This window comes from Mastigoproctus giganteus, chromosome 10 (assembly GCF_048544385.1).
Source record: "Mastigoproctus giganteus isolate SK-2022 chromosome 10, ASM4854438v1, whole genome shotgun sequence".
In the NCBI taxonomy this organism is placed as follows: domain Eukaryota; kingdom Metazoa; phylum Arthropoda; class Arachnida; order Uropygi; family Thelyphonidae; genus Mastigoproctus; species Mastigoproctus giganteus.
This window is the reverse complement of record NC_143584.1, coordinates 218623148-218684095: the sequence shown is the minus strand read 5'-3', so window position 1 is coordinate 218684095 and position 60948 is coordinate 218623148. Positions and strand designations below refer to the sequence as shown.

The 60948-nt window shown below is 38.3% G+C and overlaps 2 protein-coding genes across 3 annotated transcripts; both read right to left on the bottom strand.

Moving 5' to 3' along the window:
• Positions 1-14731: 14731 nt before the first annotated feature.
• Positions 14732-16366, bottom strand: LOC150079937 (zinc finger HIT domain-containing protein 1). The gene has a single exon (XM_090383836.1). It carries the CDS (start codon positions 16364-16366, stop codon positions 15908-15910), a length of 459 nt encoding a protein of 152 aa, XP_090239962.1. The 3' UTR covers positions 14732-15907.
• Positions 16367-16406: 40 nt separating this feature from the next.
• Tfb5 (transcription factor B5) lies at positions 16407-60165 on the bottom strand. Of its 2 annotated transcripts, none has more exons than XM_090383838.1 (2): positions 60073-60165; positions 16407-16587 (listed from the first exon to the last, which is right to left on the bottom strand). In XM_090383838.1, the coding sequence occupies exons 1-2, from the start codon at positions 60075-60077 to the stop codon at positions 16407-16409; spliced, it is 186 nt and encodes a 61-aa protein (XP_090239964.1). In that variant the 5' UTR covers positions 60078-60165. The 2 variants fall into 2 exon arrangements, with proteins under 2 accessions (XP_090239964.1, XP_090239963.1); XM_090383837.1 differs by lacking the exon at positions 60073-60165 and adding an exon at positions 26820-26933.
• Positions 60166-60948: the final 783 nt, after the last annotated feature.

The window sequence follows — 60948 nt, the reverse complement described above, 5'->3', positions numbered from 1 at the left end:
TTAAGCAGTTGCTCTTAATATTTCTAAAGTGATTAATTGTTCTCCAAACAAACTCCTGGTAGACCAGGATATGACCGCAAGCAGCTAAAGTTGATGACGTTCTAGAGAAGATATCATCTTTTAAGTGTACAATAGGTGTGCCAAGGTTATACACGTTGGTATTAATTATATTAGGAATAGAAGATCTGAAAGTTTAATTAACAAGTATAAAGTAATGTTAAGAAAAAGTCACGAGGAGGTGCTTGAATTTGAAAGTGTGTGTAATTCTGTCCAGATACTAAAGAAGGGGTTACAAAATGAAAGCCTTATCAATCAGTTTCGGGGCCTGAAGAGACTGTGCTGAGCTCATGGGACAGAATTTTTCCCGGCTTGGTCTGTACTCGTTAACAGGAGATACTGTTTCTACAGTGATTTGATACACTTATATAGAAGGGGAACAAGAATATTTTCTCATGCTATTGAGGCAGTGTTGTATGTTGGATTAACAGTAGATTCACACAGAACGTGAATCTTACGCTGTTTCTATTGGAACATACAGCAGCCTGGAAAGCAAGATGTCGGGGATTTCAATGTCTGATGGACCCCTCACAGAACAAGCAAATACACGGACTATATTAGAGTTAATTACTAAAAGTAAAAATAGTAGCATGTCTACTTTTATGTATAGTAAAGAAGAAAATTACAGTACAGGTCAAGTTATGAAATGCAGACATTGCAGGGTTATAGTGTCACTCAGATACAAGGGACTGAGAATTTGAAACATAAAATCAAAGACAGTGGACATGGACAGCCAGTACAATGCTGAGTAAATTTGGTGCGATGGTAAGCACTGGGCAAATAAAAATGAGAATAGGAGTGTGTTATGGGCCTAACGATTGTGATGAGTATAACATACAACTGCACAGACATATAGAGCGGGCCAGTAAATCAGAATGTCTTAGAACAGAGGGCTTTAACTTTCTAAATATTGACTGGACCATGGTTGGTTAATCGCACAATAGCAAGACTTTTGAGGATTCATTGAATGATTGTTTTCTACATCAGACACGTTAGAGGCAACAAGTGGAAGCAATTCTCTTGATCTGATTATCAGCTGTGATCCTTCATGCATCAAGAAACTGCAGACAAAAGACCCACTAGGTGACACAATGTACAGTATTTATGCGAGTCAATATATTGTGCCAAAATAACTTTTTCACTGCTAAAGCAGACAGTAAAAAAAGTTATTGTCTTAAAGTGTTGCCCCCAGATATGAGAAAAGGAAATCGAAAGATCAAGATCTCTTTCTAACTCTATATGTATAAAACAACATTGCCTGAGTGCATATTCTTCTGGCTTGGATTTGGCTTGTAAATAGGCTTTAAGAATTCGTTCACTCATAATTCTACTACTAGAATGAACATTATACTGACCGGAATTTTTAAAAATGAGTTGGATATCTCCATGCCCTGGAAATACGTTTTGGTGACAATAAATACTTGTCATTCATATTCATACTACACAACTTGAATGTCTGCTCAATCGGACATACTGAATTGGATCTTGCATGTAAATATGTTGTACTGACAATAAGTACTCGTTAATACTGACTTGGACTGTTAATGAGTTTTGGTGACAATAAGTTCTTGTCTTTTGTCACTTATATTGCTGAGAGTCAGCATGGAACAAGTAAATAGATGGGCTGCGTTAAGGTAACTAACAGTAAGAACAGGTCCATGTATATTTTATTTATACTGTACTTGCATGTACACCACTCCTGGGAGCCAGTTAATAAATTTGACGAATTTGAAGTGCTGCTAAAATCATCAATTGCACATATTGTGGGGATAACAGAGACGGTGTATCACTCAAATATAACCGATGTACTTAATTTTAATATGGGGTGTACAATGTGTACAGAAGTGACGAAGTTGTACAGAAAGGCATGTTACTGCAGGGATAAAAGAATGGTGGAGTGAGAGAAGAAAGAGAGCATTTAATCAATGGACACTGCTCCTCTTTGAATAATGTTATCATTGGGGTCCTCCAGGGATTGGTGTTGGGCCCATTGTTGTTTTCTATATTTATCAATGATATTGATGAAGGCACACACCCCAGGGGTTCACATCTGGTGAGTATGGGCTTGGCACATCCAGGGTCCTGAGCTGGATATCATTCTTCTCTTTCTTGGTGATTCTTTTCTACTTCTGACACTCTCTCTCTCTCTCTCTCTCTCTCTCTCTCTCTCTCTCTCTCTCTCTCTCGCTCTCTCTCTCTCTCTCTCTCTCAGGGTAACTCGGGAATTTTTTTTTTTTTTGGCTGGTGCAGCATAAGCTTGTCTTCCTTGCACCATATGGCAAATAATAATAACAATAATATTCATACAATTTGGAAGTCTTCTTCTTGTTTTATACTCGTACATCGGATTGGACATACACTGACAAATTATGGAGCTGTGCTTTCTATAGGAACTGAAACTCCGTGCGAAATGGCCCTGAGCTTCAGTTCCTATAGAAAGTTTGAATGGAAATGAATATTGGACACCATTGTCCAGACTTTCTTGCTTTTACTTTTCTTCATTAATCTTTTAACTTCTATTTCTCTAGAGGATGTCTCTTTCGTTCTTTCCCTACCTTTCTGTCACCTTCCCTCCTCCATTTTATCCCTTTTCACTGGCTATTTCCTCCTCCGTTCCGTTCATTGTTTCTTTCGTACTTCTCCAGCAATTTCTGGAATCTGGTGCGAGATCCATCCTGGATTATAGTTCTTAGCGCGTCTCAACATGGTCTGGGGTTGGGAGGCAGAGGACAGCCGACCAGCTGGCTGCAAAGTCGTCAGGTATCGGCACAAAACACTCAACACCACAAACATACTTACAGCCCTACACTACGTTTACACAGCCAGCTTGGCATATGCCAGTTACAGATGACACCAGGGCCGGATCTAAACTTGTTGTGACCCTAAGCTATAAGATGTATGAGGCCCTTCTCTCTCTTACAGTTCACCTGTGACAATATTAAAAAAAGGATTTTTTTTTAAGATGGATCTAGGCCCCTTGTAATGTGATGCCCTAAGCTGCAGCTTGTTTAGCTTATGTGTAAATCCGACCCTGGACCATACATCAGCATATGGGGGGGGGGACCCTGGATATCGCAAACAAGAAACACACAAAAAGACCTGACCAGTGAAATATTGGCCCATTCGCACCAAGGGTCCTAGTTCTTGGCAGCAAAACATACCCCATATTAAGCGACCAAATAGTGAACACCATACACAATTGGTCCATGAACTCGTGTTACTTGTGCCACACACGGTGTCTGTGCCTGTTACACCAGCTATTTGGACACATTCGACCAGCCCACTCGTTTCCAGTCCTCCAGTGTCCAACCAGCATATGGTTTACACAACAGCATTCGCCGTCGATGATGAGATAGAGGTGATCTGATAGAGGTGTATAAAGCCTTGAATGGTTTGAGCATGCTCAATGCTGATGGGATTCTTCCTCTTGCTCAGAATAATCACCTGAGAGGGCATAAATTCAAATTGAGGAAAGACAGATGTAGGATAGGTGTGCTGAAATTTGCCTTTAGCCAGCGGGGTAGTTGGTTGGTGGAACAGACTTTCACCAATCAACTACCCTAGAAATGTAGAAAGAACGAAATATAAAATTTTATGAAAATTCTTCGACTGAGTCGAGTTATTACATGCATATAGACGGATCCGTATTGTGATGACTTTTTTTCAGTTCGAGTATTAAAGTGTAACGCCGCCTTTTCTCTCCGTTATAGCGCGGGCATGCTGTGTAACTTTCACCAATATCCATACAACTTTCAAGCATGCTCAACTCTAAAATGAATGTCCAGAGAGTCGGGTTTTAATGTGTTCGTCTACCAGTTTGAATTTAGGACATAAACCTCACGTGATCTTCAATCGTATTCGTGGAATAAAATTGGCAATATCGGAGGGCGTTGTGTTCTCCACCCTGATTCTCTATTGAATTAACAGAGCCTCTAGAGTGGCCGCAAATAAAGGTTCTTTCTTAATTCGGATTCCGTGGTCCGTGTGTAACCAGAGAATGTCATGAGGCAAAGTTAGCAAACAAACATGGTTTATTAAACAACAACATTACATAACAACATTACATATAAATGTACCATAAACTCAATATAACAGTATCTAGTATCAAGATCATTGTTAAGTTAGTTTAAGGGAAATTTGGTTGGTACATTAAGTCTGTGTATCTTCATGTAGTCAGGCGAACAACGATTCCTTTCCTTTAAATGATGACATAGATATTCTCCTATCTTCGTGTTAAGTAAGTAGCCCAGGTAATTGCTGGGTAAATAATAGAACACAATATGGTATCATTGGATAATATTACTTTACTGTTACAACCACATCAAACACATCTTGAAGCTTACTTTAATGAGAAGAAAGGTGGGTATAATATGACATACTATCATATACAATTCTATTGATTAAAATGGGGTGAACTTACCGCAAAGTTCCGAGCCACGTCGGAGCGAGGACTTCATCATTTCTGGTATCATCTTATCTCACTTCTACTCGGGGTAATACCGCTCTCTGCCTTCTGTTTTCTTACTGCTCTCGAATCAACTCGACTACGACCACTCGACCACGACTACTAGACAGCTTTCTGACCAACCAACTGGACCCTCCCTAGACTCCTAGAACACTCTCCTTTGTTCTCAATCTCTATATATAAGTTTGTCCCCTTTCTGCTTTTCCCTCTCAGATGCAGGTGTTCATTTGGACGGCCAGGCAAAAAGGGTTTTTGCTTGACACTTTTAGGACCTGACTCACCCAGGGACGATATTTATGAAGGGGTTTGGATATTCGTGCAGGGCTGCTTTGGAGAAGTTTATGTGACATTCACCTCTCCCCTTTTTAGTCTCCCCACTACCAAACATTCCCCTGATACGTGATTCAGTCGGCATCAGTAGTATGACTTACAGGGGCAACTTTTCTCTCTGCAGAGTGTCACATCTCAATTTCTCTTTTTTGTAAACATGCGTCAGCACGCTGCCTGGGGAAAGATGACCACTCTCCGCTAGCGGGCGGCACATGACGGGGCGATACTGTTTCACTCGCGCGGCGTCACCTGCACACCACAGGGGGCAGCGACGCAGCCTTCTCCGTTGGGGAGGGAGGAAGCTTTACTTATACAGGCCGTGGAAAAGTATTGGCGTTACCCAGATTACTTATTAAAGAAGTCCAAGAGGTAAAATAAAGCTATTTTACAAAAGCCATGCTCACTTAAATATAGATATGTAAAACAGAACGGACTGATGTCTGCATGATATCAATCTACTGTTTTTTTGTCGCGCAAAACTGCTTTGTAGGAGCATTTTTGCTGGCTGTCTGGTCATTTGTTGACATATTTGGATGGAAATTTCATTTTCTTGACATTTTTTTTTTCTCGAATTATGAATTTAAAGAAAGTAAGTAAATTCAGAAACTGCGCAGTATCACAGAAGAAAGCTGTGACTTTTCATAAATTGAATCTTCAAAATATGTCTTTGCTTTGTATTGGCTACTGTGCATAACCTTACAAATGCTCTTACTTCCCTCCCCATACACCCCCACGAAATAAAATTTCCTGTTAGAATGCAACAGTTTCGACAAAAACCAGTTTCCACTCCCCTTTCCCAACCTGTTTATATCTTCCACTGAAAGTGAAAGTAAATGATCGCGAACCTGTAGCCTGCTTTTCAGTTTAGAAAATTTTTCAGTGCTCCTAAAGTCAAAAAAAAAAAAAAAAAAAAAAAAAAAGGGAAGTTGGCCGTTGTCCTCTATTTCCATTTTGAAATTGATTTGAAGCTCTCAACGGTCACCACCAAAAATAAATTTCAAAATGGAAATAGAGGACAACGGCCAACTTCCTTTCCTGGACATCCTTTTTTCAAGAAAACCCAACGAACTACAAATGGAAGTTTTCAGAAAATCCACAGATACTGGCATCATACTAAACTATAAATCCTGTCATCCTTTCTCCACGAAAATAGGCATTCTATTTTAAAGTCCTTCATCAGAAGAGCCTACAGAATTTGCAAAGAGGATAACATACAAAATGAACTACAAAAATAACTAGGCTTGCCATAAAGAACGGATATCCGATGCACGTCATCAAAAAAGCCATCATAGACACCTCCAAGCCCATCACACAACCCCAACCTAACATCGATAGAAGAAGAACCTCCATATGTATACCGTACATATCAGCAATTAGCACCAGAATAACAAAAGAAGCCAAGAAATTCGGTAAATCCACCTTTTACAAAATGTTCAGCCTTCAAAAAACAACAGTCCAACAACCCCGACAATCCTAGAGGTCCAATCTATAAGATAGATTGTGGGTGTGGAAGTATATATGTAGGGGAATCCTACAGACGCCTACAATGCAGAATAAAAGTGCACAAAAAAGATATAGAGTATGGCAGAATGAATCAGTCTGATACAGCTTTCTATGCCTTCCAATGTGGGACACCTGGAACTTCCATAACACGAGTATTATTTCCACAGATAGTCAGTACAATAGAAGAAAATTCACAGAAGCATTTCTTATCAAATTATTTGGATCTTCAGAAATTAATAGAAAACAGGGGGTTAAGTTCAACACACAGTATTTTCATCTCTTCAATGAGAAAATAAGTGAAGAAATAAGGACCCAGGAAAGAAAAAGAAACAAGGCATCCAGAGGGGCAGATTGCATACAACCCCTTCCAGACCCAGCCCACACACCATAACGGATGATCAAAGGTCAGCTTTCAAGCTCCCTGGATCTAAGATAACCTAACACTATTCCTTTTGGCTAATTAGAAGAATCGCTGGCCTATAAAAGGCACTGCTGGCTTTCCCATTTCTCTTCAGGTCTGAGGGTGGTCAACAATACGGTCTGATGATAGGTATCGGCAAGACACCCAAAACGTCACACTATTGTATATTTTAGTTTAGGTTATGATTAATAAAATATATATTAAAAACTCCACGTGGTAAAAGAGTGGTTAATTATACATATTAATAATTCTTAATGGATAACAACCACGTGACGTCCTTCCCCAACTACATTAAATACCTAACAGTTCCATTTATTAAGTAGTTAGGTCCATACAACTTAATAAGTAATGTTGAAACTGTGAACTTCCTTGAGCTATTAGTTCGCACGGTGTCTGACAGATGTTGAGTATTGCTGTTTCCCTCGAAAATTTTAAATATCCCGTGGCGCCCTAAGGAGCCGCGGCACACAGTTTGGGAACTGCTGGTCTATTCAATAAACATCCACTTAAACAGGCTGAACAATGGAAAACCCAAGTTCTTGGAGGCATACTCGGAATGAAAACGCAGATCAAGCAGTAAAACAACTAATAAATTCAAATAGGTTGCCATTGCAATATGGAATCAGTTTGGTGTAAGCACTGGGAAAACAAAAATCAGATTAGGAGGGCTATAGGCCAAATCCTCCGAGTGCAGCAAACAAGCAAGATTTTCGAGTACCTCCTACACAGTAGAATAACAGTACATTGTAATGAAGCAAAATTATCTTCTACAAGCCAATATGTTTTCGAACAAGGATGCTCAACAGTTGATGCACTCCAGAATATTCTTACAACCTCCACAAACTCCAAAAGAAAATATTTCCTGATGACTGCCATAGACTTTGCTGGGTGTTTGACCACTCTGGTGGCTGAGTATCTTCAACCATCTATGACATGCGTGTCTTCCCAGAAACCTCTATAATACCATAAGAACTACCTCACAGCCAGAGAAATAAATGTCAATGCACCATACTGTAGAGTCAAATGCCAGGTTTACAGGGGCTGTCCCCAAGGCTCGGTACTGAGGCTGCTCCTTTGGAATGTTGTACTTGATGACTTCCTCACCAATAACTTGAATGAAGTTACTTCCCAGGCTTATGCAGATGATCTGGACTATTCAATAAACATCCACTTAAACAGGCTGAACAATGGAAAAACCAAGTTCTTGGAGGCATACTCGGAATCAAAACGCAGATCAAGCAGCAAAACAACTAATAAATTCAAATAGGTGGCCATTCAAATATAGAGTCAGTTTGGTGTTAGCACTGGGGAAACAAAAATCAGATTAGGAGTGCTATAGGCCAAATAGCACTCCTAATCTAGTTATGCTCTGTCTGCAGAGCATAACTAGAAAATTCTGCAAATCATGCTCTCTCTCGGTATTACAAAACTGGGCAAAGGATCATAATCTTCAAATCTCTTCCATGAAGACTAATTCCATCTTACTCAAAGGCTCCTTCAGAAGACGTCCACAAATTATCACAATACGTTTCACTATTGAATTGAAATACCTAGGAATAATAAAGGGTTCCGGGGAAAATAATGGAATCACTAGTTAAAGAAGCATTGCAGGATCATCTAAACAAGATTATTTATTTATTTATTTATTTTTTTTTTTATATGTGAACCCCAAACACGAGAGGTATTAGAACCTATAGTACTTAGTACCGTGCTTGGGTTGGAGGATGAGAAGACGAAAGAAGATATTTGTTGACATTAGACTTGAACTTCTGTAGATTGTAATTTTCAGGAAATACGTATGAAGGAAAGTTGTTCCAGAAAACGGCAGTTGAATGAATAAATGAGGAAGATGAAAAGTTGCTTCTGTGGGTTTGAAGTTGGACAGTAAATGGATGTTGGCGGCACGTGTTCGGACTGTTTTGAAAGAGAGAGCGGGAATTATAGAACCCAATTCAGAAGAACAGTGCCCATGGAAGTATCTGTAGTAGAGGCATGCAGAAGAAACGGTACGTCTATGAGAAAGCGAGTGGAGAGACTCTGTTAGAGATGACGCATTAATTAACCTAACTGCCCTCTTCTGAATGGAATCAAGAAGCCTGAGAGAGGATTTGGGGGCACCACCCCAGATGTGGGAACAATATTCCATCGCAGGGCGGATTTGCGATTTATACAGAGTGAGCAGCTGTTTGGAAGAAAAGTAACGCCAAGAGCGAAAGAGAAAACCAAGTTTTTTAGATGCAGAGGAAGCAATATTTGTAATGTGCTTTTGCCAAGAGAGATTAGAAGTCACGGTAATCCCCAAAAGAGATATATCATTTTGCCTAGAAATCGAAGTGTCACTAAAGATAAGCATAGCAGCAGAAGAATCCTTTTTACGAGATATAAGACAAGATTGAGTTTTAGAAGGGTTGAAATCAACTAAGTTGTCTTTGCCCCACTGGAGAATTACCTGAAGATCGAGGTTTAAGGAATTGGCAGCAGATTTTCGAGAAATTGAAGCTGATTAAGACTGCAGTAATAGTTAAGACAGAGCATGGGTTTGTCAAAGGGAGGTCTTGTCTGACCAATTTGATTGCTTACAATGCCGTGGTCACAAAGGAACTGAATGCCAAAAATAAATTTGATATCATATACTTGGATTTCAGGAAAGCTTTTGGTACTGTTGCACAACTGCTGTGCAAATTGGAGAGGTATGACATCAAGGGTAAGCTGCTACAATGGATAAAGGGATGGTTGGGTGGGAGACAGCAGAGAGTGGTAATCAATGGACACTGCTCTTCGTGGACAAATGTTATTAGTGAAGTTCCCCAGGGTTCAGTGTTGGGCCCATTGTTGTTTTGTTTATTTATCAATGATATTGATGAAGGTATATCAGGTTTAATCTCCAAGTTTGCAGATGGTACAAAGGTTGGCAGGGTTGTTAACATCAGTAATGACAGTATGCTACTCCAACTGGATCTAGATAAGTTGGGAAAATGGGCTGAGAAGTGGCAACTGGAGTTTAACATTGACAAATGCAAAGTACTGCATATGGGTAGCGATAACCGAAGAAAAATATACAAACTAGGTGGTACTACACTCAGGGAAGTGGAAAAGACCTGGGGGTAATTGTGCAGCCAAATATGAAGTTCGCTGAGCAGTGCAGACGGGCTGCCAGGGGAGGTCATGGAGTCTTGTCAATGGTATATAGGAATTTTGCTAGCAGGGAAAACAAGGCAATGGTCAGGCCACACCTAGCTTACTGTGTACAGGTCTGGAGGCCTCATTTCAGGAAGGATATAGAGTTGCTAGAACGAGTACAAAGAAGGGCAACAAGATTAGTGAGGGGAACAAAGGGGTGCTCTTACCAAGAAAGGCTTAAGTTCTGCAAATTGCAGCACCTGGAGAGTAGGCACCTGCGAGGTGATCTGATTGAGGTGTATAGGGCCTTGAATGGGTTGAGCAAGCTGAATGCTGATGGGATTCTTTGTCTTCCTCAGACTAAGAATCTGAGGGGACACAGTTTCAAATTGAGGAAAGATAGTTGTAGAATAGATATGCGGAAATTTGCCTTTAGCCAGCAGGTAGTTGATTGGTGGAACAGGCTTCCATCTTTTGTTGTGGAAGGTAATAGCCTAAATAAATTTAAGGCTGAGCTGGACAGGCATTTGGAATGAATGAAGGGGTGAAATGGTAGTTTTTTTTTTTTTTCGGCTGATGCTGCATAACCTTGCTTTCTTGCATCGTATGCCTCTACTAATGCTAATGATCCTCGACCCAGGACTTGCATTCCTCCCACATTTGAATCACTTGCAGACAAAGTTAAGGGACTTACTTGGTTGCCAGGGTTAAGCGGTGGGATAGGGTACTCATCTGCCACTCTCTCGCTGTTCTACAGAGCTGTATTTCTAAGAGATTACATACGCTGCAGAGATATGGTATCTGAGAGCAAAAATAGCAGTTAACAGAAAGCTCGAAACTATTCAAAGATTTAGCCACCTTACCATTACCAGGGCCTGTCATACTGTCAGCACCCATGCCCATCAGGTGCTGGCAGGCACCTCCCTTTGGATCTGGAGGTGACACGATGCTGGTTCCTGTACCAACAATCAAAAAGCACATTGGTGACCTTCATGGAACATACCATTGATCCCACTAACAACTTGAAGGCTGAAACGAAGCGCCTTAACCTCCATTTACAGCAGACCTGGCAAGATAGACGGGCTAACTTCACTAAAGGAGGCATCACTAGGAAATTTATTCCACATATCAACAAGGTATGTCCCAAGTCTCCTTCACGGTTCTCTCCTGGCCTGCATGCAACTTTCATGCTAACAGGTCACGTATCCATCAGAGCCAAGCTCTCAAGTCTTGGAATTATTGATCCCCTCTGCCACTGCTGAGAGCCGGAGTCACTTAATGTATGACTGCCCTTTGCTGCATTCTGATTACCAGAATTAACGTCAATCCAAAACAGGTGCATTACTTGTTGGACAGTGACAGAGAGTACAAGGCCTTCTCACAATACTGCCAGGAGCTCTTCACAAGATCCATACCACTGGAATGACCACATACACCTAACTCGTATTGCCCAAATTCAAGCAGAGTGGGCAATCTGACTACCATCACTATTTGGATGGGACCTCTGTCCCATGAATGATTGAACAGTTTTGGACCTTGCTGATTTAGACTCATCACTAACTGATATTATGGAGCTCTGCTGATCCAGCAACTAAATGGATGGGAGCCCTGAAAACGCTCCCAAATCAGACTGCAGTGAACGTACATCTCTTTGACTCACCAGACGGGAACAGAATCCCAGGCGAAACCCCTACTAGTGACACACTCCAGTGATAACCACACATCTAACAACCAGACCTGAAAGCTCTGAATTCGCAGTGACCAGTCACAACCACACACCTAACGACCAGACCTGAAAGCTCTGAACTCGTAGTGACCAGTATACATCAGACAGGCAAATGCCGTACGGTCCCAAGCGTAACCAGAAGAACTGACATTTCAGACTTTGAAAAAGAAGACAGGATGGGACCTTTGTCCCAGGTGTGACACTCCACCAGCACAGCTCAGCTGCTGCCATTAGGCTTTCCTTGCCATGCTCCCTTGCGTGGTCCTTTGCCTCCACTCCCCGGCGGGAGGAAAGGTGACCTTTGGTATACTCCCTCTTTTTCCTCTGGTGGGACCTGCTCCACTGTTCTATGGACCCCTTATGTCTTTTCCCCAGGCCTTCAGTCTTCCCCTCTCTCACTTACAACTAGGGTCTGAATCATCTCTAAATTGCTTGAGCCCTACACCCAAAAACTTAATAACATCAAATCACGTAACCAGTACTCCTTTTGGCTGATCCCTATCTATAACTGTTTTTTTTAGGTCCTTGCCACTGAAATCTCAGGAATTTAGTTGGCAGGACCTGCCAGAGTAAATAACTATATTGGTGTACCTGGGCTGCCTCCATGAGGTGGAATGTGGTCAATGTTTGGTCCCAGCAGCTAAATGACCAGAACAATGGTACATGACACTACACACACATCCTTAAACTTCTGGCATTGAAAGTGTTCTGTTTACCATGCACAACATATACTATGTGGAGATGGGGGTAACCCCTTGTGCCATTTGACACAAAATAATTCTACAGCAAACAATTGTACAGAGAAAAAGAGTGGGCAAGTAAAACGGAATGTCTTCTAGTGGTGGATTTTAACTTTCCAGATATTGACTGGAATTTGTGGGTTGCTCACTCATACACTAGCAAGACTTCTGTGGATTTACTTTGACTGTTTTCTACAGCAGCATGTTAGAAGGGAGAAATACTATTGATCTGATTATCAGCAGTGATTATTCTTGCACTAAGAATTTGCAGATAAAAGAACCACTAGGTGGCAGTGATCACAGTGTACTGATCTGGGATTTACTTAAAGACGTTACTACCATCATGGGTAAAGGGAAGGGTTCCTGGTTTTTAAATTCTATACAGTGGGACCAACTGAAGATATTATCATCAGAAAATTCTAAATGGGAAGCATAGAAGCTACTAGGCTTTTCATAACAAGGAATACTCTTCAAAAGGTATAGACCTAAATTGATGTCAGATGAACTGATGAGACTTGTAGCAGAAAAGAAAAATGCACGGGATGCATATAAATTATCAGGCGATACCAAAGCATATGGTAGATATAAACTAATCTGTAATCAAGTCACAAAGGAGGTTGGGCAAGAAAGTCAGATTATGAAAAATCTTTGCCAGTGAATGCAAAAAAAAAAAAAAAAAAACAGCAGACTACTTATGTGAACTCTAGAAGGAAGAGGTGAATCAAATTGATCCACTTGATACTGATTGTTCTACTGTTGATGATCATGCTCAGGATGCTGACAAAGAATGAGTATTTCACATCTACATTCACACATGAGTAATTCTTTAGAGAAACAGAGGTCAAAAGTTTATCAACTAACAGAGAACTAAATGATTTTGCAATAACTGAGGGGAAAGTGGAAGAGAAATTGTTGAAGTTAAACATAAGGCACCTGGAGTGGATGGGAACTATCCAATTATAATAAGAGAGGCTGTGAAGGAATTAAAGAAACCCTTAGCCATAATTATGCGAGCATCCTTGGATTCAGGGGAGGTTCCCACAGATGAGATGTGCAAATATATCCTTAATTGACAAAGAGTGACACAAGTAATTACAGACCAGTCAGCTTAACTCCTATTACAGGAAAACAATGGTGTAATCAGTAAAAGAAGTAATGCAGGATCATCTAGACAAAGCTGCAATTATACTTCAGACAGCATGGGTGTGTTAAGGGGAAATCTTGCCTGATCAATTTGATTGGAAGATCTGGTCACAAAGGAACTGGAAGCAAGAAATTTTTACATCATGTAGTTGGATTACTAAATAAATCTAGATAAATATGGTTGAGTGGGAAAAGACAGAGTGGTAATCACTGCTTTTGGTAGACTATTGTTATCAGTGGAGTCCCCCTCCCAGGGTTTGGTGTTGGGCCATTGTTGTTTTCTATATTTATTAATAATATTGATGAAGTCATATCAGGCTTAATGTCTAAGTTTTCAGATGATACAAAAGTTGGAAGGGTGGTTAATGACAGGAATGACTGTATGCTACTTCAACAGGATCTAGTAAAGTTAGGTTAAGAAATGGCAATTGAAGTTTAACCTTGACAAATGCAAAGTACTGAATATGGGTAGCGGTACCTCAGGGTAGCATACCATGTAGTACTACACTGAGGGTAGTGCACAACGAAAAAGACCTGGGGGTAATTGTACATTCAGATTTTAAGTTCTCTGAACAATGCAGACAGGCTCCCAGAACAGCTCATGAGGTTTTTGTCAATGATATACAGGAATTTTCTAGCAGGGATAAGGAGGTGATTATCCCACTGAATGAGGCAATGGTCAGGCCACATCTTGGGTACTACATTCAAGTCTGGAAGCTTCATTTTAAGAAGGATGTAGAGCTTCTGGGACGAGTGGAAAGGGGAATGAAGGGGTGCTCTTACCACAAAAGGCTTCAGTTCTGCAAATTGCAGTATCTGGAGACTAGGCACCTGAGGTGATCTGACTGAATTTTTAAGGCTTTGAATGGATTGAGAAGTTGATAGTTTAAATAAATTTGGAAGTTGATAGCTTAAATAAATTCAAGGAAGAACTAGTTAAACTATTAGAGGGGATGAATAAATGAAATGGGTTTTTTTTGACTGATGAGGTATAACTTGTTTTCTTGCATGATTTGCCACTACTAATGCTAATTTAGTGTCAAGGAGATTATAATTAAGTTTCTGGACCCCCACTGATTACAATATTTCAGTAATACTGATACCTCATTAAAACAACAAACAGAAATTTTAGGAGTGCTTTATTTGAAATATTACTGAATACATAGTAAATAATCGAGAAGCATTGAGTTGACTACTTATGGGAAAAAAAAAAAAAAAAAATGCATATGCAGGGGTGTTTCAAAAGTGATGGTCAATAATTTAAAGGTGAACTGTACAGACTACAATACGCAAAAAATGCCTAGTAAACATGGGTCCTTAAGTGAATCATTTTCGACATATTGCACATTTCTAGTTGGGATCCACCACTAACTTGTTTGTTTAGGTAGGTTATGCTCATTCTTACCCTTCACCTCTCTCAATGCTCTGAGGCGTAGCAGGCATACTAGTACTTGTCAAAGGATAGTCAACATGAAAAGAGATTACAGCAACAAAGAGTATGCGGACCTGCACTTCATGTATGGTAAAGCCAATGGCAGTGCACTCGAGGCTGCACGTTGTACCAAGAAGCATTTCCCTGCCGAAGGCAGCCCAACAGGGTACATCAACGCCTTAGAGAACATGGGTGCTTTGCATATGGAGTACGAGCAGGTAGGCCCAGAAGGATAACACCTGATGTTGAGGAAAGGGTGTTAGAAAGAAAAGAACAAAATCCAGGAATTTCAACAAGGAAAGTTGCTTGCAAGAGCGTATACTGAGTCATAGCAGCATGTGGCGAATTTTACATAGCCATTTACTGTACCCCTACCATATCCACCGTGTATAAGGTCTCAGCAATGCAGACTACCCTCCCAGAGTGCTCCGCTAGTCAGTGATAGATCTTAACAGAAAATGTGCATTATTTCAAACGGTTCATTTGCAGCCCAATGTTCACTGGGACTTTTTTGCTGATTTTAGTTCGTACTTTTCACCTTTAAATTATTGACCATCATTTTTGAAACACCCTGTATAACAAGTTCTGTCTTGTTCATCGCCTTGGAACAGTAAGGCAGAATGAAATATTATTTTAGATGAATTCTTTTCACTTAGCCTGCTGCTCATCTTACTCATTTCCATAGATTTTATATTATCAGTTATGTATCTTGAATTGCTCCAGTAGTAAGAATTTTTTGTTTTCTCTCCCAATTCAATGAGACTTATCTTATATACTTATTCTTTTAAGTGAAAGAAATAAAATTATTCCGCAGTAAGTAAACATACAAAAAGAAAAATGTTAAGCAAACAATATTGAATTAACTATTGCAGGATCACTAAACCTTTGAAGAATTGATTTTTATGTGCAATTTCATACTTTTGAAAATTATGCAGAAGTACAGTTCTGTTTTTCATTATATATTGAGTGATCATGCTGTCCATTTCAAGCAGCGTGTATCTTGATGAGTTCCAAGGCATTTCACACAACAGTAGCGAGCACCACACTGAATACAAGTGTAATTTGAAAGAAAACCACACACAGAACAAAAATTTCTCTCAGGAAACTTTGATGAAGGCACACATGCAGTCATATAATTTGGAGGCTCTCCAGCATTCATCTGTTCTTCCTCAAGTAGGGCAGTAAAATTCTTTCGAAACCTCTGTTTAAATGGTTCACCCTTAAATTTTCTCTTCCGTTTATTTTCCAGTGTTTCTTCAAATTTTGGCGCTTTTTTATGCATTACTAAATTTGCATGAGGATCATCATGAAAATTATCCTGTTCCAAAGCTTCCAGTGCTTTACGCTGACGGCGACGTCGAGTTGCCTGATCTAATACTCTTCGTTGATTAACATCTTTAATTCGGATAGATTCTCTTTTATCTACCATCTTAATAAGCACAGTTAATTAGCAGCTATAAATGTTAAATTTATTTCTCAGCCAAGGGATAAGAAATCTGATCCATTAATTCATCAATTCGAGTTTGAAGTGTTTCAAGTATTTCAGCTGCAACAAACAGATGGGTTTCATCTAAATCCTGAATAATAAACTTTTTATGGAGAGCATCAGTTTCATCTAAGCGCAACAAGAATTGTTTCATTGCAGGATCACTGAAAAAATAAAATATAATTAGGTTAAAAATTAATATCAACCTAGCACAGTAAAGACATTTTAGAAGAGTAATTATAGCAAACCACAATAAAAACAATGAATTTAAGACTAAATTTATAACAGCAACCTCACACAAACATGCTTTACATCAGAAGCTCTTTTTCTGCACCATGCTTTTTCAACATTTAAAACAAAAATCTCTTAACATTATGACAGCACAGCCCGAAAACCTTGGGTGCCCAGTCACCATGACATCTAGTATTCGAAAACCCTATCTTGAAGTGGAAGTAAAGCTGAGTGGCAAATGCTTTGTTTTAAAACTGTGGTGTCTGTATCTTACAAAAATTTGGTGCAACTTTGAAAAATATACAAATATTACAGTATGACGGATTCTTATTATGGATACGAAACTATCAGCTGCAATGGTCCACCCCACCCAAAAATTGTTTGGGTGAGTGTGAGAAGGGCTTACACATAATGACATGCATCAAAACATGAGAGTTTAAATTATAATATAAAACAATGTTTCTGTGAAGGGCACCCCTCTCAAAAAAAAAAATTAAATAAATAAATAAAATAATAATAAATAAAGAGGGAATGATCAAGAACTCAACTGCCCAGAGGAACGTTGGGAATACACTTGCATATCAAATCACAATGAAATCCTACAAGGCAGAAACACTAGTCCATCTATCCTTTTTACAAAATACATTTTGTAAAAAAGGATAGATGGAACAGGACCAAAATGTGTCTACCAGGGACAACAGTAGATGCATTAGAGCAGCTATCATCTTTTATGGGCACAAAAGGTGATATTGTTCTGCACACTGGTACAATAACATTAAGAATAGGAGATCTTACAATTCATTTAACAAGTACAGGAAAATGTTAAGGGAAAAAAAAGTCACTAGTTAGGAATAAATTTGAAAGTGCCTGTAATTCTGCCCAGATGACAAGAAAGCCTTATCAATTAACTCAGCAATGGAGAAATAGCAAAAGGCTCACAGGATACAATTTTTCCCAAGGATGGCAGCTTGTCAACATAAGACAGTTTTTATAATTGATACACTTAAATAAAAGGGGTGCAAGAATATTTACTGATATTGAGAGTGTTAGTTGGGTTCAAAAACTGCTATCTTGGGAAAATAGTTTACATAGACTAATAGTTAAAAGTAGCTGCAGAAAGAGTTGTAAATGCTTCTTACACTGCTTCCATTGGAACATTCAGCAGCCAGGAATAGTGAGGTGTTGAGGATTGCATTTGATCAATAATTGCCAATACGTATTACATCAGTGTCAATCCACTGATGATATATCGGCTTATGTTACCCATATATGAGTGAACATTTAATTTGCAGACTGGTACAAGATTTTATCTTTACTGCACAAACTTTCCATAACTGCCACTTACCGAGCAGACTCCATGTGCACATGTCAAAACTGAAGAGTTTTTTAGCTGCATGTGACTGACAATTGTTTTGAAGTATCACGTTGGACTTGGATTGGACAGCAATATGAGATTCCTTATTGTGTCCGATGGGGCTTAAATGCATTGGAAATAGTTAAAAAGATGAATGAAGCATATGGTAATGAGTGTCTTGGTAGGATGACTATATTCCAGTGTGAAGTGGTTTCTCCATCAAGACACTGCCAGGCCCCATATGGCTAATATTGTGCAGGCAGTGATCACTACCATAGGTACCAAGGTTCTGTCACACCCCCCTTATTCATTGGACTTAGCCTTGTGTGATTTCTTCCTGTTTCCACTTCTGAAGAAAACCCAAAAGGCAAGCGTTTCATGCCTGACACAACGATGCTCACAGAGCCACAACAGAAGCACTTTGCAGTTTTTCGAAAAATGGTTTGCAAGAAGCATTAATGCATAGGGATGAAGGTGACAAAAGGGTGTAAAGTTCAAGGGAGAGTATTTCAAGAAGGAGAAATCCACAGAAGATTCAGATGACAATTAAGATAAAATCTTGCACCAGTTCAGGAAATTAAACAGTCACCCCTCGTATGTACAAATTCAATGGAAAGGTTTGGTGAAACTCAGCAGTTGCTCTTGACATTTCAAAGGCTTTTGATCATGTTTGGCATAGAGGTCCTTTGTATAGTTTCTTACAATTTGCCAACTATATTTTGTGACTGAGTATGCAGTTTTCTCTCTGACCACTTACTGCAGGTGATGGGTCTGTCTTCTAACTTTTTCACTAATTCTGGTGTTCTCCAAAGTTCATTTCTTTCCTTCCACTCTTGTACATTAATGACCTTCCACTGACTGGATATCCCATCCATAGTTTTGCAGATAATATCACATTGCATTCCACCTTCCAGTTTGAGAACCTTGCCCTGCACGAACAGCTTAACCTTCTCAAATATCCATTATCAATTCCTTAAAATGCTGATCTCAAGGTAATTCTCTGGTAAGGCAAAGATAACTCAGTTAATTTTGATCCTTGTAAAACCCACTCCTATCTTATATCTCACAAGGAGGATTCTTCTGCTCCTATGCTTATCTTCAATGACACTGAGATTTCTAGACAAGACCATATATCTCTATTGGGGATTACCCTGGTGGTTTTAATCTTTCTTGGCATAAGCACATTACATATACAGTTTCTTCTGCATCTAAAAAAACTGGATTTTGTTCTTGGAATTACTTTTCTTCTAAAGAGCTATTCACTCTGTATAAATCCAAAATCTGCACTACTATGGAATGTTGTTGTTGCTACATAATGCTCAAGATGTGGTAACATCTTTGCTCAGACTTCTGGGTTTTCATTCAAAAGAGGGCAGTTAGGTTAATTACTGACCGAGCTCTTACAAAGTCTGTCCATTCTGTCTCAGACAATCTCTTTCTGCTGCATGCCTTTTCTATAGGTACTCACATGAGCACTGTTCTTTTGAATTGTAATTCTATAATTCCCGCACTCTCTTCCAAACCAGTTCACATGCAGCAACCAGTCAGTATCCTTGTACTTTTTTTTTTTTTTTTTTATTTGGTATTTTAGGAGCATTAGCAACTAAGGCCATATTGCTTTGGGATATGCGGTGGTCATTCCCCCACCTTTCCGCATCCTCCGTATTTGGTGGTGACGGGCTCGAATCCCGGTCTAATCAAGAAGCGTGTGCTACGAACTGCTGCTCCTTCCCACTATCCTTGTACTATCCAAGTTCAAACTCAGAGATGCAACTCTTCCTCTTCCAATAATAAGAAGAAAAGTTGCATCTGTGAGTTTATTCCTTAACTACTCATTTATTAACCTTTTCATTTAATCCTTCAGCTTCAGTTTTCTGAAGCAGCCTCCTGTAGATTTAATTTCTGTAGATTTACAATCTACAGAAATTCAAGTCTACTGTCAACAAGTATCTTCTTTCATCTTCTTACCCTTCAACCAGCACATGATACCAAGTACTACAGGTTCCAATACCTTTTGTGTTTGGGGGTTTCATAATACAGCAGACTCTTGATTTAATGGGATCGGATTAACAGGGACACTTCAAGATTCGAAATTAAAAAAAAAAAAAAAAAAAAAAAACAGAAATCATAAAATTCAAGTAATAAATAGAATAGGTATAAACAGATGTTTTGCAAAGTTGCAAATAAGTGACAAGCGGCATTATAAGTCATCATTGGGATATTAGTGTACCTATTATCTTGCAACCCCGCTGTCTTCACACCTGCCGCTCAAAAAAAAAAAAAAAAGAGAACAAATGTTTAGTTTGTTTTAGTTGCATTGATTGTCGTGTTCCATTGCACCATAAAAAGAAATTTTGTTTTGTTCTTTATGTCAGGGATGTCAAAATTTTTTTTTTGTTTAGAAATTGCAAAAATGATGGGTAAACGCAAGAGTTGCGCTTTCAGTTAAACAAAAATTTTAAACGGTGCATCCATTAAATCTCTAATGAACCATTATAATGTCGGTGACCAAACCATCGTAAAAAATATAGGAAAACTACAGACTTAAAATTGACATCGCAAAAAATAAAGGAAAGCATTGTATCAGACACGCAAGTAGTGTGAAGCAAGTTTTTTTTATCTATTGCCATATTTTTTTTACGTAGGTTGCTGAACATTTTTCAATACAGTAAGTCCCCGACTTATGCAACTATGGATTTACGTAAATTTTTTTTAACTTATTTTTTTTTTTTTTTTTTTAGGATTATAAAATTTAAAACAAAAAAAATAAATAAAAAATAAATAATATAAGCAATCAATAACGACGATCACTGCATGTACAAATGAGATACGGAGTAACAAGCAAAAAAATAGGAAAGAAGAGAAGATTCTAACAATTTATTTATGGGTTGTTTTTTTTTATATGACTAAAGATTTCAGTGAAGGGGCAACACATTTCACCATAATAACGTAAAAACACACAGAATCCCATTTATAAGAGGGGAAATTATTTGATATTTGTTATTTATTTTGTCCCAAACTTTCTGGCTGTCTTTTTTTCTAGTAATTAGATGCCAAACGAATCCACGATTCTTTCTTACTGATCTTAGTAATGGTATTATCGCAAATACAATAAGATCGAGTTTACTACCCATTTATAATTAGAGGCACGAACAGAAAAGTCCAATAATACGGAGTGCAAATTGTTTTTATTGTTTTATGGTAGTGACCTCCAGAAAAGTGCTTTAGCAAAATGTGAGCTCTCGCAGGTTACAGCACTACTAGTAAATCTACCAACAAAAGGAAAGCGATCGATTTGGATCAGAAAATTAAACTAATAAGGATGTATGAAAATGGTCAAACATTAACAAGTATCGTGCGGAATTCAGATTTGCCAATAATAATAATATAGTAGCAATATGTTACTAGTCATTCCTGAGTTATGTAAAACTTGACGAAGTAAGAAGTCCTGGAACGTATCTCTTACGTATGTCGGGAACTTCTGTATTTTTGGATTAATCGGGAAAACGATTATCCGGGATTTGTTTTTTTTACCATCTATCCCAGAAAATCAAGAGTCTACTGTAGATTAATGGCAGAGATGCGATTCTTGCACTGCTTCTATTCAGATGTGCACCAGGCTTGGAAAGCAAAATGTTGGGGATTATAAGATCAACTGATGATGTTACCAACAGCAAATTCAAAATGGGAAGCAGTCAAAGAACTTATCTTGCAAGCTACTAGGCTTTACATACCAACTAAGAAATATTGTTCAAGGTTTAGGCCTAAATGGATGTCAGATGAACTAATGAGGCATATGGCAGAGAAGAAAAATGCATGGGATACATACAAATTAACACGTGACACAGAAGCCTATGATAGATACAAGTTGATCTGTAACCAAGTTACAAAGGAGGTTAGGCAGGCGAAGGCAGATTACAAGAGATCCTTGGCAAGGGATGCGAAGAAAAACAGCAAAGAGTTCTTTACTTATGTAAACTCTAGAAGGAAGGGATGAATCAGATTGGTCCACTTGATATCGATGGGTCAACTGTTGATGACCCTGCTCAGGTAGCTAACAAACAAACTGAATATTTTGCATCGACATTCACACATGAGGAGTTATTCAGCGAGGAGAATGCCAGAGGTGTATTCAACTCTAGCAGTAAGCTACAGAATCTTGTAATAACTGAGAGTAAAGTGGAGGAGAAATTGTTGAAGATAAACACAAGAAAGGCACCTGGGGTGGATAGGATCTATCCAGTTATATTAAAGGAGGCAGCAAAGGAAGTAAGCAAACCCTTAGCCATAATTATGAGAGCTTCCTTGGACTCAGGGGAGGTACCCATGGACTGGAGATGTGCAAATGTGACCCCAATTCACAAGGGAGGATCAAAGGCTGACACAAGTAATTATAGACCTGCGAGTTTCTGTTCCCGGAAAATTAATGGATTTCTGTTCCCGGAAAATTAATGGAGGCACTGGTTAAAGAAGCGCTGCAGGATCATCTAGACAAGACTTCAGTTATAGCTCGGACACAGCATGGTTTTGTTAAGGGGAAGTCTTGCCTGACCAATTTGATTGGATACTATGATGCAGTCACAAAAGAACTGGATGCAGGGAATAACTTTGATATTAGAAAGGCTTTTGATACTGTTTCACATGGAAGACTGCTGCACAAATTGGAGCAGTGAGGCATTGGAGGCAAATTGCTGCTATGGATAAAGGGGTGGTTGAGGGGGAGAAGACAGAGAGTGGTAATCAATGGACACTGCTCATCGTGGACTAATGTTATTAGTGGAGTCCCTCAGGGTTCAGTATTGGGTCCTTTATTGTTCTCTGTATTTATAAATGATATTGATGATGGTATATCAAGCTTAATGTCCAAGTTTGCAGACGATACGAAGGTTGGCAGGGTTGTCAAGGACACTACTGACACTATGCTGCTGCAACAGGATCTGGAAAGGTTCAGCAGATGGGCTGAGAGGTGGCAACTGAAGTTTAACATCGACAAATGTAAAGTACTACATATGGGAAACAGCAACCCGAGAGCAACGTATCAACTCTGTGGTATTACACTGACAGTGGTAGAGAATGAAAGGGACCTGGGGGTGGTTGTGCAGGCAGATATGAAGTTCTCTGACCAGTGCAGACGGGCTGCAAGAGTAGCTCATGGTGTATTGTCAATGATATACAGGAAGTTTTCTAGCAGGGATAAGGAGGTGATTATTCCCTTGTATAAGGCAATGGTCAGGCCACACCTAGAGTACTGTATACAGGCCTGGAGGCCTCATTTCAAGAAGGATGTAGAGCTGCTGGAACGAGTACAGAGAAGAGCAACAAGATTAGTGAATGAAACAAAGGGGTGCTCTTACGAAGAAAGGCTTAAGTTTTGCGAATTACAGTGTCTGGAGACTAGGCACCAGCGAGGTGATCTGATAGAGGTGTATAAAGCCTTGAATGGTTTGAGCATGCTCAATGCTGATGGGATTCTTCCTCTTGCTCAGTATAATCACCTGAGAGGGCATAAGTTCAAATTGAGGAAAGACAGATGTAGGATAGATGTGTGGAAATTTGCCTTTAGCCAGCGGGTGGTTGGTAGGTGGAACAGACTTCCATCCCTTGTCGTGGAAGTTGATAGCCTAAATAAGTTTAAGGCTCAGCTGGACAGGTATTTCGAACGAACAGAGGGGTGAAGTGGAAGTGGTTATTTTTTATTTATTTATTTTATTTTATTTTTTTTTTTTGGCTGATGCTGCATAAGCTTGCTTTCTTGCATCAAATGCCTCTACTAATGCTAATGGGATTCCTCTTGGAACAAGCAAATACATGGGTTGCATTACAGTTACCAAGAGTAAAATCAAGAACATGTATAATGATGCTAGGTTAAATCATTAAACACGGACACTGTAGGGATATCAGACACATGGTGTCACTCAGACATCATGTTTGTATGCGTCAAACTATGACCCATAGATAAGTGTCTTAGTTCAACTACTATGGTACCCAGTGCTGATACAGAACACTGTCAAAATGCCTGATGCAGTGTTAACCCCTGCCAAATGGGCTAGCCAGGTGGGTAAAATGCCCGCCTGGCAACCCAAAGGCCACGGGTTCGAAGCCCGCCTCGGGCTTGGATCAGAATAGAAAATGCAAAACCCTTGGGAGGTGCAATATGGCCACAGAAGCCGATGTGCTAACAACTAACAAAGAAAAAAAAAAAAAAAGTGTTAACCCAGATTGGTAGTGTGCATAAATTTTACTCACATGGAACCGACTTCCATCCCTTGTCGTGGAAGTTGATAGCCTAAATAAGTTTAAGGCTCAACTGGACAGGTATTTCGAACGAACGGAGGGGTGAAATGGGAGTGGGTTTTTTTTTTTTTTTTTGGCTGATGCTGAATAAGCTTGCTTTCTTGCATCATATGCCTCTACTAATGCTAATGCTAATTTTGCTATTATAAAATAAAGGTTCTTTAACATTACTGATCAGTTTTAATTTAAAAGCCTGTATAAATAAAACTTAAGATTTTCTTAGCATTTTACCTCAGAGTAAAAATTAATCTAGGCCAGGGTTTTCCAAAGTGTGGTTCGTCGCCCAGTACCGGTCCATGAAAAGAAAATACTGGTCTGCGAACAGCTTATTTGAAATATACCTACATAAAACTATAAGAAAATTTCCTTTCCTAAAATATGTCAATTTTATATAAACTTTTGATAATAAACAAAGAAATGAATTATCTTTTATTTATATTTACTGATTATTAGCCGTATAGTGCAAGGAAGCCTGAGGCTTAAGCTGCATCAGCCAAACAAAAATTTCTGAACTACCCGCGCGAGAGATAAAAGGGAATCACCAAGGAAGAGAAGAATGATGATGATATCCAGCTCAGGACCCTGGGTGTGCCAAGCCCATACTCACCAGATGTATGTGAGCCCCTGGGGTTATGTTAATGAATACCTAATTGCATTATTACTGGTATATTAAATGACCTAATGGTAGTGTCATTATTTCCTGCACCTACGAGTATAATTATTGAAAATACATTAATTTATAGCTATAGGTGGGGCGTGAAAAAAAAAATCTGCAAACACTGGTGCAAACACAACATGAAATAATGCATCCAGTTTAGGGTTAAAAATATTGTTTCTAGCCACTTAACAATTATCACTTGGAAAGCTGCTTCCTAGTACCTATCTTTGCCACAAGGAGGTGGGCCACTCTTATAAAATGGGAAAAATCCCACACTAAATGAAGACAGTGCAATATTAGTGGATGCCAGCAAATTTTGGACTTTAGTGGCCCAAGCCAAGAGCATCAGCAAAAAACATTATAAAAATTAAAAAGAAAAGAAAAAGCGCAAAGAGATTGCTAACACCACCAGTGATAGCAATGATAGCATAAAAACAAACACATTATATACAATCACATAATATTGTATACAATATCCTACAAATCAAATGAAGTTACAAATTTTGTAACTAATTTTTTTTTCCAATAAATGGCGAGCGCATTCTTTATCGTATTGCTCCAGTGTATCCCTCTACATAGGGATACTTTATATTGTACACAATGTACAGATTACTTCCAGCGGCCAATAGGGGAAATCCTGAAACCCGCCAAAAAAAAAAAAAACAAAAAAACTTTGAACTTTAATTTAATTAACCCTGTACATCAACAACACATCGCACAAAAGCATCTTACTCTTGCAGAACAAAGAACCATTCCTCACAGACCTCGTCACTCGAGCATTCTCACCACTACACACTCCACAAGACCATTTACAACCATCACCTATATCCCTCCTTTCAACAAATTTCACACAACTCCCACACAAAGGACATTCATACTCACTGGCAATCAGACCAACACTCATTATTATTATTATTATTAGCCATATGGTGCAAAGGAACCTGAGGCTGATGCTGCACCAGCCAAAAAAAAAAAAGATTCCCATGTTACCCTGAGAAAGAAGGAAGGAGAGAGAGTCAGAAGTAGAAGGGGATCACCAAGAAGGCAAGAAAGAGAAGAATGATAATATCCAGCTCCCATACACCACTAAGCACAGCCTTTTGCCCCACATGTTCCAAACCACACAAAAACCTCTGATTCACCACAACATCCATACTAAAAATCAATTAAAGAGAAATGAAAGCCGACCGGGCTAGTCAGGTGGGTAAAGTGCCTGCCTGGCAACCCAAAGGTCGCGGGTTCGAATCCCGCCTCGGGCTTGGTTCAAAGTACTGCAAAAACCTTGGGAGACGCACTATGGCCGCAGAAGCCGATGTACCAACAACTATCAAAAAAAAAAAAAAAAAAGAAGAAACGAAAAGAATCTTGCAACTTTCAAGGCTTCGACAAGTATCTATCAACTTCTCCAATTACGTTTCTCGGTCACATTAACCGCCAATACGTTGAAAAACAAAATTAATGTCACGTGATGAAAAAGCACAAGGCGCACGTCATATAACGACCTACCAATCAGAACCAACCTACTTCCTTGATGACACAAAAAGCAAGTCACATAGTTTCACGTTTAGTGGTCATAATGCCAGCATTTCAGTCCTTTGAAATGACGTTATAGGTTCCGCTTTATTTTTTATTTCTATATTTCCTATATTTTAACATACATAGATGCAACATCCATTATCTCTCCCAGAATTAGTTGAATCATCGTTTGGCAGTGATTAAATAAACCACTACTTTACAACAGTGGTCGGTTCGAGAATCGACCATTACTATGCATATATAATAATCTAAGCCATCTCATAATGCCACCGACAGGTATTTTTATATTATTATAAAAACAAATTATTAAAAATGGCCCTTACCATTCAATTAATACTCCTTTCATCACATGCACCATGTTCTATTTTTTTAAAAATGCTTCTCCGAAGAACAGCAACGTACAATGGTTACAAAATATCACTCGATATGCTATATGTGACAAGCGGCATTAAAATGTACTTATACGAAACTAACGTTCCTTATATTTGAAGGCACCATTTTTTTTTTTTTTTTTTTTTTGTAATTTTCGAAGGATCATAATTATGCATCTGTCTTTATTTCTTGGGGGGAAAAGTCGTTATTTTAAGAACGCATAATGCATTGAATTTCTCTCTCTGTCTGGGGTAACTGAAAATTTTTTTTTTGGCTGGTGCACCAAAAGCCTTGGTTTCCTTGCACAATAAGGCAAATAATAATAATAATAATATCACTGAATGTTCCAAAAGCTAAACACATTTGTTGTTGAACTTCGATGGACCAATAAGAATGACTTTTTAAAAAATCCGATTTTTTTTTTTTTTTTTTTTGTTAAATTTAAATTATCGCTTGGAACATATTAGTAGGAACAGAAATCCTAACGAAATTCAAACTTCAAAATACATTTTACATTATAAAATATCACATAATCCTATTCATAACTATTAGTCATATTCCACCAGATCCCCTTATGTTTTTAAGAACATATTCCGTTTTTTTTTTTTTTTTATCGAAGTCAAATTTCCGGAAAAAAAAAACAAAATCGATTTTAAATCAGCTGCTTCTTGAAGATGGATTTAAGTGTAGAAACTGTTATTCGGTTTCTCGCTTCTGCCAATTCAAAGAATATGTTATTGCTAAATTAACATAAAATTAAAGAATTAAAAAATAAAAGATATTGGTATGGCTTCAAGTCCATTATGGAAGAGACTGGAACACTAGTGTGGTTTTATGGGTGGGCCTTTTTTCACAATGTGGCTGAGTTAGGCGATCTTAGGTGTGGTAGCATTGTTTTTCGTCTGGAAACTCGGGTTTTTCATCCAGCAAACAGAAAATCGAGCACAGAACACAATTTAGAGACAGCAATATCGGCTTTGTGAATAATGATCCTAAAATCAAATAACAACTACTAGTGTGGTAAAGCCTCAATTGGTTCTAATTCCATCTCTACAATAGGAAGATATTTTATCACGTTTTCAAAATGTGCACGAGTTGTTGGGTGAGCGTTGCATTACTCTGCCCAGGATTCATGGAGTTTCGGTCATACTTAGCATTAAGTTGCTACAATGGATAAAAGGATGGTTAAGTGCTAGAAGACAGAGGGTGGTAATCAATGGGTGCTGCTCTTCTTGGACTAATGTTATTAGTGGAGTCCCACAGGGTTCGGTGTTGGGTCCATTGTTGTTTTGTATATTTATCAATGATATTGATGAAGGTATATCAGGCTTAATGTCGAAGTTTGCAGATGATACAAAGGTTGGCAGGGTTGTTAATGATAGTAATGGCAGTGTGCTACTGCAACAGGATCTAGATAATTTGGGCGGATGGGCTAAGAAGTGGCAACTGAAGTTTAACCTTGACAAATGCAAAGTACTACATATGGGTAGAAGTAACCCCAGAGAAACGTACCAACTATGTGGTACTACACTTAAGGTGGTAGAAAATGAAAAAGACCTGGGAGTAATTGTGCAGGCAAATATGAAGTTTTCTGAGCAATGCAGACAGGCTGCCAGGGCAGGTCATGGGGTTTTGTCAATGATATATAGGAATTTTGCTAGCAGGGAAAAGGAGGTGATTATCCCTCTGTATAAGGCAATGGTCAGGCCACGGCTTGAGTACTGCGTACAGGTCTGGAGGCCTCATTTTAGGAAGGTTGTAGATTTACTTGAGCGTGTACAGAGAAGGGCAACAAGATTGGTGAGGGGAATGAAGGGATCCTCTTACCAAGAGAGGCTTAAGTTCTGCAAATTGCAGTGGCTGGAGACTAGGCACCTGCGCGGTGATCTGATTGAGGTATATAAGGCCTTGAATGGGTTGAGCACGCTGAATTCTGATGGGATCCTTCCACTTGTTCAGATTACGAATCTAAGGGGGCATAAATTCAAATTAAGAAAAGACAGATGTAGAATAGATGTGCGGAAATTTTCCTTTAGCCAGCGGGTGGTTAATTGCTGGAACAAACTTCCATCTGTCGTTGTGGAAGTTGATAGGTTGAATAAATTTAAGGAGGAACTGGACAGGCATTTAGAGGGAATGGGGTGATTTTTTTTTTTTTTTTTTGGCTGATGCTGCATAAGCTCATACATTTGCTTTCTTGCATCACATGCCACTACTACTACTACTACTACTACTACTACTACTATTAGCATTAGTAGAGGCATTTGATGCAAGAAAGCAAGCTTATGCAGCATCAGCCAAAAAAAAAAAAAAAAAAAAAAAACCACTTCCACTTCACTCCTCTGTTCGTTCAAAATACCTGTCCAGCTGAGCCTTAAACTTATTTAGGCTATCAACCTCCACTAAAAGGGATGCAAGTCTGTTCCACCAACCAACCACGCGCTGGCTAAAGGCAAATTTCCGCACGTCTATCCTACATCTGTCTTTCCTCAATTTCAATTTATGCCCTCTCAGGTGATTATTCTGAGCTAGAGGAAGAATCCCATCAGCATTGAGCATGCTAAAACCATTCAAGGCTTTATACACCTCTATCAGATCACCTCGCTGGTGCCTAGTCTCCAGACACTGTAATTTGCAAAACTTAAGCCTTTCTTCGTAAGAGCACCCCTTTGTTCCATTCACTAATCTTGTTGCCCTTCTCTGTACTCGTTCCAGCAGCTCTACATCCTTCTTGAAATGAGGCCTCCAGACCTGTATACAGTACTCCAGGTGTGGCCTGACCATTGCCTTATACAAGGGAATAATCACCTCCTTATCCCTGCTGGAAAAATTCCTGTATATCATTGACAATACTCCATGAGCTACTCTTGCAGCCCGTCTGTCTGCACTGCTCAGACTACTTCATATCTGCCTGCACAACCACCCCCAAGTCCCTTTCATTCTCTACCACTGTCAGTGTAGTACCACAGAGTTGATACGTTGCTCTGGGGTTGCTGTTTCCCATGTGTAGTACTTTACATTTGTTAATGTTAAACTTCATTTGGCACCTCTCAGCCCATCTGCTCAACCTTTCCAGATCCTGTTGCAGCAGCATAGTGTCAGAAGTGTCCTTGAGAACCCTGCCAATCTTGGTATCGTCTGCAAACTTGGACATTAAGCTTGATATACCATCATCAATATCATTTATAAATACAGAAAACAATAATGGACCCAACACTGAGCCCTGAGGGACTCCACTAATAACATTAGTCCACGATGAGCAGTGTCCATTGATTACCACTCTCTGTCTTCTCCCCCTCAACCACCCCTTTATCCATAGCAGCAATTTGCCTCCAATGTCACACTGCTCCAATTTGTGTAGCAGTCTTCCATGTGCAACAGTATCAAAAGCCTTTCTAAAATCTATATAATATCAAAGCTATTCCCTGCATCCAGTTCTTTTGTGACTGCATCATAATATCCAATCAAATTGGTCAGGCAAGACTTCCCCTTAACAAAACCATGCTGTGTCCGAGCTATAACTGAAGTCTTGTCTAAATGATCCTGCAGAGCTTCTTTAACCAGTGCCTCCATTAACTTTCCTGGAACAGAAGTTAAGCTCACAGGTCTATAATTACTTGTGTCAGCCTTTGATCCTCCTTTGTGAATTGGGGTCACATTTGCACATCTCCGGTCTATGGGTACCTCCCCTGAGTCCAAGGAAGCTCTCATAATTATGGCTAAGGGTTCGCTTACTTCCTTTGCTGCCTCCTTTAATATAACTGGATAGATCCCATCCACCCCGGGTGCCTTTCTTGTGTTTATCTTCAACAGTTTATCCTCCACTTTACTCCCAGTTATTTCAAGATTCTGTAGCTTACTGCTAGAGTTGAATACACCTCTGGCATTCCCCTCGCTGAATAACTCCTCATGTGTGAATGTCGATGCAAAATATTCATTTAGTTTGTTAGCTACCTGAGCAGGATCATCAACAGTTGACCCATCAATATCAAGTGGACCAATCTGATTCATCCCCTTCCTTCTAGAGTTTATATAAGTAAAGAACTCTTTGCTGTTTTTCTTTGCATCCCTTGCCAAGGATTTCTCGTAATCTGCCTTCGCCTGCCTAACCTCCTTTGTAACTTGGTTGCATATCAACTTGTATCTATCATAGGCTTCTGTTTCATGTGTTAATTTGTAAGTATCCCATGCATTTTTCTTCTCTGCCATATGCCTCATTAGTTCATCTGACATCCATTTTGGCCTAAACCTTGAACAATATTTCTTAGTTGGTATGTAAAGCCTAGTAGCTTCCAAGATTAATTCTTTAAATGCTTCCCATTTTGAATTTGCTGTTGGTAACATCATCAGTTGGTCCCACTGTATAGAATTTTTAAATACTGTCTCAGTCCATCGTAGTCGCCTTTACGGAAGCAATAACCCTTCCCTTTACCCCTAATGGTAGTTACCTCTTTGAGTAAATCCCACTTCAGCACACTGTGATCACTGCCACCTAGTGGTTCATTTATCTGCAGATTCTTAATGCATGAAGAATCACTGCTGATAATCAAATCAAGAGTATTACTCCCTCTAGTTGCCTCCCGAACATGCTGATGTAGAAAACAATCATCCAATAAATCCACAAAAGCCCTGCTAGTGTGTGAGTGACCAGCCCCCAAATTCCAGTCAATATCTGGGAAATTAAAATCTCCCATTATAAGACTCTCTGATTTACTGGCCCACTCTATTTCCCTGTACAGTTCCTTATTATACTCATCAGAGTCATTAGGCCTATAGCACACTCCTACTCTCAATTTTGATCTCCCAATGCTTATGTCACACCAAACTGACTCAACACTGCACTGTCCAGCGATGTCGACTGGCTTCACTTCCTTGGTTTTTATGTGTTTCTTAACTAATAGCATAACCCCTCCCCCCCTTCCTATCCTGTCTATCCTTTCTGTAGACGTTGTACTCCCCAAATTGCAGTTCCGCATCCCTTATATCTGTTTGACACCACGTCTCTGATGTCCCAACAATATCTGCCTTTGATGTTTTGAGCAATACCTCAAATTCATCAAATTTATTTACTAAACTCCTAGCATTGGTGTACACGCAAGTATACCTGCACCTGTTTCTATTCTTAGCTACCCTAACACAACCCATGTGTTTACTTGTACCGCAATGGCTCCCAGCAGTCTCTGAAATATCATGCATCTTGTTTTTCAGGCTTCTGGTCATTCTAATAGAAGCAGTGCAAGAATCTCTTTCACCTCTGCCAGTGGCTACTGTCAATCTACTGGTCTTTGTCTCCCCCCAAGCTAGCAGTTTTCCGACCCACCTAACACTGCCTCGATAGCATCAGCAAATATTCTTGCACCCTTTCTATTTAAGTGTATCCCATCCCTGTAGAAGCAATCTCTCCTGTTAACAAGTACAGTCCAGGCTGAAAAAAATTCTACCCCTTGAGCCTTGCACAATCTTTCCAGGGCCGAATTGATCGACAAGGCTCTCATCATATACTCCCTCCTATCGTGTCTGGGCAGAATTGCAGACACTTTCAAATTCAACCCTAATTCTCGGCTTTTGTTCAACAGTGACCTGTACTTGTTAAGTAATTCTGCCGGTCTCCTACTCTTAATATCATTAGTGCCAACGTGTACAACTATATCACCTTTTGTGCCCTTAAAAGATGATATTCGCTCTACAACGTCATCAACCTTTGCCCCTGGCAGACATACCCTGGTCCTGTTCCACCTATCACTTGGACCCAAAGAATACATGCTGTTATAGAGCTAATATGCTAACGCTTCCTACCATTGGCATTAGTAGAGACATGATGCAAGAAACAAGCTTATACAGCATCAGCCAAAAAAAAAATTCCCATTTCACACATCCATTCGCTCCAAAAGTTTGTCCAATATATATATATATATATATATATTTTTTTTTTTTTTTTTGGCTGATGAATTTATTTAAGCTATCAACTTCCACAACGATAGATGGAAGTTTGTTCTAACAATCAATCACCTGCTGGATAAAGGCAAATTTCCACACGTCTATTCTACAACTGTCTTTCCTCAATTTGAATTTATGCCCCATCAGGTAGAATCTCATCAGCTTGCTCAGACCATCCAAGCGCTTATCACCCCAATCAGATCACCTGGCAGATGCCTTTTCTCGAGGCGCTGCAATTTTCAGAATTTAAGCCTTTCTTGGTGAGAGCAACTTTCTTCCCCTAACCAGTCTCGGTGTCCTTCTTTTTATTCGTTCCAGAAGCTCTACATCCTTCCTAAATGAGGCCTCCAGCCTGTATATAGTACATATTGAGGTGGCCTGACTACTGTTTATTAATCAGAGAAAATCACTGCATATTGCAGAACTTAAGACCTTCATAAGAGCAACTCTGTCACATTTACCAATCTGGTTGCCCTTCGTCGTTCTCGTTCTAGCAGTCCTACGTCCTTCCTCTGTAACTTAGCTACCCTTTTTCGTGCCCGGAGGCAAAGAACATGTCCGGGCCCCTACTTAATTATTGAAATTTTCAAAAGGAGGAGACAGCCAAAGACGCCGGGTCCCTAAAGGGTCCGGGCCCAGAGGCAATTGTCTTGCCTGCCTAAATTGTAGCTACGCCACTGTCCTTCCTCAAATGATACCTCCACACCTGTGTACACCAAATATTGCCTTACCATCGCCTTATACAATCGGATAATCATCTCCTTGTAGCTACTTGCAAAATTCCGTATATTATTGACAAAATAAATTTCCTGGCAGCTAATCTGCATTACCCAAAGCACTTCATATCTGATTTAATTATTATATCCCGAGGTCTCTTTCATTTTTCACGACCCTCAGTGCAGTACTACACAGTTGATATGTTAATCTTGGGTTGATGCTACCCACGTGCAGTATCTTGCATTTGTGAATATTAAACTTCAACTGCGTTTTCTCAGCTCTTCTAATTTTTCTAGATTTTTTTTTCAGTAGTTTACCTAGATTACTGCCATTCCCTACCCTGCCAACCTTTGAAAACTTAGAGGTTAAGCTTGATACACCTCATCAATATCTTTATTAAATAGATAAAACAACAATGGGCAGAACAAAGAACCTCAGGGGAGGACTTCACTAATAACATTAGACCACAAAGGGCTCAATTTATAGTACAGTCTCTTATGTGCAACAGAATCAAGTTTTCCTCAAATCCAAGTATATGATAGTAGAGTGTAGAGTGTGTTTAGTGTCAAACGGCACCAGGCATTTCCCCCATCTCTGCGTAGTATACATTGTGGGTGTGGAACAGAACACTGTCAATGCCGGAGGTTTAAAAGTGTATGGGTTTTGTATATGTGTAGTGTCGTGTACCGTTGTTCCTCTGGTCATTTGGCCGCTGGGCCCCAAATGGGTTCCAACGTTGTCCACACTCTGCCCTGTGGAGGCAGACCAGGTACACCAGTATTATAGTATTAACTCTGGCAGGTCCTGCCACCTAATTTCCTGAGATTTCAGGGGCTAGGACCTAAAAAAAAATGCTACAGATAGGGGTCAGCCAAAAGGATTGCTGATTATGCAACTGACGTTGTTATTAAGTTTTTGGGTGTAGGGTTCGGGCAATTTAAAGATGGTTCAGACGCTGGTTATAAGTTAGAGAAAGGGGAGGGAGAAGGCTGGGGGAAAAGACAGAGATAAGGGGTCCATAGAGAAGATGACCCCCAAATCAGTGATGCAGGCCCATGCCCCACCAGAGGGAAAAGAGGGATGGCAAGGTGGCAGGCGACCAGGGGTAACCTCCCCCTGCCTGGGTGGTGGAGAAAAAGAACCACGCAAGGGAGCGTGGCAAAGAAAGCTTAATGGCAGCAGCTGAGCTGGGACAAAGGTCCCGTCCCATCTTGTCTTCTTTTTCAGAGTCTGGCAAGGCCGTCACACTTGGGACTGTACATAATGTGTCCCACCTGATGTATACTTGTCACTATCAAAATTATTTTTTGTATTCAGTTTCATTGTTCCTTTTTTTTTTTTTTTGGTGCATCGGCTTCTGTGGCCATAATGCACCTCCCAAAGTTTTGACATTTTACTCTGATCCAAGCCCAAGGCGGGATTCGAACGGGTTCTTGAAAAAGAAAAGTATTACAACGTATAAAGAAATATTATCATCTTTCCTATTTATAAAGCTTTCATTTAACAAGAAAATTGAGTCCATAATTTGAAAGAAAAAATTAATTTTGAATTTTTGTTTCGGATCCTGAAAGTCGAAGTTTGCAGATCATACAAATGTTGGCTTGGTTGTTAATGATATTAATGAGAGTATGCTACTGCAACAGGATCTGGAAAATTTGGCTACACTTTGTCTGATTATTAGCATAGTGACATAGTGTTTTTTGACAAGCGGCACCGGTGCTTTCGCACAACTCCGCATTTGAATCTCTTGTGAAGTAAGACAGTACAGTACTGTCAAGGCCAGATAGCATATGTTAATGTTTGCTTAGTGCGGGTTATGTTGTTCATCTGGCCGTTTGGCCTAGGGTCCGTGGAACACCACAGACCGCTAGTTACCGTCACTGGCACTGGGAACCGGACCAGGTATGTGGGAAGAGAACTCTGGCTGGCCGACCCTGGGGTTCGCCTGAGCTTCCCAGGGAGAGCCAAAAAAAAAAATAATAAATAAATAAATAAAAAAATAAATAATAATAAAAAAAAAATAAATAAATAATAATAAAAAATAAATAAATAAATAAAAATAAAAAATTTTTTTTTTTTTTTTTTTTTTGAAATAGGAGAAGGGGTGAGAGATTGAGGTGAAGAAAGAAGGTAAGCAGAAGAAAGAGGGTGAGGTAGGGTGGGCTCCCCACCAAAGGGGGGAGCCCACCCTACCTCAGGAAGAAGAGAAAAGATTGTGAGGTCAAGTGACCCACAAAGTCAGATTGCCTAATAGCATGACCCTGCATTTGATGTCAAATGCCAGTCCCACTCCCAGAGGAGTATTTATATGAGTTCCTACACAAGTAGGAAAATCTGTCTGATTATTAGCAGTGAATCTTCAAGTATTAAGAATCTGCTAGAGGCAAGGAATTTGCAATTTGTACAAAGTGAACAGCTGTTTGGAAGAAAAGTAACGCCGAGAGGGAAAGAAAATACCAAGTTCTTTAGATGTAGAGGAAGCAATATTTGAAATGTTCTTGTGCCAAGAGAGATTAGAAGTCACGGTAATCCCCAAAAGAGATATATCATTTTGCCTAGAAATTGGAGTGTCACCAAAGATAAGTATAGGAGCAGAAGAATCCTTTTTGCGAAATATAACAGCAGACTTAGGATTGAAATCAACTAAGTTGTCTTTGTCCCACTGGAAAATTACCTGGAAATCGGCATTTAAGGAATTGGTAGGGGATATCCGAGAAGTCGAAGCTGATTGAGTAGGGCAAGGTTTCTCAAAATGGAAAGTTGAACGCAATGCACTATCATCCGCAAAACTATGGATAGAATTTACAGTCAATGGAAGAAGGTCATTAATATACAAGAGGAAAAGAGTGGGGAAAGAACTGAACCTTGGGGGACACCAGCATTATTGGAGAAGGTAGAAGACAGAGAGCCATCTACCATCACCCTCAGTGAGCGATCAGAGAGAAAACTGGATAACCAATTACAAAAAACAGTTGGCAAACCATAAGGTGGAAGCTTGTTTAGGAGACCTTTATGCCAAAGATGATGGAAAGCTTTTGAGATGTCAAGAGCAACTGAATGTGTTTCCCCAAAGTTTTCCATTGAATTTGACCATAAATTGGTAACATAAGCCAGAGTATCACCAATGGATCGACACTGATGGAACCCATACTGCGATCGTTGATCAGACGGAAGGTTATTATTATTGTTTAACATTTTTTTTATTATTATTAGCCATATGGTGCAAGGAAGCATGAGGCTTATGCTGCATCAGCCCAAAAAAAATTTCTGAACTACTTAGAGAGACAGAGAGAGAGAGAGAGAGAGAGAGAGATAAAAGAGATAAAAGGGAATCAGCAAGGAAGAGAAAAATGATGATGTCCAGCTCAGCGCCCTGGGTGTGCCAAGCCCAAACTCACCAGATGTGAGTCCCTGGAGTTAGTTTTCTAGGTAGTTTAAGAGTTGGGGGTTAATTGATTTCTCCATTACTTTAGAAAGAGTAGAAGTAATTGAAATGGGACGATAATTGGATGGGAGGGATTTGTCACCCTTTTTAGGAACTCGCTGGATATGAGCAAATTTCCAAGCAGAAGGAAAAACACCTTTGGAATAAGAAAGTGAAAAAAGGCGACAAAGAATAGGAGTAAGTTCAGTAAGCTTTGAGAAGAAGTGGAGACACATCTGATTATCAGCAGTGATTATTCATGCATTAAGAATTTGCAGATAAAGGAGCCACTACGTGACAGTCATCACAGTGCACTGATGTGGGATTTACTTAAAAGATATAACTACTATCAAGGGTAAAGGGAAGGGTTTTGCTTTCGTAATGGTGACTAAAGTGGTCCCAGACAGTTTTTAAATCCTGTACAGTGGGATCAACTGCTGATGATACCAATGATGAATTCTAAATGGGAAGCCTTCAGGGACTTCATTTTGGAGGCTACTAGGCATTTCATTCCAACTAAGATATACTGTTCAAGGTTCAGGCCTAAATGGATGTCAGATGAATTAATGAGTCTCGTGGCAGTGGAGAAAAATGTATGGGATGCATATAAATTATCACGTGACACAGAAGCCTATGGCAGATATATGCTGTCTGTAATTAAGTCTCAAAGGAGATTATGAGAAATCTTTGGCAAAGGATGCAGTCTGTTTTACTTATATAAACTCTAAAAGGAAGTGGTTGAATCAAATTGGTCCACTTGATATCAATGGCTTGACTGGAGATAATCCTTCTCAGATAGAAGCCAAACTAAATGAGTATTTTGCATATACATTCACACATGAGGAGTTATTTAAGGAAGGAATGCCAGAAGTTTATCAAACTCTAACTGGGAGCTAAATGATTTTGTAATAACTGAGAGCAAATTGGAGGAAAAATTGTTGAAGTTAAACACGAGGAAGGAACTTAGGGTGGATGGGATCTATCTAGGTATATTAGAGGAAGCAGTAAAGGAAGTAGAGAAACCCTTAGTCATAAGGATGAAAGCTTCTGTGGATTCAGGGGGAGGTCTCTGTGGACTAGAGATACGCATGTTTCCCCGATTCACAAAGTGCGACACGAGTACCTTAATTTAATCTCCTGTGAGGTGATCTAATTGATGTGCATAAGGCCTTGAATGGTTTGAGCAAGCTGAATGCTGATGGGATTCTTTCTCTTGCTCGGATTACTCAGAACTGTCATTTTAATTCTGATCCAGGAAAAATATGGAGTTGCTAGTTAAAGAAGTACTGCAGGATCATCTAGACAAGACTGCAGCTATAATTCAGACAGAGCGGGTTTAAGGGGGAGAAAAGGAAGTAGAGAAGTTGAGGATTGTCTGACAAATTTGACTGGATAATATGATGTGGTCAGAAAGGAACTGGATGCAAAAAATAATTTTGATTTCATATAATGGATTTCAGGAAAGCTTTTGATACTGTTGCACGTGGAAGACTACTGTACAAATTGGAGCAGTATGGCTTTAAGGGTAAGTTGCTGTTATGGGTAAATGGATGAATGAGTGGCAAAAGACAGAATGGTAATCAATGGACACTGATCTACGCGGAATGATGATAGTAGTGAAGTTTTACAAGTTTCGGTGTTGGGTCCCTTGTTGTTTTATGCATTTATTGATGAAGGGATATCAGGGTTAATGTCCAAGTTTGCAGATGATACGAAGATTAGAATTAACATCAGTAGACGGATATGATGCAAGAAAGCAAACTTATGCAGCATCGGCCAAAAAAAAAAAAAAAAAAAACACGCTCCCATTTAACCCCTCCGTTCGTTCCAAGTACCTGTCCAGCTCAGCCTTAAATTTATTGAGGCTATCAACTTCCACAACAAAGGATGGAAGTCTGTTCAAACAACCAACCACCCGCTGGCTAAAGGCAAACTTCCACACATCTATCCTACATCTGTGTTTCCTCAATTTGTATTTATGCCCTCTCAAATGACTGTTCTGAGCAAGAGGAAGAATTCCGTCAGCATGGAGCATGCTCAAACCATTCAAGGCTTTATACAATTCAATCAGATCACCTCGCAACTGATTGTCTCCAGACACTTTCATTTGCAAAATTTAAGCCTTTCTTCGTAAGAGCAACCCTTCGCTCCATTCACTAATCTTGTTGCCCTTCTCTGTACTCGTTCCAATAGCTCTACATCCTTCTTAAAATGAAACCTGCAGACCTGTATACAGTACTCAAGGTGTGGCCTGACAATTCTCTTATTTAGCATTAGCATTAGTAGAGGCATTTGATGCAAGAAAGCAAGCTTATGCAGCATCAGCCAAAAAAAAAAAAAAAAAAAAAGTAACATAAATAAATAAAAATAACCACTTCCACTTCACCCCTCTGTTCGTTCGAAATACCTGTCCAGCTGAGCCTTAAACTTATTTAGGCTATCAACTTCCACGACAAGGGATGGAAGTCTGTTCCACCCACCAACCACCCGCTGGCTAAAGGCAAATTTCCGCACATCTATCCTACATCTGTCTTTCCTCAATTTGAATTTATGCCCTCTCAGGTGATTTTTCTGAGCTAGAGGAAGAATCCCATCAGCATTGAGCATGCTCAAACCATTCAAGGCTTTGTACACCTCTATCAGATCACCCCGCTGGTGCCTAGTTTCCAGACACTGTAATTTGCAAAACTTAAGCCTTTCTTCGTAAGAGAACCCCTTTGTCCCATTCACCAATCTAGTTGCCCTTCTCTGTACTCTTTCCAGCAGCTCTACATCCTTCCTGAAATGAGGCCTCCAGGCCTGTATACAGTACTCTAGGTGTGGCCTGACCATTGCCTTATACAAGGGAATAATCACCTCCTTATCCCTGCTAGAAAAATTCCTATATATCATTGACAATACACCATGAGCTACTCTTGCAGCTCGTCTGCACTGCTCAGAGAACTTCATATCTGCCTGCACCACCACCCCCAGGTCCCTTTCATTCTCTACCACTGTCAGTGTAGTACCACAGAGTTGATACGTTGCTCTGGGGTTGCTGTTCCCCATATGTAGTACTTTACATTTGTCAATGTTAAACTTCATTTGCCACCTCGAAGCCCATCTGCTCAACCTTTCCAAATCCTGTTGCAGCAGCATAGTGTCAGTAGTGTCCTTGACAACCCTGCCAAACTTCGTATCGTCTGCAAACTTGGACATTAAGCCTGATATACCATCATCAATATCATTTATAAATACAGAAAACAATAAAGGCCCCAATACTGAACCCTGAGGGACTCCACTAATAACATTAGTCCACGATGAGCAGTGTCCATTGATTACCACTCTCTGTCTTCTCCCCCTCAACCACCCCTTTATCCATAGCAGCAACTTGCCTCCAATGCCACACTGCTCCAATTTGTGCAGCAGTCTTCCATGTGCAACAGTATCAAAAGCCTTTCTAAGATCCAAGTATATAATATCAAAGTTATTCCCTGCATCCAGTTCTTTTGTGACTGCATCATAGTATCCAATCAAATTGGTCAGGCAAGACTTCCCCTTAACAAAACCATGCTGTGTCCTAGCTATAACTGAAGTCTTGTCTAGATGATCCTGCAGTGCTTCTTTCACCAGTGCCTCCATTAATTTTCCGGGAACAGAAGTTAAACTCACAGGTCTATAATTACTTGTGTCAGCCTTTGATCCCCCTTTGTGAATTGGGGTCACATTTGCACATCTCCAGTCAATGGGTACCTCCCCCGAGTCCAAGGAAGCTCTCATAATTATGGCTAAGGGTTTGCTTACCTCCTTTGCTGCCTCCTTTAATATAACTGGATAGATCCCATCCACCCCAGGTGCCTTTCTTGTGTTTATCTTCAACAATTTCTCCTCCACTTTGCTCTCAGTTATTACAAGATTCTCTAGCTTACTGCTAGAATTGAATACACCTCTGGCATTCCCCTCGCTGAATAACTCCTCATGTGTGAATGTCGATGCAAAATATTCATTTAGTTTGTTAGCTACCCGAGCAGGGTCATCAACAGTTGACCCATCGATCTCAAGTGGACCAATATGATTCATCCCCTTCCTTCTAGAGTTTACATAAGTAAAGAACTCTTTGCTGTTTTTCTTCGCATCCCTTGCCAAGGATCTCTCGTAATCTGCCTTCGCCTGCCTAACCTCCTTTGTAACTTGGTTACAGATCAACTTGTATCTATCATAGGCGTCCGTGTCACGTGTTAATTTGTATGTATCCCATGCATTTTTCTTCTCTGCCATATGCCTCATTAGTTCATCTGACAACCATTTAGGCCTAAACCTTGAACAATATTTCTTAGTTGGTATGTAAAGCCTAGTAGCTTCCACGATAAGTTCTTTGAATGCTTCCCATTTTGAATTTGCTGTTGGCAATATCATCAGTTGATCCCACTGTATAGAATTTAAATACTGTCTCAGTCCATTGTAGTCGCCTTTACGAAAGCAATAGTTCCTGTGGGACCAGCGCATTCTGCCTTGGGGATTGCTTCTGTGTTGCGTGATGATCAAGTGGAATCTCTGGCGTTGATATGGGCAGCTGAGAGCTTGATGGGCCCTCAATATAGATGCTTCGAGGGCATCCACCCTGCCCTTCAAGCTCTCATATAGGCCCATCGCAACACTGAGTTGTCGTCTCATTTCCTCACACTCCTTATATTGCGCGCACACAAAGACATCCCCCCTTGGCAATATCATGTCCCATACCTGATTGTCCACAAACATCAAGCAAGCAGTGTAGTATTAGTATTAGCCGCATGGTGCAAGAAAGCCTATGGCTTATGCTGCACCAGCCAAAAAAAAAAAAAAAAAAAAAATCCGAACAAAACAAAAAAAAAAAAAATAATAATAATGATTAATAAAAAAAAAAAAAAAAACGAAATTAAACCTATCATCCTATGCGCTTCCCTTACCTGAAGGTACTATCCAGATGACCTTTGAATTTCCCCAAACTGTCGGCCTCTACCACCCATGAAGGCAACTTCCATAGCCATTTTTTAAAATTCAAATAGCTGTAACTCCATAATCATTCAGAATAGGCACATATTTATATGAACTTTTTTTTTTTACCATATATGCTGGTTGCATTAGCATTCTAATTAAAGTGTATTTTAAAAGGCTGTGATTCAGAGGGCAACTGCTACCCCTCAGTTCTCCCCTGAGCTACAGCAGTCCATTTAGGGCCTTTTGCTTTGCTGCTCTGGTCTGAGTCATGATTCTGATTCAATTTCAGTACAAAATTTTAACCCTAAATTTGTATCCCAACGCAGTTGTAACACTATATATCTATATATATATTTTTTAATGTCAAATATTATCTTCGAGTTTCTTTATATAAGTTCCGTATCAAGTTATGTATTAATTAATTATGTTACGTTCGTAAAATCTAAGTCGTTATATGTATTTAATTAAAAGTAGAATTTAATTGACAACGAAGTTCAACAAGATTAATAAATATACTAATTAATTGATATTATATACTATACTATTTAACCCGGTGGGCTCACATCTCTCTCTCTCTCTCACACACACACACACACACACAGGGGGTAACTCGGGAATTTTTTTTTTTTTTTTTTGGCTGGTGCAGCATAAGCCTCAGGCTTCCTTGTACCATATTGCTAATAATAATAATAATAATAATAATAATAATAATAATACTATGCTATCTAGTTCGGGATATAATGTTGTATCGTATAACAATGGTGGCAAGTTACGAACGGTAAATCTCTACGGGCACTTAAATATTAATTAACTTCCAAAATACTAGCTGTCTCAATTCAGAATAAATCAAGGATCTTGCCTAGGTCTATAAGCTACTTACAGAAGATAATTTAATATAATAATTGGTCAATAAAGCGGCTAACTATAGCTAAAAACTTCCGATTGGTAGGGTTGTTAATGGCAGTACACTACTGAAACAGGATCTAGAAGAGTTGAGCAGAAGGGCTGAGAAAGTGGAAACTGATGTTTATCCTTAACAAATTTAAAGCATAGGTAGCAGTAACCCCAGAGTAACAGACCAACTGTGTACTACACTCAAGGTAGTGGAGAATGAAAAGGACCTGGGGGGGTAACTGTGCAGTCAGATATGATGTATTCTAAGCAGTGGAGACAGGCTGCCAGAGCAGCCTGTCTCCACTGCCTAGAATACATAGGGCCTTGTCAATTATATACAGGAATTTTGTTAGCAGTGATAAGATGATTATCCCTTTGTATAAGGCAATGGTCAGGCCAAACGACGAGTACACGAGTCTGGATGTCTCATTTTCGGAAGGATGTAGGGCTGCTGGAACGAGTACAGAAAAAGACGAGATTGGTGAGGGGGTAAAAGGGTTGCTCTTACCGAAGGCTTAAGTTCTGCAAATTGCAGCATCTAGAGACAAGGCACCTGCGAGGTGATCTAATTTTGTTGCACAAGGCCTTGAATGGTTTGAGAAAGCTGAATGGTGATAGAATTCTTTCTCTTGCTCAGATTACTCACCTGAGGGGACATAAATTCAAATTGAGCAAAGACAATTTGGAATAGATGGGCGGAAATTTGCATTTAGCCAGCAAGTGGTTGATAGTTTGAACAAACTTCCATTTGTTATAGTGGGGATTGACAACTTAAATAAGTTCAATGCAGAACTAGAGAAGCATTTGGAGTGAATGGATAGGAGAAATGGGAAGTTGGTTTTTTTTGACTGATGCTATATAAGCTTGCTTTCTTGTATCACATGCCTCTACTAAGGCTAATGTGCTATGTAACAAGGTCCAGCAAGTTGCTAACTGTTTTCTGGTAAATAATGAATTCTCCATCCTCCTGTTGCAGCCCAACTCACCTAACTTAAATAGAAAGGGTGCAAGAATATTTGCTGATGCTATCGAGGCAGTGTTAGGTGGGTCGGAAAACTGCTAGCTTGGGGGGAGACAAAGACCAATAGATTGACAGTAGCCACGGGCAGAGGTGAAAGAGATTCTTGCACTGCTTCTATCAGAATGAGCAGAAGCCTGAAAAACAAGATGCATGGTATTTCAGAGACTGCTGGGAGCCATTGCGGTACAAGTAAACACATGGGTTGTGTTAGGGTAGCTAAGAATAGAAACAGGTGCAGGTATACTTGCGTGTACACCAATGCTAGGAGTTTAGTAAATAAATTTGATGAATTTGAGGTATTGCTCAAAACATCAAAGGCAGATATTGTTGGGATATCAGAGACGTGTCACAAAGATATAAGGGATGCAGAACTGCAATTTGGGGAGTACAACGTCTACAGAAAGGATAGACAGGATAGGAAGGGGGGGGAGGGGTTATGCTATTAGTTAAGAAACACATAAAAACCAAGGAAGTGAAGCCAGTCGACATCGCTGGACAGTGCAGTGTTGAGTCAGTTTGGTGTGACATAAGCATTGGGAGATCAAAATTGAGAGTAGGAGTGTGCTATAGGCCTAATGACTCTGATGAGTATAATAAGGAACTGTACAGGGAAATAGAGTGGGACAGTAAATCAGAGAGTCTTATAATGGGAGATTTTAATTTCCCAGATATTGACTGGAATTTGGGGGCTGGTCACTCACACACTAGCAGGGCTTTTGTGGATTTATTGGATGATTGTTTTCTACATCAGCATGTTCGGGAGGCAACTAGAGGGAGTAATACTCTTGATTTGATTATCAGCAGTGATTCTTCATGCATTAAGAATCTGCAGATAAATGAACCACTAGGTGGCAGTGATCACAGTGTGCTGAAGTGGGATTTACTCAAAGAGGTAACTACCATTAGGGGTAAAGGGAAGGGTTATTGCTTCCGTAAAGGCGACTACGATGGACTGAGACAGTATTTAAATTCTATACAGTGGGACCAACTGATGATGTTACCAACAGCAAATTCAAAATGGGAAGCATTCAAAGAACTTATCTTGGAAGCTACTAGGCTTTACATACCAACTAAGAAATACTGTTCAAGGTTTAGGCCAAAATGGATGTCAGATGAACTAATGAGGCATATGGCAGAGAAGAAAAATGCATGGGATACTTACAAATTAACACATGACACAGAAGCCTATGATAGATACAAGTTGATATGCAACCAAGTTACAAAGGAGGTTAGGCAGGCGAAGGCAGATTACGAGAAATCCTTGGCAAGGGATGCAAAGAAAAACAGCAAAGAGTTCTTTACTTATGTAAACTCTAGAAGGAAGGGGATGAATCAGATTGGTCCACTTGATATTGATGGGTCAACTGTTGATGATCCTGCTCAGGTAGCTAACAAACTAAATGAATATTTTGCATCGACATTCACACATGAGGAGTTATTCAGCAAGGGGAATGCCAGAGGTGTATTCAAATCTAGCAGTAAGCTACAGAATCTTGAAATAACTGGGAGTAAAGTGGAGGAGAAACTGTTGAAGATAAACACAAGAAATGCACCCGGGGTGGATGGGATCTATCCAGTTATATTAAAGGAGGCAAGAAAGGAAGTAAGCAAACCCTTAGCCATAATTATGAGAGCTTCCTTGGACTCAGGGGAGGTACCCATAGACTGGAAATGTGCAAATGTGACCCCAATTCACAAAGGAGGATCAAAGGCTGACACAAGTAATTATAGACCTGTGAGCTTAACTTCTGTTCCAGGAAAATTAATGGAGGCACTGGTTAAAGAAGCACTGCAGGATCATTTAGACAAGACTTCAGTTATAGCTCAGACACAGCATGGTTTTGTTAAGGGGAAGTCTTGCCTGACCAACTTGATTGGATACTATGATGCAGTCACAAAAGAACTGGATGCAGGGAATAACTTTGATATTATATACTTGGATCTTAGAAAGGCTTTTGATACTGTTGCACATGGAAGACTGCTACACAAATTGGAGCAGTGTGACATTGGAGGCAAATTGCTGCTATGGATAAAGGGGTGGTTGAGGGGGAGAAGACAGAGTGGTAATCAATGGACACTGCTCATCGTGGACTAATGTTATTAGTGGAGTCCCTCAGGGCTCAGTGTTGGGTCCATTATTGTTTTCTGTATTTATAAATGATATTGATGATGGTATATCAAGCTTAATGTCCAAGTTTGCAGATGATACAAAGGTTGGCAGGGTTGTCAAGGACACTACTGACACTATGCTGCTGCAACAGGATCTGGAAAGGTTGAGCAGATGGGCTGAGAGGTGGCAAATGAAGTTTAACATTGACAAATGTAAAGTACTACATATGGGAAACAGCAACTTCAGAGCAACGTATCAACTCTGTGTTACTACACTGACAGTGGTAGAGAATGAAAGGGACTTGGGGGTGGTTGTGCAGGCAGATATGAAGTTCTCTGAGAAGTGCAGACGGGCTGCAAGAGTAGCTCATGGAGTATTGTCAATGATATACAGGAATTTTTCCAGCAGGGATAAGGAGGTGATTATTCCATTGTATAAGGCAATGGTCAGGCCACACCTAGAGTACTGTATACAGGTCTGGAGGCCTCATTTCAAGAAGGATGTAGAGCTGCTGGAACGAGTACAGAGAAGGGCAACAAGATTAGTGAATGGAACAAAGGGGTGCTCTTACGAAGAAAGGCTTAAGTTTTGCAAATTACAGTGTCTGGAGACTAGGCACCAGCGAGGTGATCTGATAGAGGTGTATAAAGCCTTGAATGGTTTAAGCATGCTTGATGCTGATGGGATTCTTCCTCTAGCTCAGAAAAATCACCTGAGAGGGCATAAATTCAAATTGAGGAAAGACAGGTGTAGGATAGACGTGCGGAAATTTGCCTTTAGCCAGCGGGTGGTTGGTTGGTGGAACAGACTTCCATCCCTTGTGGTGGAGTTTGATAGCCTAAATAAGTTTAAGGCTCAGCTGGACAGGTATTTTGAACGAACAGAGGGGTGAAGTGGCAGTGGGTTTTTTTTTTTTTTTTTTTGGCTGATGCTGCATAAGCTTGCTTTGTTGCATCAAATGCCTCTACTAATGCTAATGCTAACTACTGGAAAATGACACTCAATGCTTTGATGTGCGTGCATTTTGGGCATACTGTGCAATGCATGGGTAGCCTAATGAAACATGAGTGAATCTGTTAAAACAGAAAGTAATCTCTGTTGTGCTTATATACCTGAAAAAAAAAAAAAGAAAAAAAGAGCTAAATAACAATTAAAATATTCCCTAGTAAAGTAGGCTTGATTGACATTATCCAAAAATTATACATATGAAATTAAAATCTTGGTTAAAAATAACCCTAGAAAATTTAAAAACTGTAAAATAGTATCAAAAGGAAAAGACTGGAGATCTGAAAAATTCAGAGTAATGCAAGCCTTTACATGCTATACTTTCCTCACAATTTCAAAATTGAGTCCTTATGGCAGAATGTTTTTCTTCTTCAATGCTTAAATATTGTTCTCAGAATATTAACTAAACTAAATGAGGTGAGGATAATTTTTTCATACTATATGATTGCACTGTTCCTATGGTGGATGAGAGACAGCAGTCAATTGTAAAAAAATTACAATTCACAATAGTCCTTGTATTAGTACTGACCAAATCAATTATGACATTAATATACCGTAATTTTAGTACCTGGATTAAATTCCAGAAAAGAAAAGTAAATCACATTTTTCCTAATCATTGCATCACCTGGAGGTTAGGCCATCTCTCTTTCTCATTTCATTAAGAAAATTTCAAATAATTTTCTTAATTCATCATCAGATCATCAGTTATATTGGACTTGTGTTGGTTCAATTTACATCGTTCTTTTTCTCTATACCTTGCTATAATATCAATACTACATAGTATGAATCAGAGTTGTACTACTCAATATGTTCTACGTTGATAATAATATTAGTAAAATAATAAGAGGAGTTTACCTCAATATAGTGCGTAGAACACTTCCGTATGATACCCTCCAGAAATTAAAACAGAAAAAACGGAAAAATCGACAACTTACCGGTACATTAGAGTAAAATATAAATAATTAAATAAACAATTTAACACAAATCAAATCAATTTAAAACAATTAAAAATCAGGTTGATCTTTGGAACCTGGTACGCATCCGATTTACTAGACTGAGGAGGCCTACGTCACTGCGGTGAAACTATGTCCACTATATTACCCCCAAATTACACAAGTGGACTGTATCGTCATCCTTCATCTAATTAAAAAATAATGGTTGATGATGGTAGAACATTTCAGGTTAATTTTTTTTTTTATTTTATCAATTGTTAAAGTATTATTTATAAAATGTTTCTATTTTTTTTAAAATTTCAACTTTTTTTTTTTTTTAAATTATACATGCACAACGCATAAACAAGATGAAACATTATGGGGTTTGCCTTATATACCTGAGCTTGGTGACGTTTCATGACGTTGTCGTCGCCACCGTAATTAAAACTTTGTTGATTTGGAAAATATATTAATTCGCGGATTATTAGTATATAATTTTCATAATGTGTTGCTATTCCCATAAAAAAAAAAACACTAAGAATGGCGGATGAATTGCAAAACTTAACATAAGTAACGTTTTTGGCAACATTACGTAAATAGCTTTACTAGCTGCGTGGTAACGTAAAATATCTCCTTTTTCTCTTTCCGCGGTTCGAATCCCACGTTTTCATTTGGTGGTATTTTCTTTTTCCTCCCCATTTATACTTTCAATTCATTTCTCTGGTAAAATATGGCAAATTACTTATTTTCACCTAAACAAAATTATTTAATTAGTAATAAATTTTAATTAGTCATGGCCAAACATCCATAATGTAGCTTAGGAGGTTAAGATGCCATTTGCAATAGACATTAACTTAATAAATACAGACTTTTTATTTTTATTATTATTATTACTAGCCATATGGTGCAAGGAAGCCTGAGGCTTATGCTGCACCAGCCAAAAAAAAATTCCCAAGTTACCCTGAGAGAGAGAGAGATTGACAGACAGAAGTGGAAAGGAATCACCAAGAAAGAGAATGATGGTATCCAGCTCAGGATTGGTTTGGTTTTTAATTTTATTGGCACATTAGCAACTTAGGCTATAATGTGCCAAGATCCAGCTCAGGACCCTGGGTGCCAAGCCCATACTCACCAGACGTATTTACACTACTGGGTTCAAGTGGCTAATTATAGCAGGTTTTAGTACACCTGTTTCACCTCAATCCAGTAGTGTTTACATAAAATTCTGTATTTATTAATGTTTATTACAAACAGCACACAACACTGTTATCCTTCTAGGCTGCATTTTAGGCAATGTCTGGCCATTATATTTTTAAATACACTGTATTACTTTTTTTGACCTTAACTCCATAAATTTACATCTATCATTTCGACTGATCTCAACTGTTGTTTTTTAGATTTCGATGTAATGAATGAATCGAACTGCTTTTAACTTCGGCTCTAATTTTTATTTAATTATTTTCCTTTATTTATTTATTGTTTTATGTCTGACATCCTATGAACACTGCATCATTTCCCAGAGCTACTAATTTTTTATTTTTTATTTTTTAATATACTTCACAGAAATACGAATAATCTGGAATGAATGAAAATTTGGAAGACAATTCTCTGTAACTAAATATTGACTGTTTTTTTGCTGGGTTAGTTATTTTCTTTAACAAAAGGAATTTAGCATTCTTTGATTTAGCATTACAATAACAAACAAAAAAACACACTATATAATTGAAATTCTTTTTATTTGTGAATTTTCTCATTTCATATGAAAGATATTTGAATTACGTGTAGTCCAATGCAAATTGAATTGGTAATATCTTCACATGAAATGTCCTGTAATATATATAAAAAAAGCATGCTGATTTAATTCTTATGAATTAAAAGCAAGACTAAAGACTTATATGCCCAGTACAAGAAACAAAAATAAATAAATTAATAATAAAAATAATAACCTCACAGAGACCCAACAGAATCCAGACAGGCCTATCAGTTGTATCCCAACAATATACAAGATTATGACCAGCTGCATAACCAAGAAGATATCATGCCACTTAAAGAGCCAGAACATAATAGCTGTACATAGTGTATAGTGTTAACTGTATGGTGCCAAAGACCCTAGCAGCACCAGATCTCACCAGGTTCCCAACTCCAGAAAGTTGCAATCCCGAATACCTGTAGGAAAGCCAGAGTTCCTAGATCTGCAGTAACACGACACATAACAGCCACCCTGTGCACTTGGTAGTATACTCGTCGTGGGGTGGATCCACCCAATCAGTAATAATGTAAGAACAACAATACTACTAATAATAAAGTACTGTGTCCAAGTCCATAATCTGTAGAGATGACATCACATATTTTGTGAAGTATTGCACTGAGCGGGATAAAAGGTTTAGAAATCACTTGGTAGATGATGACACTACGGGAATGTTGTATTATATAGCCTCAGCATCAAGAGAAATGTGACCCTACATAACAGCCTAGCAGCAATAAGTACACTGAGTTAGATAAATGGTTCAGACTTCACTTGATTGATAATGACATTGTGGTAACATTGCATTATATGGCTTCTGAGCCACAAGCTTCATGTGGCTCAGAAGGAAGCTTCATGTGGCTCAGAATAAAAGGTTCAGACTTCACTTGATTGTTAATGACAATGTGGAAACATTGCATTATATAGTTCCTCAGACTCCAGAGAGTAATGTGACCCAACCTAACAGCAATAGGGCTCCTAGAGAATACACACAAACATATACACTGAGTTGGATAAAAAGTTGACTTCACTTGATTGTTAATGACACTGGGAACATTGCATTATATAGCTTCTCAGACACAAGAGCAATGTGACCCTACATAACAGCCTAGCAGCAATATGTTCACAGAAAACACAGAGTTGGATAAATGGTTCAGGCTTCATTTGGTGGATGGTGACACTGTCGGAACATTGTATTATACAGCTCCTTAGCCACAACAGCAATGTGACCCTAGATAACAGCAATAGGACTCCCAGAGAAAACTTACATACACATGCTGACTTTCCACAACCAAAGCCATGTTGATTTTGATATATGTAAGGCTTAAAAAAATTGAAAAGTTGTTTATGCACTACTGTGTCATATAGTTTAGGTTTTTTTTTTTTTTTTTTGCTGGGGAGTGGTCTGAAATCTTATACAGACCACTTGTTACCTTTTTTGAATACCAGAAATATGTTAACCTGATTGAAATGCTTTGGGTAAATGCCCAGTCTCAGATATAAGTTGCAAATACGAAGCATGATAGGATTAAGAGTAGTGACAGACGTTTTCCAAAATACAGTTGGTGAGTCATCTGGGTCTTTTGTATTGTCATTTTTCATATTCTTCAATGCTGAGTTTTGGTCATCCTCATTGATCAACAGATCTCAACCAGGAAATGAAACCAAAGGCTCCATATCAATAGACTCAATCCTTGACAAATGTTTGGCAAATACTTCAGCAGTGTGGAATTCATCAGACAATAGAATTCAAACTGAATTATAGAGCTATATGTTATTTGTCAAGGGTCATTACTAACAGATTAGAAAGAATACTTGATGAGAATCAACCAAAAGAGCAAGCTGGCTTTAGGACAGGATTCTCAACTATGGATCACCTTCACGTAATGTCACAGCTAATGGAGAAAGCAAACGAATATAAAAAAACACCCTTATGCCTGGCATTTGTGGATTATGAAAAGGCATTTGACTCAATACAGCATAAGGCAATGTTTCGGGCACTGGAAAGACAAGGCATAGATACCCCATATATTATGATTTTGAAGAAAATATATGAGAATGTTACCTCCTTTATTAGACTAGACAAAGACAGTAGTAAATTTAAAATTGAGAAAGGAGTTCGACAAGGAGACAATATTTCCGAAGTTGTTTACTGCTGCCCTTGAGGAAGCTTTCAGAAGATTAGACTGGTCGCGGAAAGGAGTCAATTTGAATGGAGAGTACCTAAACCATTTACGATTTGCAGATGATATTGTGGTCATAAGCCACGATCCCAAAGAATTAGAGGAAAATCTGAATCAGTTAGGCAGAGTTAGTAAGGATTTTGGACTAAAGATGAATATGGCTAAAACAAAAGTAATGATGAACAAGTATGCCACAGAAAGGGATATAATGATTGAAGGAGCAGTAATTGAAAAGGTGGAGTCATATACTTATCTGGGACAAGTCATCAGCTGTAATAATGATAAATGGCTGGAACTCAAGAGAAAAATAAATCTTGGATGGATAGTATTCAGGAAATATAGTCACATACTGAGGAGCAATATCCCAATTTGTCTGAAATGTAAAATAATGAACCAATGTATACTCCCCACCATGACTTATGGAAGTGAAACTTGGTCACTCACCAAAAGAATGGAAGAGAAGCTGAGAACTACACACCAAAGAATAGAAAGAATTATATTGGGAATCAGACTGTTAGATAAGAAGAGAAACACATGGATTAGGCAGCAAACTCAAGTGAAGGACATTCTTATGAAAACTAAAGAACTAAAATGGTGTTGGGCAGAACACATAGCTTGAAGACATGATGATAGATGGACTAAGAAAATAACAAAATGGTACACAAGAGGAGCTAAGAGAAAACCTGGAAAACAACAACGGAGATGGACAGATGAAATTCATGGGTCTGTGGGTAGTAAATGGATGGCCATTGCACAAAACAGAAGGAACTGGAAAGTTGCTAGAGAGGCCTTCATCCTGCAATGGATTGAAAATGGATGATGATGATGATGTTATTTATCATTAAGCTATATGTAGTTCAGAATGGACAGTTAATCCAGTATTGATCAATTAATATTGCTCTGCTACAAGTGATCTCTAAAAAAGAGAAATCATGACACAATTTTCCCCTCTATTTTTCACAGCACATGCTGTGAAAAATAGAGGGGAAAAAATTTCCCAGTTACATGTGTTTAACATGTTTCAATAGTTTTTAAAGGGAGGTTCATGCTTGACTGGACAGGCAAGCCAAATTCATATTTTTCACTTTTTGTTTTTCCCTAATTTACAAGATAGACTGAATAAACAATTTTTGCACATGTGCTTGGTACTGGTTCCCAAACCACTCTAAGTCAATCCTGGTTCCCAAACCACTCTAAGTCAATAAAACTGGTTTTAGCATAAAGTTTTTGTAGAACTTTTTCCTTATGAAATAACAGACAGACTTCAGAAATGCAAAATATTTGATATACTTCTCATTGTATTCAATAATTTCTTTGATGGCCATTTTAATCCATACTCTCTCACTCACATTACCACAAGAGCAATTTGTCCATATCATGATCTTTTGAGCAATTTGTCCATATCATGATCTTTTGGGCCTAATAGTAAATCTTTACATGTTTCACAATTATTGCTCTTTAAAATATTTCTAGCTAGGTAATCTGAGATATATGCCAATACATTTTCATCATAAATATCCATATCCTCACAGTACCTGGGCAATTATAACTCTTTCACTTTGTCAGTGAGACTCTGGCTGACTTGACTTGATTTCAGAAATAGTAAAGATGTTATGACGTATTTCATAAAGTTTTTTTATGGAATAATTTAATTATTTCATAAACTATTACTTCGATTAATATCAATACACTATTCATATAAATTAATGTAATAAGTTATTAATTAGCTATTCAGTTTTTTTTTGTTTTTTTGTAAACATTTACAAGTTCTATCAATTCTGAAAAATTATCTTAAATGTTCTTTTGGAAATCGGTACAAACTCCAGATTTATCCCACACGAAACACTTATTTCTATGCATGATATCAGCAGATAATTATAATAATAGTTAAAAAAAAAAAAAAAAAAAAAAAAAAAGCACAAATAATAATAATAGTAAAAAAAAAAAAAAAAAAAAAGGCTATGTAAAACAATATTGCTATGTTCAACGAACACTAGAACTCAAAATAAAGTAGCAACCACGTTATTAATTAGCTATTCAGTTTTTTTTTTACATTTCATTAAACATTTCCTGGTTCTATGGATTCCGATAAATTACATTTAAACATTCTTTCGGAAATGAGTACAATCGCAGCCATATTTATTGCACACGAAACACTTATTTCTGTGCATGACAGCAGATAATTATAATAATAGAAAAATAAATACACAAATAATTATAACAATAGTAAAACAAGATTACTTAAAACAAAATTGCATGCGTGTTATTATTCAGTGAGTTTTGATAGCCACAGATCGCCGCATTAGTTTCATGTCCTGAAAGTGAGGGCACTGGGATGAATTGAGCATGTGTCCACTCTGTATCTTACTTCTCTGTGCCTTCAAGCATTGCTGTTTCAAGGTGGCTGTGGCTTGTGCTATTTAATTTCATAAAAGAATTTTTGTTTGTTCGTGTCTTGTGTATTTTATCTCATAAAAGTGCTTTGAAGTTTTTAATAATGCCTGGAAAATGTTGTGTTCCTGGGTGCCGTGGAAATTATAAACATGGTCCGAAAGTACACGTCTTTGGATTTACATTGAAGGATACTGTTTTAATTAACAAATGGTTGAAAGCTATACCAAGGAAAGACTTTGTACCATCTGAACTTTCAAAGGTAAGTTTGATAAAATAAGTTTGTGGTATGTTTATAGCAGTTATCTTAAATAGGAGTATTTTAACAGTAATGGAACAATAATATATGAGAATATGAAACAGATATATTTACATCAGAATATAGAAGTAAATTTCATCAGAATTTCGGTTTTTGTGGTTTCATTTATATATAAAATGTTCCTTTCATATATTGGATACACTGAAGAAAAGTGCATGCATGCTTGTTTAAGAAATCAAAAAAATCTCAATATTTGTGCGATACGTAATATTAATTTTATTTATTGAAACTTTTAGTGTAGATAAATACACGAAATGTAATTATATGCAACCTTCGATAAACTATATGCCTGTGCACGTGGACTGAGTTATCCTTAGTTGTATAAGCTAATAACAATCGTCTGTAACAGGGGTGGCCAACAAGTCGTGATCAACTAAAATTCGGTCGATCACAACGAATTTTAAATATATAGTCATCCCTCGATTTGTGCACCTTGTGCAATGAAATTTTTGAGATGGTAGATCGTGGCACATATTGAAGGAAAAAAGTAGATCGCATCACAAAATAAGTTGGCCACTCCTGGTCTGTGAGATGCTAATAATAAGTAAAGTGAAATTCGGAAGAGAGCATAACATTTTATTTATATATTTAATATTGTTACAGGTATGTCAGATTCATTTCAAACCATCCCAAATAGTTAGACGGACATCTAAATTTGATGAAAAAAAAAAAGAGAATCACTGTAGATTTCAAGCATCCAAAACTAATTCACGGAGCTGTTCCATCACATTTTCTGAACTGTTCAAGCTATTTGTCATCACAGGCATTTACAAGAGACAATCCGGAAAAGAAGAAGCGAAGATTAGAAGGAAAAACTTTGAGAAGGCCCTGGAAAATAGTATTAAGAGTAAACATGATACATACAGCACCTGAATGCTGGCAAGTTATTTCAAAAAATAACTGTATCGTGTTTTTATATTTAATATTTCAGTCGTTGAGATTAGAATTGAGACTACATATATTTGTGAAATGAATTGAATTGAACGAATGGAGGGGTGAAGTGGAAATGGTTTTTTTTTTTTTTTTTGGCTGATGCTGAATAAGCTTGCTTTCTTGCATCATATATGCCTCTACTAATGCTAATGCTAATGTTATCCCTTCTTTCACTTCCTCCTCAGAAAATCCATAGTCTCTCAAGTTTTTAAAATAGAAATCAACCACAATTTCTTCTTGTGTCAACCCTTTTGGCACATCATATACTAACAAACTTGGATTAGTCACTTTAATTCTGTCTTGCTTGATCCCCCTCTCACTCAAAGCTTCTACTTCAATTATTTTACTTAAATCTTCCTTATTATCTGTCTCAGTCAATAATCCTTTGTTCCTAATTGTTCTTAAATTCCTTATCTTTACTTCTTTTAAATCCTGTTTTAAAGTGTTAACAACAACATCTTTTACATCTTGACTGGTTGCAAATTTAGCATTATCTTGAGCTCTCAAAATAACTATGTTACTTTGACTGGGGTTCTTACTTTTCATACCCCTGTCCTCTCTCTCTCTGCAATTCCTTTACCACATTGGGTTCATCCTCATAATGGGTCAAAGCCTGAGTATCTTTATTCTATCTGCATAAAATGGGGAGGATATTAGTAGAAGTGGGAAAAAAACCCAAAGAATTACAAGTTTTTCTCATGCTGCCCTCTCCTGAGTCCGTTGTGAAAAATGCCCATAAAAATTCCTCTCGCCAACGACTGGCCTTGAACTCGGGTCTTTTCCACCTGGTCTGGGGAGGATAGCAATTCCAACAGATACCCATGAGAGCAGCACTAGAGATGTGTTCCCTTCAAATTCTTGACATTGAACGACCAGTTTAAAAAATACCAGAGCAGAAGCTCCTCCTCCAAATCTCTTAGTGGTTTCTCACAGAATTGTTAATAGCCAGTTTAATTCAAGAATTGGAACAGATCACTTGTCACTCTGCTTTACTGATATTTAGAGGAATACAGTAATTTACATAACTACATGTTAATTGTGTTAATTAAGCAATTTTAAAGTATATGTATCATATAAAATAGGCCTCCGTTGCCGAGTGGTCAGGATTGGGAGTGCAGTAGCACACGCTCCTTGAGTAGACCAGGGTTCAAGCCCCTGACTGATAAATACGGTTGATCTGCCAACCTGCACTGGACAAGGGTGGCAGATTATGGTCCATTTCTCTCAACATGAATTGTTGAGGAGGCTTTCATCCTGCAGTATACCATTTTTTTTTTTTTTTTATCTCATAAAATGAAAAGTAAAGTAGGAGATACAATTTTCTTAATCACTTGTAAATTTTTCTTAAAAGGGCAAAAATGAGTGCACCCTAGAAATGACAGTGGTCTAGTGAGCTTAAAAATAAATTCCTATTCTCAACAATTCAAGATGTCAGAAACTTGTTTTTGAAGTGAGTGTATCTTCCTCAATTTTCAGTTATTAAACTAGCTCTTCTCTGCCAGTCCATTCTCAAGAAATCAGTCAACTTCTTGCACAAAAATTTGTTATTTCCTTACTTTCAGAAGTTTAAGTCGACTTGCACAAGCACACTTGGAGTGACTATAATGTGGATAACTAGACGTTAATATGTTGGTAGGCGCGTTGATAGAAATGCAGAAGACGCATATATTATTTAGACCAGCGCTTCTGAAGCTATCTGTGGTGAAAGACTAGTTTTTTTTTTATTTCGAATCCATCACAGATCAATAAAGTGCTATAATGAATTAACAGAAAAATGAAAAAATTACTCGTTGCAAAACAGTAAAAAAAAAAAAAGTTCATGGAATGGCAGCGGTCCACAGACATTTTGAGTAGCACTGATTTAGACCACTTGAATGCAGACCCTATTTGACAGCACCATTTGCACATGCTTGATGCCAGCCCTGCATAGTTTTGTAGCAGAGTAATCAGTATCTGAAGATAGTACCGGATTATGTCACGGGCTAGTAGGGCCCTTGCTCAAGGTGCTAAAAGCTGAACAATGAAGCAAGAAATATATATTTCTTTAGTAAAAGGGCACCGAAAAATCTTTTTGCTCAGGGCATGGAAATACCTTGGTCCAGCCCTGTCAGATGAGGCCTATAATCTAATTTTATAGTAATAAAAATATTTTATTACTATAAAATTAGTGACTTTATCACATAGTACATAAGTTACTACATTTAATATTTGTAGGGCTTTTGTATAGGTGATTTATGGATAATATTTTGAATATCGAATCACGTTAACTAGTAGTGGAATTGTACAGTTATACACTAAGAAGGGACACTCATTTCTAATTCTAACAACGTTTAATAGGAATTATCCTATTAACTATTTCACAGAAAAACATATCAAAGCGAAAGAGAGAGCTAGATGTGCTCTCTAAAATTTGAATTGAAATGGCTATACTCAACAAGTCAGGATATAAGAGACTTAGGAGAAAAGCTTTGAATAAAAAAAATTCAAAGACAGGTTCTTCAATTTTTGATTCTCAGAGTAGTAGCAATGGTAGCAAAAGTAGTAGCAGCCAACATAAAAGCTAAAGGTTTCACCATAGGTTATTAGTTTTTGTAGATATGAGTAGTTCAAATATTGATGGTAGGACAGATCACATTAAATTTGCAGTTAATAATATAATTTAAAAACAGCATATTTTAAAACTAACCTAACTACAGGTCAGTTACTCTGACCTGTAACTAAACCAGTGATTGACAAAGCAATCATAGGTCGGGCTGATGCACTAGCAATAGTAAGAATTTGTGACACCAAGCTGTACGATTATGAATTTATTCATTAAAAAGCTTCAATCACATTTCCTGCATATGAGTGTACAAAACAAATCGTAGTACAGCCACTCCCCGGCTTACATAATACTTGACTTATGGAAATTCAACCTTAGATAAGTTTTTGCCGGCCAGGTCAAACTTAAAAAAAAATTGTGGAAACCTATTTTGCATCCTGTTGGAATAAATGGAGGTATCGTGAAAATATTGTAATGTGCACCCAATAACACATTGTTTTTTTTTTTTTTTTTTTTTTTTTGGTAATTCGTTCAAGCACCTTGGAAGTTGAAATTTTCGCTGTAACTAAGCTATTTATCTCTCTAAAAGGTCATTTTTATAATGGAAATTGCACTACACTTTCAACATTATCTTATGTTCCGTCATAAGAATCAATTTTGAATGCCTTTGTGATATAATTCTAAAACATTTCTGGAGGTTACTACCATAAAACAATAAAAACAATTTGCATTTTCTGGTTTATTGGACTTTTCTGTTAGTGCAATCTATTATAAATGGGTAGTAAACTCGATCTTATTGCATCTGCGATAAAACTGATAACTGGAATTCTGTGGGATTTTATATTACAGTATTATGGTGAAATGAGTTCCCCTTCACTGAAATCTTTAATCATATAAAAAAAACAAATAAATTTTCAGAATCTTCTCTTCATTCTTATTTACTTATTACAATGGAATACAGAGGATGCGGAAAGGTCAGGGAATGACCACCGCATATCCGGGAGCAATATGGCCTTAGTTGCTAATGCTCCTAAAAAAAAACCAAATAACAATAATAATAATTATTACAGTGGTGAAGAGAAAGGGACAAACATAAAGTGCAAGTGCTGGCAGTGCTAGGAAATGAAACAAAATTGATTTAGAAATGAAGATGATTAATTAAGTAATTAATTAGGTCTCGCTTCTTCAACAGTGAATACTATTTTAAGGAACAGTGCATGTATTAAAGAACATGTTAAAGGATCAACAGATTTAAGATTAACAGTGATCAAAAAACAGCATTCAAGTGCTATATTGAAGATGGAAAAGCTATTAATAATATGAATGGAAAATCAGATTCAGAAGCAAGTGCCCCTGAGTCCAGTGGTCATTCAAGCAAAAGCAAGAAGTATTTATGAAGATATTAAGGATACGTATAGTGAACCCTAAGCCAAGTTCTTGGCTAGCAATGAGTGGTTTAACAGGTTCAAGCATCACACTGGTTTCCAAAACATTTAAGTATACGGTGAAGTCGTCAGTGCCAATTCTGCAGCAGCAGATAAATTTTGTGATGTGTTTGGAAAGACCCCTTCTAAATGTCCACAGCTCAACTTCCACAGCGGCGTGCTTATCAGCTAAAGAGTTAATTCTGGCAACAATGGCTGATATTATGCCTGTCCTCTCTCTCTTTTTATAATTTTGAAATTTTTGTAAACTTTTTAAATTTTTTCTGTGCACGAGATAAAAAAATTGAATAAATAATTCTATTTACATGTTCGTCGAACATTTCTTTTTTGCTTCAATCAAATTTCTATGCAAGTCGGAATTTAGGGAAATTCCGACTTGCATAGAATTCTGCAGAATGCAACCCTTACATAAGTCGGGGAGTGGCTGTACTTGTGAAATGCCAGCTGCCATTTATTAAATATTGCCTTTCATACATCGTACATAAGAATTTAGGGAAATTCCGACTTACATAGAATTATGCAGAATGCAACCCTTACATAAGTCTTACATAACTTGTGAAATGCCAGCTACCATTTATTAAATATTGCCTTTCATACATCGTACATTAAATATTGACTTAGTATAAGTACAAGAGCTTTAACATACTTTACCTCATAACTTCATGCAATTCAGAAAATAGCCAAGTTTAACTTCAGCAGGAGATTCTTATCCACAGATCTGTGCGACTGCAAATGGCTGAAACTATAAAGATTTGCAACTTGTTGTTATTGAAACACTTTTTTTTTTTTTTTTTTAAAGAAAAAAAAAACTGATAAAAGTTAAATTTTAATTATGAATAAAATATATACTGTTTGTATAAAAAACTGAAGAATTTAGATCCAAAAATTGATAAACACTGAAATTTTGAAGAGAGAATGCCAGCTTATTATTCAGGGAAAGCATGTGGTTACATGTGACCTTAACTTTCTGTCTGCACCTTAAAACTTCCACTTTAAAGGGAAATATTCAGACTGAATACAGAAATAAATTCATATAAAACAAAAAAAGAAAAATAATTTAGTGTGTTATCTGTCTAGTGCAGGGGTCAGAAACCTGTGGCTCTTTGAGCATGTAACTGCAACTCTTAACTTTTAGCCCACATGAAGCACAATTTGAAATGAAGTTAGAGGACTTAAAAATCAAGGACATGGAGCACATGACTAAAATTCCTTAAAACTGAAATTGAGGATTTGGAGAGGCAAAAGGGAGGAGAGGCTCTTGCAATTCTACACAAATGGATGGCAATATATGAGTTGAAAAAGCAAGACAAAATTGTGTGCAATGCGTGGAGTAGCTTACCGGATATGTATATAAATTCGAAAATATTTGCATTTGAACTCCTCTCAGTTTTTGGTTCGACGAATTTCTGTAGGCAAATATTTTCGAACATGAACTATATTAAAAATAAAACAGAAACTGTCTGAACAGTGAGAGTCTCTCAGCATGTTTAAAGATGAAAATTGCAGCATACTCGCCTGATGTTGAGA

What these genes read in the sequence shown, in the direction of transcription:
- LOC150079937 (XM_090383836.1), bottom strand. Translation starts at nt 16,366, where the DNA reads ATGGTAGATAAAAGAGAATCTATCCGAATTAAAGATGTTAATCAACGA.
- Tfb5 (XM_090383837.1), bottom strand. Translation starts at nt 26,854, where the DNA reads ATGGTGCATGTGATGAAAGGAGTATTAATTGAATG. An exon ending in AAAGGAGTATTAATTGAATG is followed by an intron (nt 16,588 to 26,819) that starts GTAAGGGCCATT and finishes TTATTTTTTCAG; the next exon opens with TGATCCTGCAATGAAACAAT.